Genomic DNA, 72,089 nt, shown 5'->3' with positions numbered 1-72,089 from the left:
TGCACAATGTATTTAATTGATTTCATGTTGTACTTAAATTACATTTTCTGCTTGCTGGTAGCCAATACAGATGCAAAAAATAATTCTTAGCAAGAGAGAAAATGCTAAGTATTAACTCTCATTGTTTTCACTTTATGTCTATAAGAAAAATCCAATAAGGTATAAATTTAGAATTAAAAATAAGTGAGGTTCAAGTATAAGAAAAAAAGAAATCTTTGCCTTAAAAGACATAATGACTAACAGAATTTAATGTAAGAGCAGTGTGTTGTAGAATAACTGTTAATAATCAATGTTGAAAATAATCATCCAAGTTCACACCTTGCTCTGTAGGGATTCCACCTAAGGATTATCCCAATGATTGGCACTTACTTAAATCTGGAAGGACTGTGTGCTTTGTGCAATAAAGCAGGACCACAACATAGAGGTAAAGATAAAAGGAAGTGATCCTTCAACTCCATAATTACTTTCCAAACCACTGCCTGTTGCAAAGAAGAACTCTGGAGGTAAAAATAAAACTATATTTTCATGACTCAATGAGAATTTTTATCAAATATGAGAACCAGGCATTAGTCAGTTGAAATTAACACCAGTAAAACTGTACTATGCATTTTTTGCTGTATTTTAATTTAGTATAAAATATTTCCATTTGCTTTAGAAATAGAAAATTAGAAAATCATTAGTAATGGTATCTGCTAATTTTCTCAGGTATTCTGGTGTGTTTATGTTTTTTTCCCCAGGAATACTAAAAATTAGACTCCCATATACTTTGCTATAATTAAGAAGAACAGAATTCTCAAATGCAAACTGCAACATCATGAGCAGCAACTCGTCCCAGCTTGCAGCCTTGCAGCTCTGCTATGAGAACGTGAACGGATCCTGTGTGAAATCTCCTTACTCCCCTGGACCCAGGGTGATTTTGTATGCAGTCTTTGGCCTGGGAGCTGTGCTGGCCGTGTTTGGGAATCTCCTGGTGATGATTTCAATCTTTCATTTCAGGCAGTTGCATTCTCCGACCAATTTTCTCGTTGCCTCTCTGGCCTGTGCTGACTTTCTTGGGTGTGTCTGTGATGCCCTTCAGCATGGTCAGGTCCATAGAGAGCTGCTGGTACTTTGGGCGAAGTTTCTGTACTTTCCATACTTGCTGTGATGTGGCCTTTTGTTACTCTTCTCTCTTCCACTTGAGCTTCATCTCCATCGACAGGTACATTGCTGTGACTGACCCTCTGATATATCCTACCAAGTTCACGGTGTCTGTGTCTAGGCTGTGCGTCAGCATCTCCTGGATCCTGCCCCTTGTGTACAGCGGTGCTGTATTCTACACAGGTGCCTATGATGACGGGCTGGAGGAATTATCTAGAGCTGTCAACTGTATAGGAGGCTGTCAGGTAGTTGTAAATCAAAACTGGGTATTGATAGATTTTTTAGCCTTCTTTATACCTACCTTTATTATGATAATTCTCTATGGTAATATTTTTCTGGTGGCTCGACAACAGGCTAAGAAGATAGAAAATACTGGTAGCAAAACAAAGTCATCATCAGACAGCTATAAATCCAGAGTGGCCAAGAGAGAGAGAAAAGCAGCTAAAACCTTGGGCATCACAGTGATAGCATTCATGATTTCATGGTTACCATATAGTATCGATTCATTAGTTGATGCCTTTATGGGCTTTATAACTCCTGCCTATATTTATGAGATTTGTGTTTGGTGTGCTTATTATAACTCAGCCATGAACCCTTTGATTTATGCTTTATTTTACCCGTGGTTTAGGAAAGCCATAAAGGTTATTGTGAGTGGCAAGATTTTCAAGGACAGTTCAGCAACTATGAATTTGTTCTCTGGACAAACATAAGCAAGTGGTTCTAGGAACGTAACTTTCTAGTTTCCAATTGAAAAGAGTTTTTAAATAAAGACAATTGAAGGGAAATCAAATTTGCTCTTCAGATTTAATAGGATATATCATTGTTTTTCACTCTTGTTAGAATATGCACTTCCCTGTCACTTCTTCAAAAATATTTGCTTCTGAGATCAGCATACCCTTAAAGAGACTTCCCTCTATTTCTCCTGTAATCCTTTGAAATCCCCTTTGTATCCTGAAAACATCTTTGATTCTTTGATTTCCTTTCCTCTTTGTCTTACAAAGTTTTCTTCTCATTTCAAAAATCTCTGAATAGTTTTCACCTGGCTATTGGTTTTTTCCCCCCAGGGTACTTTGGGTAGCAATTAAATCAAATGCATATAATGTCTGCTTGGTCTCTGTGTTAGGAATTCTCCCAGCATCCACCTCCTGTCTCCTGCCCCCTGCATACAGCACTGCCATGTTCTGCATGGGTGCCTGTGAGTAGAGGCAGAGGAACGAACAGTGCACCATAAACAATTGTCAGCTTTGGCATAAATTAAGTTTGGATATGAAGAAATTTCTATTTTTTTTTTTTTACTTCTGGCTTTCTTTAGATGATTCTGTAAGAAATATACTTTGTAATTAGAAGACAGACTAAAATATTGAAAAGATTGATGGAAAAGAGAGTCACATCAAAGACCAGTATGTCAAAGAGAGAAAGCAAAGCCGCTAAACCCTATGGATCACAATATGGCATTTTTGCTCTTGTGATTACAAAAGTGATTGATTCATTTGTTAATTTGTGGTGGAAGGGAAGGTTTATAACACCTTATTATGTTTAAGAGCTATTTTGCTCATTCAATTATTGTAACTGCTCTATTCTTTTGATTTAACTTTAGTTTATCCTTAGCTTAGAGAGTATTAAAACTTGCCATATATAGTCAAGTATTAAAAGATAGCTCATCAACCATTTTTAAAATTTTTTTATAATGTTCTATTTCAAATGATAATTTGAAAAATGTGAAATGGATCTGGTAATACACTGGCATTTCCAATAACTGTGATATGAAAAACTGCAGCTCATTTAATGAACAGAGTACAATGAAATGATATTTAAAATAGGGAGGAGAAATGGTACCTCAATTAAATCTTTAAAAAAAATGGTACCTCAATTTCAATGGCATAAACTTTATGCTTTTAGTTTCTTAGTGAACGTCTTGACATTGTATAGAAATTTATGTACTAAATAATGAAGGACATGAATCTATGCACTTTTCTGCTGTCAGTTGCTAATTATTTTGTTCTTCCAGATGTTCTGTGCCTTCTTACCTTTCCACCAGGCTTATCTTTCTTTCACTTTCAAAGGGCTCATTGTTCCATGTAAAGTCTTCTATTCCCTGTCTTTCTCTGTTCACTTTGTTTCTATTTTGAGCAGCTTGTTTCATGGAGACTGGGCTCTGAGCCATAGTTTCATAGTCAGGAAAGGGCTCATGTAATATATTTTGGGGATATTTTATAAGTGGGAATAACCATGAGCAGATCATGCAATTTTTGTCACAGTGATTGTCCTTTTATGTGACTGATTTCTCATCCCACAAGGTTTATTGCCTTTCCTTCCAGTCATTATGAAGGCAGTTTTCTGTTTTTCTAACAACACTGACCAAAGTTTATACCTTGTCTATGATAAAATAAAAAGCACTATATCCTGGGGCTTCCCTCATGGGGTTAAGTCTTAGCACTATCAAGTTATCACCTGCCATTGCGCCATGAGTTTGAGCCCCCACCAGGGAGGTGACCCACATGCGTGACCCCAAGGAGATGACCCACATGACCCGCTGCTGCTTCCCTCAACAGTGTATTTCAGTAGATCTACCTGTTCTGCTCCGCACTCTGTCTCTGGTGAATCCTCTTTTTTTTTTTTTTAATAGAGGCATGTTTTTATTTATTTATTTGTTTGTTTGTTTGTTTTGTTTATACATGCACTGGGTACAGTCAGAAGCGCGGGAGGGTGAGAGAATTCACCAGAGCCAGAGCGGGGAGCAGAGCAGGCAGAAGGACCGAAGTACACTGCTGAGGGGAGCAGCGGGCGGCAGGAGAGGTCTGCGCACCATGTGGGACCCTCCTCTGGTGGCCGGGGAGCAGCCGGGGATCGAACCGGCGCCAAGCCACGGGCAGCTTCGCAACCCAGCGCTCAACCGCTGCGCCACCGGGGAGGCCCTCTGGTGAATCCTCTTACCTGCCTGCTCCTCTGGCTTACACCCCAGTTCTTGTATGCATAAATAAATAAAAATAAATGTTTTAAAAACTATATCATAAATTATGGAAAAATAATATATTACTCAAAATGTGTTGTCATATATAAGTTTTTAGAAAAATATTGCTTAACATCTCTCTTCATATGTTTCACAAAATCAAAACTGGTTCCTTATAGATGTCAAAAAATTGAAAACCTCCAGTTATAAGATAAATAAGTACTAGGAGTATAATGTACTAGATGATGACTACAATTAACAATGCTGTTTTTCCCTGGAGAAAAACAATAGATCAACATGGGTCAAGATTAAAAAAAAAAAAATTCTGCTTAAGTAATGGGATGTTATAAAAACAATTAAAGAACACTAAGAAGTTCTATGTAAATTGACAATGAAAGACAGCCACAATCTATTTTTGACTAAACACAAGACAAAACCAAAAACTCTGACCCCATTTATAAAACTCTGTGATGTGATCACATACATGTATGTACTTAAATATGTGTTCTCAAAGTGTAACTGTATGTACAATAGACAGTGTGTGGGTACATGAGCAAGGAATTAAATAAATGTGTTAAAATTAACATTGCCAATAAACATTTCTATTCTTACCTGTGCATTGAAACCAGGTTTGCCTTGTTTAAGATTTAGGTTTTTTTTTAAGAAAACATCTTTTGAATATGTGTTCTGGTATATTTTTTCTTACCTAATGAAACTAACTTGTAGCTGCAATAATATAGTTTAGTAGTTTAGTAACAACATTTTTAAGTGATTAATATATAGTTTAGTAACAACATTTTTAAGTGATTAATATATTTGAGGATGTACATGCAATATTGATAAATGAATTTTCATTTTTTTTTTGCTTTTTTGCAGTAGATCTTTAAGATCCTCCAACTTTCCCACTTAATGTTAACCATTTGCTATATTCAGAAGCTGTGGAACTTAGCAAGAGTCATACTTCAACTTTCCATAATACTACTATGTCATTTCTTGAAGAGTAGTCAACAGCTATAGTGGATAAGTTGGGTATAATGTGGAAGGGGAAAATGTAGATAAGGAGAATTCCTTAAAGAAAGATTGCACCAAGGTTTGAATCAGAAAGCACGGAGGACAATTCCTGTCATGTCATGTCAGATAACCTGCTGAGCCTCTCTGTGTCAGATTACTCATCTCTAAAATGAATGAAATATTACCCACCACTGAGATGTATAATAAAAAACAGACTAGAAAAGACTTAGCTTACTATAAGAACTCAGTAATTATATATTAACTGATCATACAAAATGGCATAGAATAGATATATACTATAATTGATAATAATATGGCATAAGATAGACAGGTAGATGGTTAGTCAGTGGGTGGATGGATGGATGGATGGATGGATGATGGACAGACAGACAAACTATTAACAAAAATCATGAGAACCAGTTACGATCTTTTCCATCTTTAGCTTCAATTTTAGGGACTTAAAATGTTTGTTGATGGTATTTAAACTGGGTGAGGAGGTGAGTATGACATCCACCAGATGAGAAGTGAAAGGATAGTGGTTGCTGGTGTTCTAGAACACATGAGCCTGAAAGAGGATCAGATTTCAGGTGTTCATACAACTTTGAATCCAGAATCTCCCCAACTCTTAACCTCTCAGGCCATAGTCATCTCAGATGTGATAAGGGTTTAATAACATTATATTCCATAGGAGTCAATTTTCTGAAACAAGCTATTTAATATGTAATGTAGTAAGTGTTTGTGTCTTCCAGGTTGGTGTACAGAAAGCAGTGCTAGAGAGAATGACAGAGTGCTGGGTATTAAATTTAAGATGAATTTAAGGGAGAAGGAAACCAGAGTTAGTGAATGATAGTACTGAGAAAGGCAGAAGTGATACAATCTGATGATCTTTGGGATTTGGGGAAGAGGAAAACCATGAGGAAGAACAAGGAGGTTGCCCACCTCATTACTTCCCCTACTAGGAAGCAGAGTCCTCAAGGGCAAAGGCTTCTGGAAGGTGCTGGAACCTAAACAGAAGCAAATACATTTATAAAGCTATTTCTCCAAACATACACTTTTTAGTGTCTTGGAACCCTAAAAATTGTGTCTAAATATCAGTTGGGGAAATAGTGGTGGATTATGGCAAACTTCTTATTGTTCAGAGAAAAATGAGAAAAAGAAGAAGAATAGAAAACATGATTGCAATGGAAAGTTTATTCTATTTACAGGACTGTCCTTTGGGTTATGTTATAAAAGTGTTCCCTAATAAAATACACTTACGTTATCATGTCATAGTATATAATAGTACTCTCTGCACTTAAAGCTGCTGTTTCTGTGTCTTGAAGTAACAAAGGCACTATCTGCTGGTTTCCAAATTTTTGTCAAGTTCATTATGTTGAAACCAAGTTTCTAGGATCCACTATCCAGATCCGTTTTTATTTTAATTTTATTTGTTTTATTTTTTTAAAAGATTTATTTATTTATTTTTATATAACAGCTGGGGTACAGGCCAGAGGTGCAGGAAGGTGAGAGGATTCACCAGAGGCAGAGCAGGGAGCAGAAAAGGCAGACGACAGAAATACACTTCTGAGGGGAGCAGCGGGCAAGACAGGAGAGGTCTGCTGCGCCATGTGGGATCCTCACTGGCCTGCTGGGATCAAACCCGCACTGCAGAGGCTGCAGACAGCTTCACAGCGCAGCGCTCAACTCGCTGGGCCACCGGGGAGGCCCCCATTTGTATTTTTAATAATATAGGTGACTGTTTCTATAGGAAAGCCTTTTATTATTCCCCTCAAAACAAAAGAGAGACACATCTGGTCAACTCCAGGCATAAAAACAGTGAGAGTAAAAATGAATGATAATTCATCTGACATGTCCAGAGAGTCAGTTACCTGGAGAAAGCAACCTGAGTGTCTACTATGAAAAGAAAAAGCTTGTCCTGTATTTCCAAGTTATTGCATATTTTCAGTTTTAGGCTGAGTCTCTAAAGTGCATCAAGTCCTTGCTGAGATGACATGGCAATTAGAGGCTCCTAAAGACACATATATGACATTTCCTGTCCTGCTCTCAGACCATGTTGAGGAAATGCATTTACATCCAATAACGAGCAGGATTAGACAACAGTCATGTTTCACAAGGATAATGATTCTAACAAAAAAGCAGAATTCAGAAGCAATCTTTTGTTTGTCTTGCATCATCTGAAGTTTTCAGTCTCATACCTGTAATTGACACACGGGTTGCAAGTTTGAACTTCTCTAAGATAATCCTCAAATTCCAGTTAATACATCATCTCCCCAATGACTAAGAGTGTGAGACGTTCCTCATTATGAGAAAGGTGGAAGAAATTCACTTTAATGGTGCTCTGGGCTCTTTCCAGTGCCAAAGTGAGAAGTTAGCTTATGAGAGGATAGAAAAAGAAATATTCATATTTTTGGCTCTTTGTATTAAAGGTTATAGGTAACCAATCAAAAACAGAGTAAAAGTGTTTAACTGTTCATCAATATCAATTGGCATGAGGTCACACAACCAATATATCTAATTTATATATATGTACACACACACACTCACACACAGACAGCTAAGGATCTATAGAACCAGGCAAGTTATATATAAAGGAAGGGGGAGGGGTTAAGGACATCCTCGGAAGGGAATGTTGTATTGTGACCACACGTTGAAGGAAATAAGGGTGGACCAATGCAGGACCGGTGGACGATTGGACATGGCTGCAGTGTGACTAGCTCCCTACATGAATTCATGAAACTCTGGTTGTATGATCTTGCTCAGTTTATTTAAGCTGTTTTCTGCATTAAAACAAGAATGGTTAGCTTTCTTCCTGGGTATTTTATCCCTTTTGATTGTTTTCTTAATCTCTTTTCTAGTGGTTTGCATGTATAAAAACCATAGATTTTTGTATTGAAATTGATATGGTATTGTAAATCAAAGATTCATCAGTAAAAGAATCATAACTAAATTAAAATAAACAAAAATGAGAAAGGTGATTTAGGTTAAATTGTTTATTAAAATTGTATTATTTTTTATTTTGATGATGTTGTTTTACAACATTGTACACAACTTAGGAGTGTGGTTTCATACCTCTCAGATGCCTGTCACACCAAGCCCAGCACCAAAGCACCCATAATCTTCCATCATACTCCATTGGGTCTCCTATTCTTTTTGTTCCCCCAACACAGTGCTTTCTAGTAGCCTCATTTCTGCAGTCAGATTTCCAGGGCTTGTTTTGGTTCAGTTTTGACTGTTCCTTTGTCTTATTGCTTCATATTTCACAAATGAATGAAAAGAACTTTCAGCTCTATTATCTTGTGAGTCTAGCATGCCATTTTAGTAACAGATAGTAGGAGAGGTGAAAAATAAAACATTTTTGGTGAGGATATTTTTCTACAAATATGCTACAATTAGGAAAGGAGGCCCTTTCCAGATGTCAATTCAAATAAAACTCATTTACATAATGGTAACACTCATGGCACAAATTAACATCAACTGCATCATATCCACATATGGATAAAGAATGACCCACAAAGAATCATAGTTTCTTAATATGAAACTCTATGCTTGCTCTATGTAGACCTATTAAATATTTAAAGGAAATACCTAGCTGTTCAGTAAACGTTATTGATTATTTTGTTCTTTCCAAGCATAATATTAGATCCACACTGGAGGTATAAAGAAGAAGTTGTGAGACATTTTGCTGAGGAATGGCTCTGGGGGAAAACAACTATGCATAACAGAAAGGAGGATACATAGAAATCCACTTGTAATCTCTATTCTTTAACCTTTGTACATACTAAAGATAAAATAAAAACAAGTTACTGTAAAATACATGTGTTGCAAATAAAGAAGCATAAAATTTGTCAAACAACTATGAACAAGAGACACTCTATGGGGGGTGAGGGGCGGGGAAGGGAGGGATTGGGGTCAAAATAAGGGGATTGCAATTGTATGGGGAATATAAAAATAAAATTTATTAAAAAAAAAGAAGCATAAAATTTGTAACCATAATCATAATGTTACTCATACAAATGAACTAATAATATCCATGGAAAAAAGTTAACCGCTGTTTTCAATTTGAACAATGTTTAAAAGATCGAATGGATTATTCAGAGACAGTGAGCAAAGGAATCAAATGAATCAATAGCACAAAACAATAAGATTGTGTTTTTGCTTCTTATGCAGATCGATCCTGCTTAGCAGTTAAAATACAGTTTATCTGAAGGAGTGCCCACTCACCTAAGAAGGAAAAAGTTCTTCTCAATAAAATACTATTTTAATAATAAGAAATATGCATGTGCAGAAATCTATGATTTTCCACTATTGATTAAAATGTTATTATAGGAAATTAATTACTCCCTCCAATATCCCCAAAACCCAAAGAGCTTTCTTCTATTTTCTTTTATGATGATTATATCTTCCCTTTGTAGAAATATGTGTAGAGATCTTGTGCTCCAAATTGTTCTCACTGACTTAAGTAGAGTGGCTGGAACATAGTCTCCTATGTGAGGGGAGCAAAGTTGTTTTCTTTCCCTGCTTTCTGACTCCCTCATGTGCATCCTGCTCCTGTTGTTTAAGAAATATGCCACTTTAGCCTTGTGCACATCTCTTTATCCTCAGATTCCTCATGTAAGATAGAAATAACAACATGCATTCACTCATAGGTTGTGAAGATCCAGTGAATGAGTGCAGGTAAAGCAGTCCTAGGCCTAAGTGTTTGTTATATTTAAATTGATCTTATTTTATAATTTTCTGTTTCATGGCCCAAGTATTGTGCACTGAACCACTCAATAAGCATTCACTGAAACAAATGCGAATTAACTAGTGCTCACACCACCAGAGTAGTATACAGAATAGAATACTGTGGCATAGCTTGCTTCTTAATAATCAAAATTCTCAATATTCAAACACATAAAAATGAACAGACAGTATGTTGTTCTGGAAAAGGAAGTGATAGATTATTTGCTTAGTATAATAGAAATCTACTAAGAAAGGAAAAATAAATTAAGAATGCATTGATCTAATACTAGAAGGACTTACTTGAATCCAGAAATTTCATGATAGCCACTAAATTTCTTAAACATTTTGTCACAAAATGAGGCAATATTATTATTCTACAGCTTTGGGACATGGTTAGAAAAAGTGCTGTACTGAAACCACTAGAAACGAAATAAATTGATGGTATTTCATATTGGAACTGAACAATCATTTGTACAATGAGCAATCTAGAGTGACTTTAAATATAATTCAATTTTAAAATTTTTATGTCTATGATACAACTAAATCTAGCATAGACTCAAGTAATTTATTCATATTGTACATACATACAGTGTCCTCTAGTCTTAGTACCAGAACAATTCTCTGAAACAACTGACTGGAATTTAGCCAATGTGATTTGCATAATTAATTTAGTTTCCCTGTTTTGCTTTGGAACTAAGTTTGTGGGTCACAAGGAATACATTTTCCAGCTCTGTCTCTGTTTCATTTTATGCCTTCTATTTTTTTTTCATTTTTCTTTTGAACACATTTTAAGTTACACATTTTAGTAAGTCCCTGTAAAGAATTCTTCGAACAATGTACAATTTAAGTGAATAAATCATAGATCAGTTCTCAAATATGGTAACAAACAATGACAATCTTAAGCCCTTGCTTTAAGTATATACTCACTGGTTAAATTTTTGAACTCTGATGTAATTTTATGAGCAGACATGAGGAAAAAGCTCACTGAACCTATGAATATAAATTATTATATTCATTAATTATTATATTCAGTTATATTTCCCATTGTACGTGATTAAAATGATATCATAGTGAATATATCTATCTTAACTGACTCTGAAGTCACATTTGTGCATCTGCAAATCTGACCCCAGACAACACAGAATAAAGCCTTCACCCTCTCTGAGAAAGGAGCCCGCTTGTCTTTTAAGAATCTTTTAGTTGCATTTACATTAGAAAAATACTACGAAGTAACAGAGAAAAGATATAGCCATGGATTGAATTTCAGTACAAAGTAATAAGTGAGGATTTACAATAACAAAAACATTTTAGATCATTTATATATATTCTCTTAACTTTTCCCAAGTATACTACAAGGGAGAGATTAACAATAGGAAAACAGAGACACTCAGAGAAAACTAAGTAGCTGGAGATCACAACTAAGAAGGCAGAGTTTAATAAGGGGGAAGGGTGCAATTGTATGGGAAATACATCCAAAATGAAAATGCATACATTGTGCAAAAATGAAAAATGATGTAAGAATTACATAAAATAAAATATTTTAAAAAAGAAGGCAGAGTTTATATTACAATCCAGGAGTTTCTAGCTCTAACACTTTACTGTTTCCATTACAAATGAGTGTTAATATTTCCTAAAGCATGGTAGGCTTGAATTTTGTTTGGGTAAATATTGAAGCATAAGTCAATTGTTTTGATTATTAAATCTTACTTATGATTCTTTTCACCTTATTATGTACCACTGTGAGTCTATCTTCAAATTCCCCAATCAGAAACCAGAAGCTACTCAGGCAACAAGTTTATTGTTGAGGAATTCTTCCTCAGGACTCTACCAGTAACAATTAGTTTGATTGCTTTTCGAAACCAAGGATAAAAGAAAGCATATATCAAAGGGTTCATTGCTGAGTTATAGTAGCCAAACCAAACCAATATTTCATATATGTATGTGGGTGTGATGAAGCCTAGGAAGGCATCAATTATTGAATCAATGAAGTATGGCAGCCACGAAATCAGAAAGGCTATTACTGCGATTCCCAGTGTTTTTGCTGCTTTTCTCTCCCTCCTGGCCACTCTCTCCTTGTAACTCTCTGATGATCCCTCAGCCTTATTGGCCATATTTTCAATTTTTCTAGCTTGTTGCTTTGCCACAAGGAAAATTTTGGCATAAAGAATTATCATCACAAGGGTGGGAACAATAAATAATAGAAAATCTACCAATACCCAGTTTTGATTCACTGCAATTTGACAGCCTCCCACACAGGTGAGAGCACTTACTAGATCTTCCAGCCCAGTCTCATTTGCACCTGTACCAAGAAGGGAAAAACTGAAAATAATTGAAAAGAGCCAGGAGAAGGCAATACACATGCCAGCGACAGATACAGTGAACCTAGTTGGGTACACCAGAGGGTCCGTGACCGCAATGTACCTGTCGAGAGAAATAAAACACAAGTGGTAGATAGAGGCATAACAGAAGGACCCTTCAAAACAAGAGTGAAATTTGCAGTAACTCTGTCCAAAGTACCAGCAGCTCTCCACAGATCTCACTGTGCTGAAGGGCATCACAGTCACTCCCACCAAGAAGTCAGCGCAAGCCAGAGAGGCGATCAAAAAGTTGGCTGGAGAATGCAGCTGCTTGAAATGAAGAATTGAAATAATCACCAAGAGGTTTCCAAATACAGTCAGCAGAACTCCAAAGCCAAACACTGTGTATAGAATCAGGCGGGGTCCTGGTGAGTAGGGAGTTTTGATACAGGATCCATTCACATTCTCATAGCACAGCAGCTCAGCTGCTGGAGGGGGAAAGTCACTACTCATGATGCTTTATTTTGATATTTGGAGATACTGTCCTTCTCTATGGCTGCAATGTCATTCCAAACCTCAGAAGCCCTAAAAAAAAAAAAAAAAAAAGATATACACAATACGTTAGTAATGGCCAGTATATCCTATCCCTGTTTCTTTGTAATTGCAGATCCTGATTTTCATGTTTAGAAATTGATCTGTATCTTCATTTCATAAAATAATTCACTTCCAAATGAATAAGCAGTTGATTTTCATCATTGCATAAAATGCAGTTTATCTAAAATTTATAAAATACATCTTTTGCATTATCTATTCCTTCATACCTGAGAAGCACAGATCTTCAAAGAGCTGTTACATGGTCACGCATGAATGCCACATTTTATTGGTGTTTGTTTCCTAATTTATTGGAGCTAGGATAATGCCCAGGACATTCTGTCCCCTCAGGAAACTAACTAAATGATTCCAAATACACAAAGCCCTTAAGTTTGAATCCCCATAGTATAAGGTGTGGAAATAAAGCTGTTAATAATGACGTTATGTTTATCTAGTTTCCTGATGACCTTTCAAGTTTTTAGAATTAAAAATGTACAGTGTCTGGCCTTAAAAACTTTTGTAGAATTTGAAGGCCATATTGTTTTGTTTTCATTAAGGTAACAGTGGTTTACAAGGTATGTAAGCAAAACATAGGATCACACCTCATTAGAGGCTCATCACTGCATCGCCAAGGCTCCCTCAGCCTCCACCATAGCCCACTGTGCCCCCTCCCCTTTGTGAGAGACACGTTGCTTACCCTGTAATTAATGAAGTTTGCATATTCATTTTTGTAAGACCACTCATTTTGTAAGACCACTCAGCTCTTTAAAAATAAGCTGTTTTATCCATTCCAGTATTAGTTCGTGTTAAAGAAATGAAACGCAGACTCATCGTATATTAAAATTTGGAATATTCCATTTCACATGAAAGCTTTAATTTCATTTCATTATTAAAATAGTTTTAGTAATTCTTATTTGGAAAAGTTATGGTATATAATTGTTTTCTTCATGGAAATGTAGAAGCACTTCCAACTAAGATTTTCTGCTTCTAAATGGGAACCATTGTTAAAATTTTACATATATAATATAATGAAAGAATACTTTTAATGTGGATTTTGTAATTTTATAATTCTGTTTTTTTAATTTAATTTAATTTTTTTAAGATTTATTTATTTATGCATAAAAGAACCGGGGTCCAGGCCAGAGGTTTGATGGGGGAGGTGAGATTCACCAGAGACAGAGTGGGAAACAGAACAGGCAGATTGACTAAAATACACTGCTGAAGGGAGCAACGGGTGAGTCAGAAGAGGTCTGCTGCACCATGTGGGTTGCTCCCTGGCTAGCTGGGCATCGAACTTGTGCTGCAGAGGCTGCGGATTGCTTCATAGGTTGTGTCTTAACCCCTTGCACCACCAAGGAGGCCCCTAATTCTGTATTTATACCAGTGACATATTTCCTTTTCCTCCTAGCGTTCTAGAAAAAACTCAGTTTCAACTTTTTTTATGAATTAGTTGTGGTGATTTTTTTCAAATCAACTTTTTGCCTTGAAAGCATACTTTATTATATTTTTAAAGGGGGCCTCCCCGGTGGCGCAGCGGTTGAGCGCTGGGTTGCGAAGCTGCCCGTGGCCTCTGCGGCGCCGGTTCCATCCCCGGCTGCTCCCCGGCCACCGGAGGAGGGTCCCACATGGCGTGCAGACCTATCCTGCCGCCCGCTGCTCCCCTCAGCAGTGTACTTCGGTCCTTCTGCCTGCTCTGCTCCCCGCTCTGGCTCTGGTGAATTCTCTCACCCTCCCGCGCTTCTGACTGTACCCAGTGCATGTATAAACAAACAAACAAACAAACCAGCAAAACAAATAAATAAAAGCATGCCTCTATTAAAAAAAAATAAAAAAAAAATTTATTTATGCATACAAGAACTTGGGTACAGGCCAGAGTTGTGGAGGGGTGAGGGGATTCACCAGAGACAGAGTGGGGAGCAGAACAGGTAGATTGACTGAAATACACTGCTGAGGGGAACAGCGGGCGAGTCAGAAGAGGTCTGAAGTGCCATGTGGGTAGCTCCCTGGCCGGGGATCGAACTCGTGCTGCAGTGGCTGTGGTGAGCTTCATAGGTTGCATCTTGACCCCTTGCACCACCAGGGAGGCCCAATAACTTATTGTTTTGAGTGAAACTTTATAATAAGACAACTTATATGTCTTCTACTTTGTTGTCCTTTCCAAAATTGTTTTAGGCACATGGCCTCATTTTAGCATAATTTTAAATTCACTTTTGCCACTGTCATGAAAAAAAGAGCCAAGGTCACACACTGGAGTAAAAGAAAAAAAGATTCTTTAATAAATGGTCTTGGAAAACTAGACAGCCACATAGACAAAGATGAAACAATACCAATATCTAACACTACACAAACATTAATTCAAAATGGATCAAAGACTTATATGTAAGTTCTAAAACTATACATAGAAGAAAACCCAGGCATATGTTATTTGACACTGATCTTTAAAGTGTCTTTGGGGTCTCTGCTCCAAGGACAAGAGAAACAAAAGCAAAAATAAGCAAATAGGACTGTACCAAACTAAAAAGCTTCTGCACAGCAAAAGAAAACTGCATACAAATTAAGATACACTATTGAATGGGAGAAGACATTTGTATATCATCTGTCCAACAGACTATTAATATCCAAAATATATAATGAACACATATTATTCAACAAATAAAAAACATATAACGCAGTCAAAAAGTGGGCATAAAGATCTGAAAAGACACTTCTCCAAAGAAAACTTACAGAGGGCCAGTGGGTATTTGAAAAGATGTTCATCATCTCTTATCACTAGGGAAATGCAATTTCAAACTACAATGAATTATTATCACATACCTGTTGGAATGACTGTTTTACATAAGACATGATACATGTCCCAGAGAGTATGTGGAGAGAAGAGAATCCTTGTACACTGCTGGTGGGTTTATAGATCGGTACAGTGGTAATGGAAAGCAATTTGAGGATTTCTCAGTAAATTAAATTAGATTATAAATAGAAATTCCATATCAAGTGATTATCCCCTTTCAGATGTTGACTTAAAAAATAAAAAACACTAATTTAAGGGACATATGCACAATCATGTTTTTCAAAGAATTGTTTGCAGTATCCAAGAGCTCAAAACAACCTAAGTTATTGGATAAAGAAGATATATATATATATAGATAGATAGATAGACATATATAGATATGTACACACACACAATAGAATACTATTCAGCTAAAAAAAATGATTAAATCCTGCCATGTACAACAACATACATGAAACTAGAGGTATTAAGTTTAGTGAAAAAAGTTAGATGGAGGAAGACAAGCACCATATGATTTCATTCATGTGTGATATATAGTGAAACCAAACAAACAACTATCACAAATAAAACAAAAATAAACTTTTAGATTGTAAGGATAATTACTGGCTACTAGAAGCAAAGGTGGCAGTGAAGTGAGTAGTTGATCAAAAAGAATCAGTTATATAGTGAAGGATAAAAGTGCACTTTCGTTGGTGAACTTAATATAGTATATATAAATATTGACTTATAAAGATGGATATCTGAAGCTCATTTAATTTATAATGCAATGTTGTTTCAATAAAAATTATTTAATAACAATTTACAAGCACCCTATTTTATTTTATTTTTAAAAGATTTATCTATTTATGCATACAAGAACTGGGGTACAGGCCAGAGGCGTGGGGGGTGAAAGGACTCACCAGAGACAGAGTGGGGAACAGAACAAGCAGAGTGACTGAAATACACTGCTGAGGGGAGCAGCAGATGAGTCAGGAGAGGTCTGCTGCGCCATGTGGGTAGCTTCCTGGCCCGGGATGGAACTCACGCTGTGGTGGCTGCTGATAGCTTCCTAGGTTGTGTCTCAACCCCTTGCGCCACTAGGGAGGGCCACCCTATTTTATTTTATTTAGATTTTAGACACTGAAGATTAGTTATTGCTCTATAGGGAAGACTCTTTTGGGATAACACCTAGCTTCCAACTAATTAGAAGTCAGACCTTCAGGCAGTAATTCCTAAAGAATGCAAATATGTACAGAACTGTGCAAGACCCACTGCCACCAAAGCAGAACTGGAGGTGCTGCTGAGCTACAGTCACAAAACTTGGGGCTGCAGATGAGAGTATAAGTTCCTTTCGGGAAGATACCAGTGAGCTGTAATGAGGCAGAGAGTACAATATGGCTTCTGTCAGCTTATGTTCCTTGTGGGTGTTTTTTTTTTCCCCAGTGTATTTAAGTATTCTATGTGCAACATGTATTTTGCTCTTTTTTAGGTTTTTTAAATTTATATACTTTTTACATCATTCTTCATGTTTGTACAATGCATGCTTTCTCTTCTCAGGTGTAGTCCCCATGAAATTGCCACCACCAGTTCACCCATCCACAATCACCATAGTCACTTTTCTTACTAATTATTTAAAGGAAGCTTCTAAAATGTTTACCATTGTGCATTCCTGTCAGAAAAGCCATGGAAGTCTCAACAGGTCAAGCAGCATGTCCCAGACCAAAGTGATGGTGCAACAGGGTGGTCCCCAGGAAAGGGGGAGGTTCCCTGCCCCACCCAAGAGAGGGTCGCCTCCTCCAGGTCTCCTGGCTCCATCCTGCTTCCTTCCTCAGTCTCTTCTGCAGCTTCTCCTCTTCCTGCTCAGCTCCACCCTCCCTTGGGTGGGGCAGGGAACCTCCCCCTTTCCTGGGGACCACCCTGTTGCAATGGTATTTCTTCAGGAGCATGAAGAATCAGGAGGTCACTAACAGGGACTTAGAGTGTGTAAGAGAATCAGGCTCCGTCTGGCTATGCAGACTCTTACAGTTTGCAAAGCTCTTTCTGGAACTCTGGTGGCAGCCAAACTGAAACTAGAGGGATTCACCATCCTCAGTCCTGGCCATTGACAGCCATCACAAGAAGCCACTGAGATTTTCTCTTCCGCTCTTCCCATCTCTATTTGTTGCTCTTTTCCCATTGTAATGTCCCTGGCACCTACTCCCTTGAAAGAGTCAAATGTCCCAGGCCCGCTGATGTTGGGCTTGGCTATGGAACTTGCTTTGATCAAAACAAAATGGGTCAGGGCCTCCCCTGGTGGCGCAGGCGGTTAAGCACAGCACTGTGAAGCTGTCCGCAGCCTGCAGAGCGGGTTCCATCCCGGTCGGCCCGGCGAGGGTCCCACATGGCGCGGCAGACTCTCCTCTCTTGCCTGCTGCTCCCCTCAGCAGTGTATTTCGGTCCGTCTGCCTGTTTTATTCCACGCTCTGTCTCTGGTGAATCCTCTAGCCCTCCCGCGCATCTGGCCTGTACCCCGGTTCTTGTATAAAATAAATAAATAAATCTTTAAAAAAAAAAAAAAGCCTGCAAATCCCTTTAAAAAACAAACAAACAAAAATGGATCAATGTGGCTCTTTCCAAGTTCCAACAGAAGAGTTAAATGAATTTATGAGCTCTAGCCCACCTCTTGAACTACTGCTCTCTGTCATGAGAACTAATTGTGTCATTAGGGTCATCACCTTCAGTTCTGGTGTTAGAACAAGAAGTGAAGAACTGACCCATGGCTAGCTGCAGCTGGGAGCAGAGCTGCTGTCACATAACATGAACAAAAATGAACATTTGCTATTATTAACCATTGAAGAACTAACTTAATGGAAAAAAGCTATTCAGATGCAATACAAAGGGATTGTTGTTCTGGAAATTGCACTGCTCATAAGTCTCAACAATTTACATGGCATTTTTTCATGTACTTATATTCATACACATATGTGTACTTATATTCATACACATATGTGTATTTTCTACCCACACATGCCAGCTTGGCTAATCTGGAAACTAGTTTGACTAAGTTGTATTAAAGTGATGTAATTAAGTTGCGAGATATTGAGAGAAAAATAAGGGCCCAGTTCATACAAAAAATAAAAAAGTCTATGCAGGAATTTGAGACCATGTTGATTTTTTATGTGAAACAGAAAGATTTTTAAAAGACAAGAACATTCTAGGCATGTGTCAAAATACCAAGAAATGATTGTGCTTGTTGACCCACTTCTCAATGGCATGCTCTTGCTGTGGACAAGCATGGATCAGGAGGGAGACCTTGCACAGTGGGGTGAGGTCTGACTGCCACTGCTGTCTGCTCACATTTGATGACAAAACTGTCACATTCAGATGATTGCCCTGATGTCCACATTTATTTTTATATATATATTTTTATATCATTGTTCATTTTTAAACAATGTTTGCTCCTCCCACCCCCACACCTCCCAATGTAGTCCCCACAGAATTTTTGCACCTGTGCACCATCACCAGAGTCCCCTGTGCTCCTCCCTCCCTCTCTCTGATCCCTCTCCCTCCTCCTCCCCTGCAGGTTGTCTCTGGTTTATAACTGTTTGTTTTTGTTTTGTTTTGTTTTGTTGTGTTGTGTTTTGTATCGTTATTATTTTTTTCCCTAATCCTGACGTCTGCATTAAAGAAGACTCATTAACCAGAGAGTTCATAAACTTTTACAGGGGAAATATTGTCTTTATATTCACTAATCTTATTTGAAATATGGAGAATTCCTTGTATTTTGAATGTAGGCAAAAACTGTACCTATATCAGCACAGCTTCTAATTTTTATCACCAGTAGAAACAAATATGTATCACAATATAGTTTTTGCAGATATCATGAGATTTTTGTTTTATTGCTTATCACTACTTTGAAATTAGTCCTGCACCTGCCTGGCAAGTTCTCACCCAATGCTTTCATAAAGAGGCACATCTATGATTATATTGCAAACTTGGTTATTTAAAAGATACTTTGATAATTGTATTTCAATATAAATTCATTACTTTATCATTCTGTTTTTAATTTTATCCACTTAAAAGTCTTATTCTGAGAGTGCTTCCATAGTCATTACCAAAGGACCAAAAAAGTTCATGGCAGAAAAGTTTAGAAATATTTGTTTTAATTTAGTTAATTCTCACTCTGTTAGAAAAAAAGAAGGAAGGCTATTTTCCCAGAAAAGTCAAATTCCTCTATACTATGGTATTATACTCATACTTCATGGAAAATATCATTAAATATAAACAAACAAAAACATTCATTTGTCCAAGTGCCTAAACAGATTTTCTGATCGCCACATTTTGCTTCTTACATCCTGTTCTCATAGCAAAGATGAAGGAGCTGGGCTTTCGATCCTGTCGACACACGCACATTGCTCCCCTTTGTGGTGTCCACTAAGGATATGATTTTTTTTGTTCTCATTCCCCTCGGGTTCACTGGTGATATAAGCACTGAGCCACGACACTCATGCTCTCACATTTCAATGATTCATTAAAAGCCAATCTCCTGCCAGCTAGATGTAGCTAGATGTTAGTCTTACTCAAAAGTTTATAAGCTGCACAGTTTTTCCTAATACCAAAGAGATATAGTAAATACATTAAGGGTTTCAAATAAGGAGGAGAAAATAAATTATTGAATCTCTGTGCGTCTAATCTGCAACACAGGTTGATGAGTGTCCCCCACACTCACCAGCCCCAGTGAGCATGGCCTGTGAGATGCTCCACAATATAGGCTGTCAGTAAATGTTAGTTTCCTCCCATCCCATCTTTCCCCTCTCTTTGTTCTGGTGTCTATCCTGACTAATGCAACTAACCTATCTATCAGAAAGCCATAAGATGTGAAAGAGCAGAATTATTTCCAGCTTTGTGAAAAGTGGCTAACACAAAGCATTCCACCTTGTAAAGTAGCTGAGTGTTCTTACTTTCGGGACTGCCAGTGCTGTGCCCAGTGCATTGAGAACAGATGTGAATTCATTTCTAGAAAAGCAATTAATTGACAATTAATTCATTTCCAGGACTGTGTTATTTAAAGTTATGACTGATTTATACTTTAAAAATTATATTTATTGCTATATCTAGGGCACAGTGTTCCTGGTTCCTTAATGTCTCAAAACTATATATGTACACTATGATATCTTTTAATTTACAATTCATTTGAAAATTAATTTCTAATAATGACTAAGAGTTATATGGGTTATACCTGTTGTTTTGTAGAAGTATGTTTACATACCAAATATATTATTTTAGCTGTAATGACTTACCATTTGTGTATATTACAGAGTAATATTGAGAAGAAAGAATTATTACTTTCAAAGAAAATTTAAGCTTTCCAAATGCATTGAAAATATCTTTATAAATTATTTTTAATTAGAAAAAAGAATGTAGAAGTTATCTCTCTAGCCAAAAAAAAAAAATGAATAAATGGAATGAATCTACTTCAGGTAACTTCATTCACAAAATAGGAATTACTTCTTTATTTACTGATTGATTTCATAAACCAATCTATATTTTATCTATATTTCTCTATACATCTGTAATCAGAAGCTTCAAATCAATTTATAAATAAGTTTTCCAATGCAATTATTAATTTGGGAAAAAAATGTCCATCAGAAATGTGGAAGTAGAGTGAAGAGACACTTGTAGAAAAGATTTAGGAAGAAAAGAAGCAGCCTATGAATGAAGGGGTCAGTACTTGACCAGTAATAATTCCTAAGAGATATTTGTTTCAATTCAGAACAAGCATGTAGCATGACTTGCTTTTCCAAAGGAAATCATGTACTGATGTTCTTAGAAAGAAAGGTAGCAGGTCTAACTTTCTTGTTTTGTTTTTTTTTTGTTTTTTCAGAAAAGGAGTAAAAATTTAGGTGGTAAGATGTGAGTCATTATCATTTTACAGACTATTCCACATATTTTCAAGTTATTTCAGTTCATTTCAGTTATTCAGGAAAAGAAAGGGAAATTCCTTCAGCAATATAGCAAATACATTTTCTCAGTCATCACTGAAATGGATAAATCAAGATTACAAACCTGCTTGGTCACTGTGTTCCCAGGAGACAGGAAGTTTTAAAAGAATATTCTGATAAAGAGATACTCCAAAGACTGGCCTGTGATTATGACAAATTGATGCAAAATTAGTATTCAAACAACATTTTATATATGAACTTAAGAATGTCTTAGAGAGCAGACATACAAGCCCCTAACCTTGTAGATGTGATGACTCTGTAAGGGAAGAAAGAGAAAAAGATTGCTGAGGATTGACCTGGTGGCAGAATTAGGACAAAAACCCAGAAATCCTGACTACAGTGCTCTTTTCCCTCTACCTCTCTATGACAATTGTCTCAAGGAAATAACAAATGAGGAGCCAAATATTTGCACAGAGCTTTGACTTAAGCAATTAGCATTTAGATGACTTTGCTCTCTTATAATAGAAATATTATAGGAAAAGATTGCTGTTCTCTCTTTTCAAATTAAATTTTTTTTTCTACTCCACTTAAACCACACCGCTTTGGCAGCATGCCCACATAGTCATATCACCACACAGCCCACTCCCACAAGATCATACATTCTTCCTGAAAGGCTCTGCCCCTTGTCTGCATTCAGTTAAAGAAGTTATTCTTGGTACAAATCAATTGTAGGTGTCCGTGGTGAGAAGATCTCCCGACTGAGGATGAGTTTCAGTGCCTTCCTGAACCACCGGTAGGAAAAGACATAGATGATGGGATTGCAGGCTGAGTTGAAGTAAGCAAACCAAATGAAGATATCAAACACCAGTGGTGGGGTGAGGAAATTAATGAGGCTGTCAACCAGTGTGTCAATGGTGAACGGAAGCCAACACAAGAGGTATATGCCCACAGCAATGCCCAGAGTCTTGGCAGCTTTTCTTTCACGTTTGGAAGCCCCAGCTTGGCTTTTACTCATGGTGTTCAACTGCTGAGCTTGTCTGGTAGCAACTATAAAGATCTTCACATACAGGCTGATCATGATGAGGCAAGGGAAAAAGAACACAGGAAAGTTTAACCAACCCCAAAACTTATTGAACAACAGCTGGCAACTGCCCACACAAGGCATCTCTTCCAGCCACTGGCTGAGCCCTCTCTCTACCACATCTGTGTAGAGGAAGAAGGCAGTATAAGTTGCTGGAATCCCCCACCCTGCCACAATGTACCTGAAGGCAACTCTGACTGTGAACTTGGAAGGATAAATCAGGGGCTCACAGATGGCACAGTGACGGTCAATGGAAATGAAACAAAGATGGAAGATGGAAGTAAGGCAGAAGAGGGTGTCCAGGTAGGTATGCAGGCGACAGAGGAAGTCTCCAAAGAACCAGCAGCTCTCCACTGAGCGAACGGTGCTGAGGGGCAGCACCAGCAGACCCAGAAACATGTCAGCCAAGGCCAGAGAAAGCAACAAGAAGTTGGTGGGAGTGTGAAGGGCTTTGAAATAGGACACAGCAAACACCACAAACAAATTTCCTAAGACTGTAATTAGCATGCCTACTGCACAGGTTAAGTAGATGGCCAACTGGACACCCAGAGGATGGATTGTCCTGGGACAAGACCCATTCACTTGGTAGCATAAGACCAGGGGTTGTTCTTCAGCACCTTGGTTGAGGACAGCACTCATTTATGGTTTCTATTTTTCCTCACTCTCTGGAAACTGATCACCTGTTCCACAAAAATGAAAAATAAATTAAATTCATCTTTGTCTGCTAAGTAATTAGAAAGTGAGATATTAGAGGCAGGACAAAAGGGTGCTTTGAAGCCTAATACTATTTTCTTGGATTCTAAATCCAATGTGCCATGTTAGTCAAATACAGCACGAGAGTCAAAGTTTCATGAGGATTGTTTCTATTAGTCCTGTTTTATCTATGTCCTTTCGAAACTAAGGAAAGTAAGGTAAATGTTTCCTGAAAGAAAAAATTGATTATGTCACAGTGTGTATATAGCATACAATTCTTGAGAGAATATCCCTTACATTTTGATAAGATATATGCTGCTAAATGGAGATTTAATGTTATGAGTATGAACCAAGTGAAGAATTAATTATTGCAAACAAATCATTACTGAGGGAAGGAGCAACTTCTGACTTGCCCCCAGGGGTATGTAAATTGAAAATAAATCAACAGATTTTGGGTTTTAATCTCATGTCAATGCTTCCCAGGAAAAAAGTGTGGCATAAAATGAAAGAATGGAGAGATGGATAAATGCAGAATAATAAAGACATGCTTAACTAGATTTACTGTAGTGATCATTTTACAATATATACAAACATATAATCATTATACCAAACACCTGAAACTTATGTAATGGTCTCTGCCACTTGTACCTCAATTAAAAAAAGTAAAAGAAATTTCATTTTAAATTGCAAAAATAAGAAATGATAGGTTAAAACACTGGGAGGCAACAGAGGTCAATCAACCATTTAATTCTTATAAATATATAAGTATATTTTTGTTTTGATCTCTTCTGCTCTATACAAGTATAAATTGGAAATATGCTATATAAAAGTAATAGAATAAAAAAAAATAGAAGAGAGTTAGCCTATTTTAATTCTACATGCTGTCATTTCTGAAGATAACACATGGTATTTGTACATCTTAAGACAACTGCCTGATATGAAAAAGTATTTTGAATGTATTAATATTACCCTGTGAAATTTTAACCAAGTTGTAGTAAATCGAATTCTGAATTTCTAAGCTACTTACAGACCTAAGAATCAGAATAACTTCATGGGGAGAAGTTCTTCTAGTAGCAGGTGGGCTTAAGGAATGTAGATTCCTCTTCCATCAGCAAAGAAGACAAATGTGCAGCAGCTAATGATTTTATACTCCAAACAGAATTTACTCCTTTACTTGGTATGTTATTCAAATGGACACTGAAGGGGTACCAAGGGACCTAGTTTGCAGTATTCACAGGTCTCAGTAGTTTAAGTTTCCTTCTCAATATAGGATCATTTAAATTGCCAATTAATTAGATGCAAAAATCTAAAGTCATTAGGTTTAAATATTCTGTTGCTCAACTTTTTTTGTGAGTTCATATATCTTTTCTGCTTTAGGATTATTTGTGCATATTTCTCTCAACATAAAACATCATTGATCATAAGCCCTTTGGTTTGTAACCACACATTTTATTCATCATGACGTCCTTTTTAACTCTAGGTTTTGTTCCAGTCAAAGAAGTCACAGTAGTGAAACAATTAACCTGAAAACAGAGTTAAATTTTTATTCTGCTAATTTCTAGGTTATCACTTATTCTCTCCCTTCTTTTGTGTCTACATTGCTCAAAGTAACCACACTTAGACTCATATATCTGTTCTCAACAGAGATTAGATTAAGCACAATAAAACATTCAATCATATCTGTATTTTCAATGTCTTGGCACCAAGCCTCCAGAACATGCAATGGCTTCCTACAGTCACAGAAAAGTTATTCCACAAAGTAAACCAAGCTGATGTTGCAAACATGACAGTATTCTAAAGGTCACAACAGATGATGATCTGCCAGTGGGGCCTGTAAGAGAAATTGGGGTAGGTCAAAAGAATGAAGGAGGTTGATTCTTCCTCATCTTCTTTCAAAAGTCCTAGTTACACCCTGTTTCCCAAATTAAAGCTCCCTGCAGCCTAAAGACTGCTAGAAATTTTGCCTTGTATCAAATCCACATATGAGAAACAGACTTCTGATTCTAGAACTTCATCAGACAAAGGAAGATCCTACATTATTATATGCCATTATACCCCTTTGTTTATAGTCATAGTTCATATACAATCTGCCAAGGAGTCCCTATAGCTCTAATTTAATATGACCAAGAATTCATGAAAAATGAGAACAAATGTCTTACAACTACAATAAGGCCTGGAAAAGGAAACTCAGAAAAGGCTTTTGGTTCTGGGATATATTTCATCAAACCTATTGAAAAGTAACACGTAATCACAAATGTATTTGGATTTGTTTAATTTTATAAAGTCCATTTCCAGTGATGTGATACCTTGTCAGAGATTATCTAACACTTCTGTGTCTAGTTTTCTCATCTATTAATTAACTATAATATAACACCTACACTACCAGAGGGTTATGAAGACCCACGAGCTAAAATTCATGTTAAGAACAGTCCCTGGCAGAGAATAAGCCAAGTAGGACGGACAGAAGTATGAATGACTATCTATTCTAGAGCCACTATTCACCTTCCCCAGTTAGGCTCTTATTCCATCTTCTACTGACATGCAAAAATATATTCCGGTTACATAACAATCAGGAGCAAAAGTAAGTGGAAATTGCATTTTCTAAGTTTTCCTGCTTAATTTGGGATTCATTTATGCTCCATTATCAAAGTTTTCCTCAAAATGATTACATATTTTATAAATAGAAAATAAGGGTAAGTGAAATATTTATAAACAAGTCAAAAGTTGTGTTTATAATTAAATTTTCATTTTAACAGTCTTGAACTTTAATAACTCTAATGTTACTAGATGCAAGGCAGGAATGTTATTGTTTTCCTAATGCAGAGCAGTATCCAGCTTCTTCAAAATAAATTGTGTTGGTCAGGGAGAGAGAAAGGTACCTGGAGACAGCTGAAAAAAAATTCTAACTGAAAACCCTCAAGGAACTCATATGTCCTCAGTGGTATTTGGGAAAGTTAGTAAGTAAGTTCCTAGTAATTGCCTCTACCATGTTTGCCATCTGGAAAAACAATCACCATTGATGACGAGGGGCTGAGAAGTGAGGTTTTTAACTGAAGAAATAGTAAAGTCAATTCTCTTAAAGTCTATGTGAAGAAGCGATTCCAGAATCTGTTTAAGACATATAAGACTTCTTGCTTTTAGGTAATCACCTCTGCCATAATTCAAAATAAATGTCATGCATATGAAAGGAGGAAACTTTGGTTCAAAATGGGCTGGCAAAGAGCAAGAGCTCTGAAGAGGTACAGACCTGATTTTGAATCGTGTACTCTTGTAAAGTATAATTTCTTAAAGGAATAAGCATTGTAATCTAGAGGTTTTATTTATTTATTTATTTTTAAGATTTATTTATTTATTTATACAAGCACTGGGTATAGTCAGAAGCGTGGGAGGGTGAGAGAATTCGCCAGAACCAGAGCCGGGAACAGAACAGGCAGACTGACGAAGTACACTGCTGAGGGGAGCAGCAAGCGCGGCAGGAGAGGTCTGTCATGCCATGTGGGACCCTTGCTGGTGGCCGGGGATCGAACCGGTGATGCAAAGGCTGCGGGCAGCTTCGCAGCCCAGCACTCAACCGCTGCACCATCAGGGGAGGCCCCTGTAATCTAGCGGTTTTAGAGTGTTCAGAAGGTTACATAAAATGAATCTTATTGCTCAATATAATAGACACTTTAGAATCGTTAATTCATTTACCCAATTTCTTTTTTTTGCATCTGGTCTGAATTTACACTTTATGTGGTGTATTTATTTATTGTTTATGTTTCTTTTTTCATGTTGCTTTTAAAAAGGTTCTTAATTCATCTTTTATCTTATTGTACTAGTAAACACCATAAACATAGGAATTTTTTTATCTTCTGCAAGTCTCCCCACCACCTCCTGCAGAGCCTCCTCTGCACTGTACTTTGATGTTAAAGTATTTAGTCCCTAATTCCCAAGGACTGGATAATGGTCTACTCCTGTGCCTCTTAATACTCTGTACTTCCCTCTTTCATAGAAGCTCCTAAAACACTGATGTTTCCCGTTTACTTACTGTGCCTCCCACTAAGTAAATCTACATCAGATGAGGGACTGCACCTTAGGCATCATTAAAACCCTACATCTATCTGAGAGCCTGGCATGTATTAGTCACACAAGAAACATGTACAAATGTAGCTAATTATTTTCTGTACAAGATAACAGGGTAGGTTATTATATATATAAAATCACTCAATGCAAATTTAATCAGGAGCTTCTTTCCTCTACCTCCCGGGTACTAAATCTGTTCATAGACATGGGGAGTAGGTGCAACCATTTAGAAATCATGCTGCTGCAAAGATGTGACCTCAGTCATCCAGATGTAGTACAGGAGTGACAGGGACATAGGAGGGGGCTTCAAAGAGAGGGGTGAGAAATCCGAGAGAGGGCAGCATTGGGGTTCAGGGAAAGAGTATTTCCTGTGAGTCAGGAGGTCGTAATTATGATTCATGTTTGTCATACAAACCACACTTTTTTCTAGTCTCATTTCCTTGAGTTCATTTTTTAATGGGTTTTTAAAGAAATTCAAATTTAGTTATGTCCCTTATTCTTGCATGCATTTATGTAAGTTGTACTGAAATCCTTTCTGGAACAAGAAGTGAAAATGGAAAAATACAGATTTTATGGTAATAATGAATCCTTGGAATCAACAGTGCCATATCTAGGAATACATCCCAGGAAAAGGACCACATAAGGACAAACTAAACACACTAAAGGAAATTCTATGGAACACTTGCTGTAATAGTTAAAAATAAAATTAACTTTTTATTGAATTGTCCTCTAATTGGGGATAGATTAAACAAATTATAGTAGACTTCATGCAGCAAGATCTTTTCAGTCATTAATATTAATGACATATTTCTATATGATTGACCAATAAATTCACAACATATTAATTGAGAAAAAGGAAGATATCAAGTATACAAATATAGTAAAGTTGAGTATGTTTATCTCTATGGGTCTATTTTTACAAGGAAAAAGAGCTAACAAATCAGCTAACTGATCTCGAGTCAGTTTTTAAATTACTTTGCTGTATTTTTCTGTGATACTTGAAGTTTTGGTTTGTTCTTCACACTAAGCATGCATAATTATTTCTCTACTCATTCATCCTATTTCTTTTTCTCTTTTTATAGAAGTAACACTGCATTATAACATCCTATATGTTTCATGTATGCATTATGGAGAAGCAAGTATATATAATACATAAAGTTTAACATTAAAAGTCCTGTTCTATACTTCACCATACCAGAGTCTCTTTTTTCACAATTTACCTGCTTTCCTTCCCTTCTGGTAGTTACCAAGTGGTCGTATAGCCCAAAGGTTTTCTTTTTTGCTTTAATCAATATGTCAATTTTCTCTATTATATATCACATATGGTAATATATATCACATATTTCTGTCTGGTTTGATTCAACAAGCACAATTCCTTCTAAATCCATCCAGGTTGTGGCAGATAACAGGATTTCAGCTTTCTTTATTGCTGAATAGTATTTCATGTGTCTATATACAACATCTTCACCCATCTGCCAGTTCATAAGTACTTAGATTTCTTTCACTTCTTTGCCATTTTAAATAATGCTGCAATAAACATGAAGTTGCATGTATTTCTTTGAATTAGTGTTTTTGCTTTTGGGGGATAAATATTCAGAAGTGGGATAACTGGATCTTGTGGAATTTCTGTTTTAAGCACTTTGAGAAATCTATCCTGTTTCCCATAAAGGTTGCACAAATTTGCAATCTTTCCAACTGTGTCAGAGTGTTGGGAGGGAATCAACAGTTGGAATCAACAGGCCCTTGTCAAGGGTATCATATACAGAGACCTTTTCCCATTCAGTTGGATGTCTTTTCATTTTGATCCAAGTTTCTCTTGCCATGCAAAACCCTTCTGGGGTGATGTAGTCCTCTTTGTTTATTTTTGTTTTTGTTTTCCTTGCCACTGATATTAACATATCTTTCAGGCTGATATCAAGGAAGATATTGCCTGTGACTTCAAGTCTTCTTTCGAAGTCTTTAATCTGTCATGTTTATATTTATAAAGGAAAAGGAAAGCTTTATCTTTATTCCAAGAAAGAAGAGTCATACAGAAAATAAGCATTGCCCCTAGTCCATTACCCACTTACAGCATGACCTTCACATTGTCAGTTGTGAATGAATCCCACCAGCAGAGTTCCCCAGAATATTGACTGATGATGGTCAAATATCATCATTCTCCTAATTTGAACACATATTTTCATTTAATAAGATTGTTTGTATATTTGAACAAGTGCACCAGTGCAAAACTGGATTATGACCAAAGTCCATGAGAACAGGAATTATATTCAGTTCAACTATTTTTTTTTTTTAAAGATTTATTTATTTATTTATTTGTTTGTTTGTTTTGTTTATACAAGCACTGGGTACAGTCAGAAGAGCGGGAGGGTGAGAGAATTCACCAGAGCCAGAGCGGGGAGCAGAGCAGGCAGACTGACGAAGTACACTGCTGAGGGGAGCAGCGGGCGGCAGGAGAGGTCTGCGCGCCATGTGGGACCCTCCTCCGGTGGCCGGGGAGCAGCCGGGGATTGAACCGGCACCGCAAGGCCGCGGGCAGCTTCGCAACCCAGCGCTCAATCGCTGCACCACTGGGGAGGCCCATCAGTTCAACTATTTTTAACAAATAGGCACTATTCTTCAACTTCCCTCCCAAGGGCAAGAGCCTCATTTGATCAATAGTCTTTGTTTTATAATCATTTATGTCTGTGTATTTGAATAACTTTCCTCATTTTCTATGTTTTAGTTATCCATTTGAATGTTCAGAGATTTTTATGAAAAGCCACCATTTCAGGTACTGTGGAATACAAATATCATTAATATAAGGACATAAGAATCATTTCATCTAGGTAAAGAACCAACACACCTATGTATTCCAAGTCTGGTACAAAGCACAAGTCAAAAGAGACAGATTTGATCAGTAGACATAGAACATAGAAGGAAGATGCCATATCTGATGAGTTTGAGGACTTAGTGGAGCACCCAAAAAGAAATACATTGTAGAAAAAATGAGGGACTCAAATTGGTGTGGGGTAGGGGGGAGTGGGTATGGCGAGGGTTGATAGGAAAGAAAACAAATATATTTGAGATAAAACATTCCAGCTTTCAGATTAGATAAGATTAGAGCAGGTACTCTCACTAATCACACTGTTGAAAGTTTTGGCCAGATAATTCTGTGTTGTGGGGAGTTACTCTATTATTGTAGGAACTTGAACACAACCCCCCACCTCACTCTCTAGCTATCAGTAGATACACGTCATGCTGTGGCAACTGAAAATATCTTTAGACAGTCTCAAATGTCCCCAGTGGGCAAAAATAGGCTCTGGTTAAGAACTACAGGATTGGAGAGACAGAAAGATGAGGTGAAGAATGAAAAGAATTTAGTATAGGACATAATTTGGTAAAGTAAGTTTATGGGATAGAAGAGGGAAGAGAAAAGCAAATAGGACAGAGAGAAGAGACAGTTGTAGAGGCAAGAAATATCCTAAAACTCTGGGCGAAAGAAATAACTTTAGTTTGTGGAAAAAGTTCTACCATGATGAGCCTTAGCAAGCACATACCACAGCCACACAGCTCCTGTAGGTCTGCTCATAAACTGCATCCTCAGATCAAAAGTATATATTGAGAAAAAGTAAGAATATATTTCTAAACTCGTTACTCTTTATTTTCATTTAATAGGATCATTTTATTTTATTTTGGTATTACAGACTTCACATGAGTTCTTTCTGAAATGAGATTTAAATTAAAACCAATAAAATTGGAAGGAACTACAATTCTCAGCTACCTTCTCCCCTTTCATGTCATTTGCTTGCCCCATAATTCAGGCTTCCAGAATTCTCAAGCTCTCTCCCCAGTTCCCTTAGTATTGTAAATAACATCAAGAGAAATTTAGATAAACTCACTTATACATGGCTGTCAATGAGTCTAAAGACCAAGTTTATCTCCTATTTTGCTGCTTACAAAAATAAAAGGAGAAGATCCCTATTTAATCTAAGCAAAAGGAGTGAAATGATAACTTTTTAATTTTGGAAATTTAGAAATCAGCAAACTTTGAGAGAGAGAGAGAGAGAGAGAGAGAGAGAGAGAGAGAGAGAGAGAGTTTCTTTTTATTTGAGTTCCCTCCTCAGAACCCCAGAGCTCCAGACATTGACCACTTGGTAGCATTGATATACTCGGAAGGTAGATCTATTGTTCCTGCTTAGGTGTCTCTCAGACCAACTGGAAGACTTTCTTATATAATCAGTCCATGGCCCTGCCTTTGGGAGAAAAATCATGTAAGATTCCCTACAGGAAAAATCTTAGAGGATGGAGACCACTACTTAATCATGTGCAGGAAACAGGCTTAGTGTGGAGGAGTCAGGGTGAAAGATCATCCCTGTGACAATCATCCTCAATGCCTTGCGAAACCAAGGATAAAACATGCCATATATAATGGGATTAAAAGTGGAATTGAAATAACCCAGCCAGAGGAAGACATTGTACAAATCTTCAGGAGTTGTAAAATTAATGAAAGGGTCTGTGATGGTCAAGACAAAAAAGGGCAGCCAGCACATCACAAACACCCCCATGACTATGCTTAAAGTCTTGGTGGCCTTGCTTTCTTTTTTAGAGGATGCCTTCATTTTGCTTTCTGACCCAACCTGTTTGCCCTTAGGACCTGTGCCGATTTGCTTAGCATGCTTCCTGGCCACTGTGAAAATGTGTATGTAAATCCCCACCATTACAGTCCCAGGGAGAAAGAAAGCTATAATGGAGGCAAGCACCCCCCAGAGCTTGTTAAATATCAACACACACAGGCCCGTGCAGTCAATGGCCGCCACAAAATCTTCAGCACCAATTAAGTTTAATTCTGAGAATACCAGGCCAAAGGCAAAAAAGATGGGCACAGACCAACTGATGAGCAGGAAGACCTCTATGACGGGGATGGTGATTTTGGTGACATAATGCAAAGGGTCACACACAGCATAGTAGCGGTCCACTGAGATGAAGCAGAGATGGAAGATAGAGGTGGTGCAGAGCATGATGTCGCAGCAGCTGTGGACTTTGCAGAAGAGGTCTCCAAAGTACCAGCAGGACTCGATGGACCTGATCATACTGAAGGGCATGACCACACAGCTCAGCAGAAAGTCAGTGGTGGCCATGGAGAGAATGAGGAAGTTGGTGGGGGAGTGGAGCTGTTTGAAGTGGGCAATGGAAATAATCACCACCATGTTGCCCAACATGGTCATCACTATGGCCACAACCATGACAGCGTACATGGCACACACACTCAGCACCGACCTCACGTTTCTAGAGCATGAATTGTTAACCAAAGCAAAGCAAAATTCTGTTTCTGGGGGGCTCCAAAGATCAAGAGAATTCATTGTCTGTGCCGGTGTGCACTGTGAGATTTTATCAAAAGCACTGTGTTCTCCTTTCTGTAAAATAAGAGGAAAAATAATAAAAGTCATTGGCAGGGAACTTTTCAGAGAAGCCAGACAGCCTGCATTTCCAATCTCAGCAGAACTCCCTGCTGACCAGGAGCATTGCTTCCCATCTTTTAGTGTGTGTGGCATCTCTTTAGTGTGTGGGGATCTTGCAAAACACAGATGCTGATGCTGGTATCAAGGCTGAGAGTCTGTTTCTCACCAGTGCTCAGGAGCTACCAGTTAGTCTAAGCCCCATCCATAATCCAGGAAGAGACTAAATACAACAGAGTGAATATTCTGTCACCCAACATCTAAGTAACCCAGTTAACACTATCTAAGTAAACCAGGTAGATGCATGTTTGGATTGCACTAACATGTTGCCCTTACACAAGTTTCCAAATCCATATGCAAGTCAAGAATTTCCCTGTCTCATTTAAATTAATCAGTTTGCTAGTGCTATAGAACTATTAATGTTCAGTATAAAGAATAACTCCAATCTGAAGATTGTGTTGTTTTTTTTAATTTTGTGGGTATTTATAAATGCATTTTCTCATGGCACTTACTACATACAATTCAACTGAGAAGACATTTTTCTCTCCACAGTGAACACATAGTTTTTAGAATTGGGAGCAACATATTAATAAGCTGAAAATATACTAAAGTCTACAAGGTTATACATATATAATCTCAAATGATAGATTCTGTAAATCTCACAGGTACTCTCTTGCCATTTGGCAGCTGCATTCATGTATACAAATGTAAGAGGAGGTTGTCTTGTCCATAGACTTTGAATATTACATTGATAACAATTGGACATACAGATTTGTTCATTTTTTAAACTGTCATTTCATATAATTTATGCTGCTGCCCTTAAAATGTGAAAATAATGGGAACGACTCACACAGAGTATGACAAGTGTGTAATTTGCTTTTCCATTTCCAAGACTGAATATGTAACCAATGACCAATGACAAGCGTTTGTTAGATCTAGGGGCAGGTTGGGGAAGTGAACTTTGGCCTGAGAATAGACTAACACTCACTGGTCCACTGGGAAAATGAACCCATAAGCACGTCCTCACAGATTTACTTGCAAGAGATTAATGAGAATACAAGCTCCTTTTAAAATAATATTTACAGTATTTGATACTCTAGTTCAACATTTTTTTCTAATGTATATCATTTGAAACTTCACATATGGCACATTTTATTTTCTCTGGATATAGTAATTCAATTTCTCAGATTAGCATTGTTCTTTAGATATTTTTGAGTAGGACCAATCCAATCAACTATTATACAATTGAGCTGAACTTGAGAAACCAAACAGAGGAAAGTAAAATGTAAGGAAGGCAAGTCTCATTCAGTTTTAATATAAATTGCAGACTACCCATCTTGGGACACAGCACAAGTTATTTGATTAGAAATCACTTTGATTCCTAAATTCTAAAATACTGCATATAATGACACTTTGACTATCTAATGACTTTCTTTAATAAACTCAATTGATCCTACCTTTTTTTCTTTGTTTTTGTGAATTAAAAAAATCTTTAATTGAAAATTATTTTCTCTAAAGATAGCTAATAATTACCCCCAAAAACATATATTTGAAATTACATATTCATATACATTGCAAACCTAAGACAAAATAGACACTCTTCAATAATTATGGTGCAATTTTTGAAGCTTTACGTTTCATTTTTGAAAGTCTGATATCAGAATAGTTTGATAAAATTTAACTTTCTACTTGTAAAAGGAATTTCACTGCTTACTTTTTATTTTTGAAACAGGTTATAAAACAGTTGCTAAAAATTAGTAGTATTAATTAATGCATGGTTACACATAATAGGAATTTAAACATTTAAGTACCAGATTACGATAAAAGTATATAGCAAATGTGCATTTCTTTGAAAGATTATACATGAATTAATTGCTAAACTAAGCCCTTATTTTAGATTCTTGCCCTAACATTACCAAGAAATAAGGAAATCAAATATGTGTGCTGAACTGCTACTTTGTTAATAAGAAAAGGAAGTTGTCATGAAATTAAATACAAGTGAGGTTTTTGTTTCTTATTTAAAAACTTAACAGAATAGAGATTCCTTTCCTTTGGAAATTCATCACCAAAAAAGATCCAGTAAAATTTTAATGAAATAAAATAAAGCCAATTCCTCTATAACATCTCACTTTTATCATAGAATTGTGTTGTTATGCCATTATTTTTCTTTTTTATCAGTAACAGTTTAACAAATGACCAAATTAATGACAGCATCCCAAACAAAAGCACAGAAAATTGTTCATTATTTTGCCAGGATGTGAAAACAAATACTTACTGATAATTCTGGAGACGGGCAAGAATTGCATTGCCTTTTAGTTCAAAGCTAATTCTTAAAGGAGAAAGATAACAGAATAAGGGGCGCAGCGGTTGAGTGCTGGGTTGCAAAGCTGCCGCAGCCTCTGCATCACCGGTTCAATCCCCGGCTGCTCCCCGGCCACTGGAGGAGGGTCCCACATGGTGCACAAATCTCTCCTGCCGCCCGCTGCTCCCCTCAGCAGTGTGCTTCGGTCCTTCTGCCTGCTCTCTTTCCCGCTCTGGCTCTGGTGAATTCTCTCACCCTCCCACGCTTCTGAGTGTACCCAGTGCTTGTATAAATAAATAAATATATCTTTTTTTTTTTTTTAAAAAAAAGAAAGATAACAGAATAAGAAAAGAGACAAAGGGTTCTGAAATGATTTTGAAAATATAAATTTTCTCAGAATTTTGGGGAAAAAATGAAAAAGAAGACATGTGATAATTTTTCCCCAAGTATTGAATGCCTAAAGTTGTGTCGACATTCATATGTATTTCCCTCAAATTTAAAGGTGAGGGTTTAACAAGCTCAATAATATAATGTAAATAAGGGAGAAAAAAACTAAGAGAAGACACCTCATTCCTGCTTTTCAGGCAGATTTTTTTTCTCTTATAAGTTATATAACTCAAACATTCCACTCTGAGACTATTTCTGTAAAAATAATGATTTCCTCTTACTTTGGTAAATCTCAGTGATATGTAGTTTCTTCGGTAAGGGCGATTAGCTGCAAAGTAGGTTTAAGAAAGTTCTCTGCTTTCATTTCCTCTCTGTAATTTGAATGATTTTTTAAATTCTCAAATTATTTTTATAGACCACTATTTTAAGTTTCATTCTATCAACATGCAAAAAAAAATGTGATTTTTTTTCACTTTAGGAATATATCCTTAAGTTTTCTAGAATTTGTTTGACAAGGAAATTTGGAGCTAAAATCTTTGAAAGGTGACTTTTCTGTGTTGCCAAGCTTTCTTACCAAGCAAATGTGCATCATGCTCCATGGCTCATTTCCCCACTGACTTGTCTCCAGAAAAGACACTTAGGCCCAATCTCTAACACAGGTTCTTGGCAGGCTGTGCTATCACCGGCATTTATACACAGGACATGCCTCTTGAGATTGAATTACCTGCATCCTGCTTTTGACAGGTGTGTCCTTTAACAACCTTCAGTGTTATTACAGCAAGAGATTACAGTAAATCACCTGAGTATTGGCTCTGAGAGGTGAATCAGTTTAGTGATATGGTCCCTTCAGAGGAACGATGTGGGACAGCCTCACACAATGGGAATGGTGAGAAGAATAAAAAGATGAAAGAAAGGCAGGAAGGAAAGGAAGAAAGTGAAGGAGGAAGAGAGGAAGGATGGAGGAAGGAGAAAATTTAGCTCAAATCCAACATATACTCACTCCACTTAATACCAACTGCTAGATGTTTTCAAACAGTTCTTTTTCTTTTAATTGCGGTAACATTGGCTGCACCATTATAAATGATTTAGAAGTATAGCATCACCTACTTCAGGTGTCATCACACCACCAAACACACAGGATGCTCCACCATAGTTCATTGTGCTCCTCTCCACGTGGTTCTCTCTCCATCTCCCTCTTCTAGCCTCAGTTTTATATTTAGATGTCTAGGGTTGGTTATTGATCTGGTTCTATCTGACCCTTTGTTTTGCTGCTCTGTATTATACATATAAGTGATATCATATATTATTTTTCTTTCTCCTTCTGACTTACTTCAGTTAACAGAATATCTTCCAGTTCCATCCCTATTGTATCAAAGGCAAAAAAAATTATCTTTTTTATGGCTGAGTAGTATTCCATTGTTTATATATACCAGATCTTTCTTCATCCACTTTTCTGGATTAAAGCTCTTATGTTATTTTATAGTTTGGCTAGTGTAAATAGGATTGCAGTGAACATAGGAGTACATATATCCCTTTGAATTAGTGCCTTAGTATTCTTTGGGTAGATACCTAGAAGTGGATTTGCTGAATCATATTTTGAGAAACCGCCATACTGTTTTCCATACGGTTTGGACAAGTCTACATCCCCACCAACAGTGTATAGAGTTTCTTTTTCTCCACATTGTTGCCAACATTCATTTCTGGTCTTTTGATATGAACCATTCTCATAGGTGTGAGCTGGTTATCTTGTTGTGGTTTTGATTTGCTTTTCCCAGATGCTAAGTGATGACAAGCAGCTTTTAATGTGGCTATTATCCATCTTTATATCTTCTTTTTTTTTAAGATTTATTTATTTTTTTATACAAGAACCGGGGTACAGGCCAGATGCGTGGGAGGTGAGAGGATTCACTGGAGACAGAGTAGAGAACAGAACAGGCAGACTGACAAAATACGCTGCTGAGGCAAGCAGCAGGTAAGACAGGAGAGGTCTGCTTCGCCATGTGGGATTCTCGCCGTCTGGCTGGGATCAAACCTGCACTGCAGAGGCTGCTTTCAGCTTCACAGGTGGCGCTCAACTGCCTGCGCCACCAGGGAGGCCCCACCATCTTTATATCTTCTTTAGAGAAGTGTCTGTTTAGAGTCTTTGTCCATTTTTTGATTGGGTTATTTCTTTCCTTTTGGTAAGTTGTATGAGTTCTTTGTAGATTTTGGTTATTACTCCCTTGTCCTACCTATGATGTCAAATATTTTCTCCCATTCAATACGGTCTATTTGTGTCTTTTTTTCTGATTTTTTTTTTTAAACCAGAAACAGTAGGGATTTTGTTAGTTAAAGAAACTATGATATTTCCAAACAATGGAGCATTCTACAGACTTTTCAAAAAAAAAAAAAATCAGACAGCTGTAACTTTCCTAAAATGGAATGAATCTCTAAGACATAATACTAAGGGCAGCAGCCAAGTTGTAGAGTAGCCTGGTTATCACTTTGCCAGTTTTTTTAATTTTGTGAGAGTGGCATGTACATATATAGTGGTATGTGGCTATACCTGAACAGCACTGGAAAGTCACATAAGAAAGTGTTTATCTCTGGAAAGAGGCCTAAAAACCCACAGGACAATGATCAGAGGGAGACATTTTTAGTGTTTAGTCTTCAGTTCGTGTTGAAGTTTTTTACCATGTTTCCTTTTTAAAAAGATAGTTTTTCCTAAACAACTTTTTCCCTATTTTTGTTATTCAAGCTTAATGTAATTAAAACTTTATTTGATCTATAAGAAGAGTATAAGGACTGTTTATGTTTGTTCCCAAAGGCTCTGAATTATATATAGAAATGATGAAGAAAATCAAGATCATAGTATTAGAATAGTTTGTGTCCAGCTTAAAAGTAATCTTTTACATTTGTCATGTTTAGTTAGGTAATATTTAAGAGAATCTATCATTTTAGAGTATTTTTCAAAAGCTTATTTATCAAGAGTATTTGTAATTCTCATTTAAAATTTGATATTTAATAATTGATCTAGCTGTTATTTTTAACTTAAAAGACAAAAGAGAAATTTTCTAAATGTATAAAGGATATTTTAATATTAGGAACCCTAGAATTCAATGCATTTATAAGTCATTAAATTTACAAGTTAGTTAAGCATTGGAGAAGTTTTGTATCAAGGTAGCCCCTAGGGAAAGGAGAGGGTCCAGTTTCCCTGCCCCACCCAAGGAAAGATGGAGATGAGCAGGAAGAAGAATCTAGAGACTCTAGACTGGGAGAAGGAAGGAGGGAGATCAAGAAGACCTGGAGAAGGGACGTGGAACAGAGACACATGTGAAGAAGCCGTGCTTGCTGCTCTGCTTTAGGCTTTTACCAGGAACTTGGGACACCAGGAAGGAGACACTTGAGACAGACATAGGTGAGAGACTCGTGGGGAGGCTGACAACAGCAGCTTTTATCTTTTTTTTTTTTTTTTTTAATTTTCTAGAGGCATGTCCTATTTATTTATTTATTTATTATTTGTTTGTTTGTTTGGTTTATACATGCACTGGGTACAGTCAGAAGCGCTGGAGGGTGAGAGAATTCACCAGAGCCAGAGCGGGGAGCAGAGCAGGCAGAAGGACCGAAGTACACTGCTGAGGGGAGCAGCGGGCGGGAGGAGAGGTCTGCGGCCATGTGGGACCCTCCTCTGGTGGCCGGGGAGCAGCCGGGGATTGAACCGGCTGCAGAGGCTGCAGGCAGCTTTGCAACCCAGCGCTCAACCGCTGCGCCACGGGGAGGCCCAGCAGCTTTTATCTTGATGTTGATTTTGCTCTTTTCCTTTCAGACTTGTCTGGCCCCTTCTGCCCCTTTTATATGTGTCCACACCAAAAGGGGCCTGAGACTTGTGGCAAGCTTTTGGGCCTCAGTGGTCCTGCTTTGGGCCAACCCCATTTGCCTGGGCATTTATCCACAAGGGGCTGGGTAACTTTGGGTTCTTGATTTTGAAATTATATTCTTCCTTTTCTTTTGATTGCACACTAATTGTATTAAGGTTATTTTCTATTGAAGGTTTTACACACTGGAGTATGTTTTCCTTGGTGCAGTAGATGACAGGATGTCTCTCATCCTGCCCTATAACAGTTTTATGTATTAATCTGACAAATTATCAAAAAGGGCTATGAATATTGTATTTGCTAGACATAAATAAAATGTAAGGGAGTTCAACATTAACTAGACTGTTATTACCCTTTTAAAGTTTTTTAAAGTTGCTAAATGTATAAATAGAATAGCATATTCCATTTGTAAGTTATATATAAATTTTATAAAATAGAAGAAATAAAATGTATGGTAAATATGTTTTTTAAGGAAGACTTGATTTTTCTTTTTAAAATCTTTTTATTGAGGCAACATTGGTTTACATCATTCTTAGTATTTTATAGAAACATAGGGCCCCCCCTTCAGGTGTTGTTACTGTAGCAGACCCACCCCCAAGGCCCCCATAGTCCATCACACAGTCCATTGTGTTCCCTCCCCACTTGATTTTTCAATATTACTATATAAATGAAATAATAATTAAAAAATCAGTACTACTTTAAATAATCTTTTCCATTTGCAAAAATGACACCAGAAGTTTTTAAGATGACAGCTGTTCTAACAAATAAGAAACCTGAGAGTGGAAGAGAAAGGTGAGTGTGCCCCAGACTGGGCAAACTGGGGGAAAGTCTTGGATGCCAAAGATTCTGAAGAATGTGGGCCCCAGAGCATGAACCACATGTGGAAATACAAAGAAAGGCCAGCAGAGCTTGTACAGACTAGGGTACCTTGGGGGAAATTTTTAAGACTTTATCTCAGAGCAATGATTAACTACATCCAGCAGGTAGGAAACAGATGGCCTGCAGGAAAGCGATGGTCCAACCTGCCTGGATTATTGAAGAGGGTTTAATAAGGGATTCTCTATAAGGAAGTGGGCAGCATTTAAAGAAACCTGCAAGAAACAGTCTTGTGCCCTGAGGCAGAACAGCAAGGAACCATCCGCTGGGCCCAAGTACAGGGGAGGGAGCAGCTATAGCCTATAGTGGAGAGGGTGGCTGCAGGGAGCACATTCCCCAGGCCCTTCCTGGAGGAACACAGCTGCCCTGCAGCAAAGTAGCAAGGAGGCTGCTGGGGTAGGAACCCAGATTTCTCCCTCCTTCTACCATCCTTCCTCCCACTTCCCACTGCTGTGGTAAAATACCATGAAACACCCCAGGATAAAGCGCCTCCCACACAGAGACTGGAGACATCTAGGAAAATAGAAAGGGATCCAGTATAGAAACTGTAAAGTATTTAAAAGGAAAAGTGTCAGCTTCAGATAACTGTACAGAACAGATTGGAAATTGGTGACACCAGGAGTGAGAACTCTAGTTAACATGGGCCAGGGGAGAGTTGTTACAGTGATTTCTAAATCAATATTTATATCCTGTATTGCGTACTCAGTATCCATCTCAACGGTTAGGGACTGCTTCCCTGCACCATAGCTCATGCCACTGGCTACCTAAGTTTATTCAGGTAGACCACTCCATTATAATCAACAGTTTTTATCAACTGACAGCGCTCAGTGTACTCAGGCCAGTGTCCCACACACTAGAACTGACTGCCTGCAAAGTTCCCTTCTCCCCTTGACAAGCAACCCCTAAAGCAGCTTCTGGAGAAGCCCCTGGACAGTCAGTGCAACACTCTCCTGTAAGCTGCTGTCCCATCAGTCCTTGGGTCATCTGCTCTGCTTGACTGAGCCTAGGCTGGGGCTGCTCTCTCTGCCCTTGTAGAATCCACTTTGAACAAGAATACTGTTAAGTCAGTTTAGCAAAAATCCTCCAACTTTCTGGCTGACCTGTGTCAGTATCTTACCTCCCTGGCCTGCCTTCAGCAAGAATTCTGCTGAGTCATCCTAGCACTATTCCTTAACCCTGAGGCTTCCTCACAGTCACTTCCATTCACTGCCCTGCCCTGTTCCTGGGGTATAAATTCCCACTTGGGGTTTGTTGGATTCAGATTGGAGTCTGCTCTCTCTCCCCTATTACAAAAACCCCATTAGAGCAGTCTCCCTTGAAGAGTCACCTTCTCACCTTCCAGAAGTGTAGTGAATAATTTTTACTCTGTAACACACAAACACACCCCATATTTTAGAGTCAAAAACTAATTCACAAGTAGAGAAACAAACGAGGGACTGAGAGGGAGCCACGCTCAGCAGAAGGCTCACTGGACATGGAGTGTCTGTCTCCACTGAGGTGGGCGAGTCAGGGAGAGGCATGACTGGGTGAGGTCCTTGGTGTGGAGGGTCCAGAAGTCTCCTGGTGATGCAGTGAAACAGGACAGGTCTCTCTTCCTGCCCCATTAGATAAGCATTCCTATCTGTTGCATTTAACAAGTTTGTCTTCTTGAAGTTTAATGGAGTGGTCTACCTGAATAATAAGTTAAACATCAGGTGTGAACCAAGCAAGCAGGCACCCACCTGAAATCTCCATATGCCTGCATCAAAAGGACATGCCAACCCTTGCCATCTTCCTTTTGTTTCACTTCTTTGTATAAATAACCCTGCCCTCTGTCAAAGAGCAGCACAGTGGTCTTTCAGACTTGAGTCTGCTGCCCTCCTCATTTGTCAACACATTACCTTCCTTCTTCTCAAACTCTGTTTCCTTTTATTGACTAAGGGAAACTGAGGCCAGCGTTTGGTATCAGTAACAGTGTTTCTCACGCCCTCTTGGATTTCTGGACACAGCCTGACATGTTTATTCAAGACCAGAAGTTACACGGGATTAGTAAATAACCTTTGATGAACACAAAAATATTTCATGGCTATTTATTATGTATTTTTTATGCAACTTATTTTCTACAAACTGTTGTGGGGAATGAAAAACATACTGAAGATGGAGAGTGGTCCTTACTAATCTTTTTTTTTTTAAAGATTTATTTATTTATTTATTTAATTTATACAAACAATAGGTACAGTCACAAGCGCGGGTGAGAGAATTCACCAGAGCCAGAGCGGGGAGCAGAACAGGCAGAAGGACCGAAGTACACTGCTGAGGGGAGCAGCGCCATGTGGGACCCCCGTAACAGTGGGGGGTGGAGGGGGTGTGGATGGGAGCAGCTGAGGATCTAACCAGGGCTGCAGAGGCTGCGGGCAGCTTCTCAACCCAGCGCTCAACCACTGCACCACCAGGAGGTCCGCTCACTAATCACATTTGAGACACAGTTAAGCCCAGGTAATGTTCCATGGATAGACCTAGAGTGTCCTGATATTTAGAGAGAAGGGCTTCAAAGAGAGCAGAAAACACCAAAACTAAATTTTCCTAATCACTCGACCTAAGGCTGAAATTGGATTCAAAAACAGTCTATCCCTCTTTTTCCTCTTCTCCCACAACTTAACCCCAAGTGTGAAGGGATGTGGACATGATGATCACATATATTCATGTACTTCCCAATTCTTGAAATAAAGGAACGTTTCTGTTAGTCTGTTAATGTCTCACAGTGAGAATTGAAAGAAAAATCCTATTGCTCATCACACATGTCTCCATTTTGGGAAACTGCTGAGGCTGCAGCTGCGGAGACTGAAGGTCAGCAAATGAAAAAACAAAAAACCAGAAGTAATTGTTTTGCTGTGAAATGTCACGCAGCCAAGTCAACACACCAAGGCCACCATGTCCCTTCTCAGGCTGGGAGTTGCTGGAGGAAGAAACAGAGATAAGTTGTACAGACAGACCTTCACATCTGCAAAAGCACCCTCTGGGGTAGAAAGATCTTTATACATTAAAGTTCTTGTGCAATTCTCATAATATCTGACTCTTTAGAATAAGAGATCACTTCTGATATTATATATAACATCCCTCCTTTTTTCTATTTGCCAAAATATAACCAGCTGTCTCCTTTCTCTCTTCCATAGAAGAATTACCTGTTCTGTGATGTAACCCATGTGCACAATCCCTATGTTGCTGAACCTAGAACATCTACAGGATGGGACTGACACTCAGAGAAATATCTGGTGCTGTCTCCCCTGGCTGGAATCCTCAGTTTACTCTGAATCATCTCTTTAATAAATTTCTCTCTGAATTGTTACACAGCAGTGATTATTTCAGTTGACCACAAAAAAATCACTCCTGGAAGGATTTTCACTAAGTACAAGGAGAGTCCTTGAGATCAGTGGCCAGTGGTATAGACACAATCTTCAGGTCAAGAGACAGAGGAAGAGGCCTCCTTGGTGGCTCAGGGGTTAAACACAGCGCTATCAAGCTATCGCTAGCCACTGCAGCAAGAGTTAGATCATGGCTGGCCAGTGAGCAACCCGCATGGCGCAGCAGACCTCTCCTGTCTCACCCTGCTGCTCCCCTCAGCAGTGTGTTTCAATAGATGCTCCTGTTCTGCTCTCCACTCTGTCTTTGGTGAGTCCTCTCACCTCCCCACCCCCGCTCCCACAACTCTGGCTTACACCCCAGTTCTTGTATGCATAAATAAATAAATCTTTATAAAAGAGAGACAGAGGAAATAGGAAGTCATTGTAAATATAAGCCACTAAGTGAAAATTCACAAGGATAAGAGCTCAAATTGCAGGTACTGACTTGTAATCAACTGTTTCTCTGAAAAGGAGCTCTTTGTAGGGAGCTTCAGGGTGTGAGGAAATAACTGAATAATTTATATAATGATGGTTAATAATTGTCTCAGGCCAAATGACAGGTGGACTGCTTGATAGTTGATAGTAAAGACCATCCTGTCACACTTTCTCCACAAAGCTGCAGATCACAACAATCTTCCCTTTTCTGAATTCCTAGAGTGGAATCAGATGGGAACCAAAACTATTAGCATTTTATTTTGCTGGTTCTTACATTGATCTTTAATTGTCTTGTGTATAAATAGAAGCCCACTTAGTCTGAATTTTATATTTCTTTTATACATTTTCCCCATCATTCAGAGATATCAGTTAGATATTGAGTTCACAATTAATAAATGTTTGATTAATGATTGGTCAAAGATACAGAACATAGTTCTTGTTCAGGTTATAGAACACTGTTCTGGGTTACAGGAATTAATGGAATAATATTTGCAATGATCTAGGGATGTAAGGTGTATGTTTTTGGTTAAAATAATAACAATCTCATTTTCAATATTCTATAAACTTTTGTCATGGCTTTTTATTTTTAATTAATGTGCCTCAGGAAACAGATTTGCAGTTTCTGAACTGGAACTAAATATTTTTCCTGACACTATGTACTTAAGAGCTTTCCGAAACCATGGATAAAAAAAGCCATGAATTAGGGGGTTGCAAGTTGAGTTGAAGTACCCAAGCCACACCAAAAGATCAAGTATTATTATGGGAGTGGAGTAGCCTAAATAAGGGTCAATCAAAACAGCAATAAAACAAGGCAACCAGCAAGCTAGAAACACCCCCATTACTATACCCAGGGTCTTAGCTGCTTTCCTGTCCTTTTTCTTAGATAAATTTTTTTTCAGTTCCCCCCTTGTGTTCTCAGGCATGCTGCTGATGACTCGAGCATGTCGTTTGGAAACAATAAAGATTTTACCATAAATACCAACCATGATGGAGCCAGGAGTAAAGAAACAGGTAGTGAACAGTATTGTCCCCCAAAATTTGTTGAAAGTAAGTGCACAGAAATTGAAGCAAGCAACAAGGATCTCATAGGTCTTCATTCCAGAAACATTGGCCTCAGACAGAACTAAAGTGAAGGAAAAAAGAGCAGGGGCTGACCAGCAAAATGCCAGCAGTCGCTTGATCATGGAGACCGTCATGGTGGTCGTGTAGTGCAGAGGGTAACACACGGCATAAAAGCGATCAATAGCAATGGAACAAAGATGGAAAATGGAAGTTAGGCTTAACATCATGTCAAAGCTTGCATGGAATTTACAAAAGACATCTCCAAAATACCAGCAGCTCTCCACAGATCGCACCATGCTGTAGGGCATGATGACAGAACCCAGCAGAAAGTCAGTTGTTGCCATGGAGAGGATCAGAAAATTGGTGGGAGAGTGAAGCTGTTTGAAATGTGATATGGAAATCATGATAACCAAGTTGCCAAAGATCGTGATAACCATCGCTCCAGTCATAACTGAATACATGATCACTCGAACATGAAAAGGGCGGCTGGTGGGAGGACAGGATTTATTTTCAAATTTTGGACAACTGGATAGGTCTTCAGGAATATAAATTAGATCCATGGTGCTTTAGCTCTTCAAGTTCCTTTCTAGCAAGATGAGTCAATGTTTCTTTTCTTCTCAAAATGTTTCCAGTAAATTTCAGCTCCTAAGAGTACAGTCAAGTTCAATCACCTGTTACTAATTCATTTCAGTTATAATTTACTTAAATTATATCAGTTGTGTTTGTTTTCTGAGTTACTTGTATTTGAAAGTTTAAAAAACTCAACTGTTTTTCTTTCTAGTCTATCTTATTTTATACCTATTTTTTTGAAGAAAAGAGTTTTGGGGAAAAAATTTGTTGTCAGCTTTCATTTAGAGCACTTTCCTAAAAACTTCTTTGAGCTACAAGTAAATTCTCTTTGACCTTAAAAATACTAAATGCGGGCCTCCCTGGTGGTGCAGCAGGTTGAGCGCAGTGCTGTGAAGCTGTCCGAAGCCTCTGCAGTGCAGGTTCAATTCCCGGCCGGCCAGGGAGATACCCACATGGCTCAGCAGAACTCTCCTGTCTCGCCCGCTGCTCCCCTCAGCAGTGTATTTCAGTAGATCTGCTTGTTCTGCTCCCCACTCTCTCTGGTGAATCCTCTCACCCTCCCACACATCTGGCCTGAACCCCAGCTCTTGTATACATAAATAAAATATTTAAAAAAAAATACTAAATGCACATAAACTAAGTGAAGTCACAATGCTTTTCATTTTGCATTTGTTTACTAATTTGAAATCTTCAATATTTAATAAAAAGGCTGCCGATGTGTTCAAAATGGCATAAGGCTATGGAAGAGTACAGGAATCCAGGTCTCTCCAGCCTGGGTCAATGCTCCATTGCTCTTTCCCTCTCTACTCTGTCTTCATTTCTCTCCTCTCTGCTTCTCTCTCTTCCCCTCCCCTCCTTCACTCTCCACTCACCTTTCCTCTGTGTCTTGAGTTATCTGCCTTATCCTAGGTCGTAACTTGGGAAGCCGTGTCATATACTTGATCCCTGAGTGATTCATAAAGATCACAAATTTCATGCTTAAAGACTTGGGTGAATCAAATCTCCTGTGACTCCTGTTGGTAACATTGGGCTGAATAAGAGAAGATGGACAAACTGACATACATCCAATTCAGTGGGTTATTCACCTTCCTATTTACTTTGGGATAACACTGCCAGGAAAAACAGCTCACTGACAGGCTCTGGAGAAGCCTGACTCTGCCTTTAACAAAGTGTCAAGTCCACTTTGTGAACAACAGAAAAGCAGGCCCAATCTTGAATGAATCAGACAGAAGAGGCACTCTGCACCTGTGTTGGATTCTCCCAACTCACAGAAATTCAATTGTCATGCATGTTTAGCAAGCTCATATATTTAGGCAGATTTAACTTAGTTCCACTTTAGAATACTAAGAAATAGCACACAGTGTCCCTTTATCGTCTGACAGTATCATGAAATCCTTTCATTCTTTCGTGTTCTGTCAATCTTCCCTGACAAAGGGGGGGAAAGAGTTAGGAAAAGTTTCTTATCGAAACCAGCACTGATTAAAACCTGGAATAAACACTAATAATGACTGATGTTTTACTACACTCAGAAACTGTCAATTTATATATATACTGTTTAAAAATTGAATTACAAATTTTCAAATATAAATTCTTTTTTTAAACTCCAAAGCTTTCCTTAGCCTAAAAGTAAATTTCATCCAAAGGGGTGATTTGTGTTAATTTTCAATTAAACCTGTTAATAAGCAGGGCTATAGAACATCTTGAATAATTTCCAAATTTGCATTAGTATCTTTTTTTTTTAATACAAGAACTGGGATGTAGGCCAAAGGTGCGGATAGGGGGAGGGTGAGAGGATTCACCAGAGACAGAGGGGGGAGCAGAACAGGCAGATCTACTGAATACACTGCTGAGGGGAGCAGCGGGCAAGAAAGGAGAGGTCTGCTGTGCCATGGCTGGGGATCAATCTCCTGGCTGGGGATTAGCTCCCTGGCTGGGGATAAATCTCATGCAGCAGTGGCTGGCAATAACATGATTGGGCTGAGACTTTAATGCCTGTGCTACCAGGGAGGCCCTGGATTAGTATCTTAATATAGAAGTGTAAATGTTATTTTTAGTATAATATAAATGATAAGCAAAGGCTGAAATTTATGAAAATTCATGACATTGAATGTTTTTGTTCATTCTCTCATATTTAAGATGGACCATAATGATAATTTACACACTACAGTAACAAAGGCTACTTGGCAGTAGTTCCAGGGTTGACAAATAGACTATATTCAAATGTAGCACTGGAAACTAAGCTAGAAGAAAAAGATTTCTTCTATGAATCTATTCTATAATTATCTATATGAAAAAAAATTACAGGGCCTTCCCTGGTGGCACAGGTGGTTGAACACTGTGCTATGAAGCTGTCCGCAGCCTCTGCAGTGCAGGTGTGATCCTGGCCGGCTGGGGAGATATCCACATGGTACGGCAGACCTCTCCTGTCTCGCCTGCTGCTCCCCTTAGCAGTCTATTTCAGTCAGTCTGTCTGTTCTGCTCCCTGCTCTGTCTCTGGTGAATCCTCTCACCCACCCGCACATCTGGCCTGTACCCCGGTTCTTGTATAAATAAATAAATCTTTAAAAAAAATTTATACATCATGACATCAAAAAGCAAAAATAGTATCTGGCATCTGATTTATTCCAAATAGCTCACGGTTCACAAAATTAGCCTTATAAAAGCACAGAGCAATTGGTAATGGGTAGCAATGAAATCTTGAAAATGTTTTCTTCTTATAAGCAGGGAACAGGGTAAACAGGTAAGTGACAATAAACAAGAAGAACAGGCAGAGAAACCTCCATTTCAGAAAGCAGTGGCAGAAAGGAGAGCAAAACTTCAAACCAAACAAAATTGTTGTCATTAGATATCAATTACAACATTATTTGAAAAGTAGAAGTAGAATCTTCACTAAAATTAAACGCTCAAGAATGTGTTAGAAATAGTGGGTCCATGAAGAAATGATCTAAGTAAGTCTTTATCAAGACCACACATACCTTTTCTTATTGGACAACCAGGAAAAGATCTGGGGAAACACTCCTTGGTTAGAACAGCAGAGATGGTCTTACACACTACAAACATAATCTGGTTGTAGCCTTTGCTCCCTTCAGACTACAATGCACACACCCCCTCTGAACACAGTTCTCTCCGTCTTGCCCTGACAATGCCCACTTCATGGCATGATTAACTCCCTTTCCTCTGCTGATTGCCAGTTCCTTCATCTCTGACCACTTCAAGGCTCAGCTCAAATATCATTTTCTTCTAGAAGCCTTTTTTTTTTTAATTCTCCCAGTTGGAGATAATCTTATAAAATTATAGACTATTGCGGTATCCCAGGATCTTAGAGGATGGTGGTTCCACTTCCTCATCTTACAGCTGATTTTGATTTCAAATACCGTTGTTTCCTTCTTCTAGCATTGCAATTAACTATCTCAACTGCAAATTTCTTGAGAAAAGGCAGCCCATTAACCTTCCAAGCCTGTAGCACTTAATACAGAGGTGTTTGCACAAGGCAGGTAAGCAGTAACAGCTTGTTGAAATAAATGGGAGAAATTTAATTCCCACAAACCATGAAACCTAGTTATTATGCTGCTAGAGACATCTGGTTTGAGAAAGATTAAAATATTAGGAAGGCAGTACCTGCTGTTTAAAAGGTAGCTAATAAACCTCTCCCCAAAACAAACAGTATTCCAAATGAAACCAAATGAACAATAAAATTCCAGATGACTTAGAATTTTTAAATTACTCAATAGGCATATTTTCTCTACATCCTACCAACTCTTCCATGTAAATGACCAAGTTCCAGAGGTAGCCATTGCTTCTAAACACTGGAGCTAACATTAATATCTTGCTTCTGTTTCAGTAAACCTCCTATCACCCTCAACATCTCTAATCATGGGCAACAATTCATTTCTGACCCATTTGAGCAGCAAGGAATTCCATGGCTTTATCTGCTTATAGTTTCTCCCATCTAATTCTTGTTAATCAAAGTATGGTTTATAAACAGCCATGTCATCATCTCCTGGAGACATGTTTGCCAAAAAGAAAAATCTCACACCTACCCTAAAATGTGCACCTTAGTAAGATATCTGTTATTTTTCTATCTGTTGAATTCAAGAATAGTTCTTGAGAGCAGAAAAATTTCATTTTTAGTTTAAGCACTTTTTGTATCTGAAATGAGTGTATAGGTTTCAGGAGCAAAAAGCAATATATCTTAAGTAAGTGCCGCTTTCAAGATGATAAAGTACCAAAAATGAAATCTGTAGTATCTGGCAGTGAATTAAGTAGTATATAACAAAAATTTTTATTAAGATATAATCTCTAAGAGGAGAGTCTATTTTAGCATTATTGAAATACATAAATACCTTACCCTTACTAAATCATGTCTTGTATACTTCCTGTATTTTGCAAAACCATTTTTATATGCAACCATATAGAAATTTATAAACTTTATCAATAAATTTCAATGGAAAATTTAAGACCTTTGTTTAACTTATATATCATAATTGTTTTTTTCTAGCTACCAAAAAAAAAAAAAAAACCTAACTTCACTGTTGTGTCTTAATTACAACAATTTCTGGTTCACTATAAAATTTAATTATACTGTCCAATTATTTTCAAAAGAATAAATCAATTTTTAAAAAAGACAATATATTTTCAATTCTTTTTATTGACCCAGTACCTTCCCTCTCCTGAAAAGTTACTTGTGATTCATTGAGTGTCTTCTAGTGGCTTTGCAAGCATGACACCAGGAAATTCTGGAAAGAGTAGTGCCAACCATTGAGATATCCAATTTATATAAGTTTGTGTTTGCTCTCAAGAGGATTAGAGTGAAGAAGTAAGATCCAGGAATTCCAAGAGAGGAACTAAATACAGAGCCTGGGGGGAGAGGAGTGGCTCTTTTACTCTCTTTCCTGGGAAATAATGAAATAGTCTATGTTTTTTTAATTCCCAGATAGTTTTCAGTTTCTTTCTTTTTTCCAAATGAAAGAAAACAATTTCATGTTGATTATCATGGTTATTTGGGTTTCATTTTTGGAAGATAAAGTACTGAAACTTCTGTGTATTAAAAATATATAAACATCTGTAGGATAAATTCAGTGTTGGCTGAGAACCAAAAAGGAATAATTATCTGAATCATAAAAGGTTTTCTGCTTATACACTAATTCCGGCATGTAATGAGATGGTGGAGTGTGAGGGGAGTATTTACATTGACTTTAGCCGTTTGTACCAGTTTGACTAAAACTCTTAGTTAAAAAAGAAGTAAAGCTAGTTGAAGTATCACAAATCTTGAAAAAAATAGTTCAGTAAACACAGAATATTGGATAGGAAGTCAAGAAAGAGTGGGATTCAAGTTATGTTTCTATAACTAATTGTAAAATCAGGACAAATCATTTAATCTCTCTGGGCTCAGTTTTCTGTCATGCAACTTTCTATAAAATTATGGGTGTGAAGGGGATACATTGGTAATTCTGAGAAGTGGAAGTAGGACCAGAGGGGCAGAAAGGGAGGGTAGAAAGTGCCTAAGAGTCTGGATCACCCTCTTTCACTAATAAATAGGACAAATGGACCAAAAAAAGTGCCATGAAAAGGTACAGCGAAAATTATGTTTTCATGAAAGGAGATTAACTGAGTAGAACTTTAAGAAGGGGCTAATTGAGTAAATGATGTTTTAAAACATGACTAGGGTCTAATAAAGAGAGAAAAAGCATCATAAGAAATTTTATGGTCTCATAGAGGTGTCAAATTTTAATTTTATTACTTTCCAACAAAAGTCAACAGGCAACTTCACAGCAAGATAATTAGTTTTTATTTTCTAAAAACAAGTTAATGAGTTGAGAGGTAAGTGCAATAAATATAACTTCAAAATAATTCCACTTTATATATAGTAAAGCTAAAATCTCATTTTTTAGCAACTAGTCATTTAAAATACATAGTCTTTACACATGTGCATATTTAAATACCAAAACAACACATTAAAACAAAATACCAAAATGAAAATAAACATCATTTCATTAAGAACTGCCAAGTAGACTCAATACTATCCCACCTACCACATTAGCTCTCATGCAAGCCACAGGCTTTAATGATTGTATTTTGGTAAATTGCTTTTTTCATTTATTTTGTACTTGTAGTTTCTTTCCCCTTTTCAAAGAAGCTCCATTATTCCACATCTACTCTACAGTCTAAGTGAGGGACCAACCTACCAGCAGGCCAGGGAGGATAGAAGGGCAGTAGAAGGTTTAGGCAACATTAGGCAGGCCCATTTTTGGACAGGTAAGCAATAGACTAACATTTAAACTGACTACTGTGGCGCACAGACCTCTCCTGCCGCCCGCTGCTCCCCTCAGCAGTGTACTTCGGTCCTTCTGCCTGCTCTGCTCCCCGCTCTGGCTCTGATGAATTCTCACCCTCCTGTGCTTCTGACTGTACCCAGTGCTTGTATAAATAATAAATAAATAAATCTTCAATAAATAAATAAATAAATAAATAAATAAACTGACTACTGAATGTGACCACTTAATTGTGATCTGTGCAATGAACTAAAATTAAAGCAAATTTAGGAATACTGACAACTTTTTCACAGAGGGAAAAAATATTTTGTTCATGAATGAATAGAATGTGTATGTAGAAAGTAAACAAAAAATATTTCAGTGAAACAGTTATGCATGTAAAACACACACAAACACATGCATAAATATAACTACAATTAAAACTTCAAAAGGCAATATTTACCCTCAATTCAAGTGCTGTGTTCTGAGATGATGTTTTCTTCTATTCTAGTTAGCTTTTCATGAAAAATGTTTGTAGTCCATGCTATACTGGAGCCATTCATACCCACTTACAAACTTAGGTTTGTTCAGGAATTTTGAGTAAGTTGACCTTATATTTGTAGCTTGAAAACAGCGAAATGAAGACTTATGTGTGTGTATATATATACACCAAAGAAATCGTCGAATTCTACATATCCAGGCATTTTTTTTCCCAGAGCCAGGTGTTCAACTTCTATCGCTGGTTGCAGAGCACTAAATTGATTTCACTAGTTATTAATGGGTCTCAACTTACAGTTATAAAGACACCAAATAACATATAAAATTTCTATTCCCCAGAGGGGCCCCTATAAATACTAGTTTTCTTCATGGCTTCCTCTTCCCACTACTCCATTATTTCAATACATACATATTAAGCAAAAACAATGGTGGATTCAAAACACAACTTTTTTTTTTTTTTTGAGGAATTTTTTTTAAAAGATTTATTTATTTATGCATGCAAGGACTGGGGTACAGGCCAGAGGTATGGAAGTCAGAGGATTCACCAGAGCCAGAGTGGGGAGCAGAGCAGGCAGACTGATGAAGTACACTGCAGAGGGGAGCAGCGGGTGGCAGGAGAGGTCTGTGTGCCAAGTGGGACCCTCACTGGGAACTGGGGATTTAACGGGCATTGCAGAGTGCTGTGGGCAGCTTCGCAGCCCAGCGCTCAACTGCTGTGCCACCAGGGGAGGCCCAACACAACTTCTTTTGGTACATACTTAACATTTATTAAAAGTGAGAAGACCAATTAACAATGTAAAATGTGTATGAACCTGAGGACGAAAGGGCGGTACTAAATAGAATTCTCCTACTAATAAACTAGAAATTGCCAAGTGCTATGATTTAAGATGACACATGAATGAAAATATGGGTGAAGTCTATGACCTCAGTTACACAGTTTTCATTTCTTCTTTCATTTAAAACATACTTAATTTCACAAAAGTAAACTCAACTTAACTCAGCTAATAAATGACTTAAGCTTAACTCAGCTAAAGCTTAACTCAGCTAATAAATGACTGATTCCCAACAGAATATGCCTTTTGAAATTATTTCTTCATTTACTTTAATTTTTCATTGTTGATGTTTTAAAATACACTTGATTAGGCACCTAAAAAAAAAAAAAACAGATGGAAAATATGTGTGCTGGTGAGAGGGGAGAGCAATTCTCAAGTTCAATTTATATTTTGATCTCTTCCAAACAGTATTCAAGTTTTTGTGTGTACTCTTTATTCCATAGTCTCGTCTTCTCTTTACCTTTCTGACTCTTTTTCCCTTGGAAGTAGTAGGTGTATGAAATATTCTAAAAAGGAGGGTATTTGATTCAAAGAGAAGATGTCTTTTTCCCTAGAGTGACTGCTTTTCATGGAAACTGAAATCACACACACATACACACACACACACTTCTCCTAAGTCCCAATCCTTTTGCTTCTATTCACTTATACAGAATAAGTTTATTCAGTTTCTTTTTGAGTAAACAAATTAGTATTATGGAAATGTGAGCTGAAAACTTTACCTAGTAAAATGTATTGTAGCGCTTTACGAAACCAGGGATAGAAGAAACCATATATTAAAGGATTACATGTGGAATTAAAATAGCCAAACCATGTCAAAGCATCAAACAAAAGTACAGGAGTAGAGAAATTCAAAAAGGGATCTAATAAAATTGTGAAGAAACAGGGAAACCAACATAATAAGAAAACCCCCATCACGATTCCTAAGGTTTTGGCTGCTTTTTTGTCTTTCCTCATTTGATTATTTTGATTCTCTGGCAAGTTACTGATGGCACGAGAATGTTTTCTGGATACTGCAAAAATTTTGCCATAAATCCCCACCATCACAGACCCAGGAGTGAAGAAACCTGCCATAAACAAGGTGGTCCCCCAGAGCTTGTTGAACATCACTGGGCAGGAACTAGAACAAGCAACTAAGATACGGTAGCCTTCTATTCCATCTGCATAGGCCTCTGAGAAGACCACACCAAATGCAAAAGCTCCAGGGACTGACCAGCAGAGAAGGAGCAACCGTTTAATGACTGGAATCGTCATTTTAGTGGAATAATGCAAAGGGTAACAGATAGCATAAAATCTGTCAATGGCCACGGAGCAAAGATGGAAGATGGATGTTATGCTGAGCATCAGATCAAAACTATAATGAATCTTGCAAAATATAAGCCCAAAATACCAGCAATTCTCCACCGATCGGATCATACTATAAGGCATGATGGTGAATCCCAGGAGGAAATCAGTGACTGCCATGGAGAGGATGAGGAAGTTGGTTGGTGTGTGAAGCTGCTTGAAGTAAGAAATGGAAATGATCATGGCGAGATTGCCAAACACCGTGATGAAAATGGCTCCTGACATAAATAAATACATGGCAGCTCGGACACCCAGTGGCTTTTCATTTTCTGGGCAAGATCCTTTTCCATATTCAGAGCAATTGAACGTTTCCTTCAGAAAAGCAAGAATATATGTGATTTTGTCAGATAATAGATAAACTATTTTATGTTTTATATAAATTTTCAGAGAAAGACAGAATTTTTGAGAAAAAAATTTGTGCTGAAACACACACACACACACACATACACATATGTATTAGACATATCTCTTCTGTTCCCCCTAACATTCTCACAGAAAAGGGTAAGAAGGAAAAAACAAGAGGTGAGTAAGATTCCCCCTGTTGGTATCAGGTTTTTCAGGTAGTTACCATTCTTCTTAGCCACCCACTGCCCAGGTAAGCATCTCCTGGGAGAAGAAAGTACCGGAAGAAAGTGTAGTGTTTTGAACTAGAAAAGGAAGGTTCTAATCATCTTCAGTTTGCTCATTAAAAGACTTAGCAGAGTCAAAGAACGTTTTGTGGTTTGTCTTAAATCATTTTACTTCCTAGAAAGTAAAGCTAAGAGAAATAACAATTTTATTTTCATGAAAACATCACACACACACACACGCACACACACACACACTACTTTTGTGCTATGGGCAACCCCATCACTACATTATGTGAGTATTTGATAAGTAAATTTTAGTTAAGCATCATGTTTCTCTGTGTGTATTTGGCATGTTTCTTGCATGTGACATCCATCACTGATTTATACCTTTCAGTGGTCATATTCTTCACATCTTTCAGATTGTGAAAGTTAAATAAATCAAACAGTATTTTCCAAATTTTCTTCCTCAAGTGTCATTTTTTATAGTTTTAAACCTATTCATATAAGTAAAGAAAAATACATGAATGCAACTGAGTTAAATAGAAAACCTGATTTTTTCTCCATTACTGTAATGTTTCTACAAGAAATTCAGGGAAAAAAAATATTTAACACCTAACGAATTGCTTGCCCATTCAGATTATGTGTAAATACCAGGTCTAAACTTGATTCTAATAAATTCATTTCTACATTTCCCCGATGAAGTGAACAAACATGAACATTGTCATGAGTAGTTTTCTAACTTATCTAATGTGATCTCACTTCTTACTTTGCCATTAAAATTTACCAGTGCTGCCATATTAAATACTCCTCTACTTTAGCAACTACTTCTTAAGATTCTTAAGGTACTTTGCAAAGTTCTTCTTTCTGCTAACCATTTTTTTCTGCTTTCCTAAAATAATTTTGCCGTTACTAAGCTATTGATTTCCTTCAGTTTTCCAATTTCTAAGAAAAATTCAATGTTAATGAATTTTAACACATTGGACAATACATATAAACAGTCTTAGCACAGCATCTGATAAATATATTATGAGAAAAGAAAATGATGACCTTCTCTCACTCCTGCCTTCCTTTCCATCCTTCCTTCTTTCAGTCTTTGCTATTGGAGATGAACACCACATTTAAGGATACATTTCACCAGAAAAAAATTTCTTCTAAAAAGTAATGGACTCTGGTTTCTTTTCAGGTGATATAAATTTTTCACCTTTACTAAGAAAGCAATGGAATGGAGCTGTATGTAACAAGCCCAGGTAGCCACCTTAATTTTGTGTTTCATTCTGGTGAACACTTCTGGACAAGTAATTTACTCAGTCACTTATGAAGAGATAACCCCCAGAGGATTCTCAATCCTCCCACCGAAAGCTGCATTACCAAAATGTAGCAATGATCCTATTCACATGGTTAAGAGACTCCACCTTTTATTGTAGATTTGTTTTAAATTCTGCAACTTAAGTCTTCCACATTCTTCCACATTATCTCTGCACATCACCAAGAAATAAAAAGGACTCATTGCCTCACATGCTACTGCATTATTAGGGAGACAAATTGCTTTTTACCAAAAGCTAAAGGGAGAGAAAACACAGCTATGTTCTTTTTAATCTCTTCTCACATACCTGATGCATGGTAGATGTCATTGTAATTAAACTCTTTACTGAGTTTCTTTATTGAGTGAGGGAGGAAGGTAGTCACCCAATTTCTTTGTTTCTTTCCTAACGATTGTGAATGTTTATATGGAACTACCTGGCCTGAACTAGGTGCATTGTGCTGCTCTATAACTTACCAATTACTCTCAAGAGAATAGGGTCTCACATTTAAAAAAAAAAGAAGAAGAAAGAAAAAAAAAACACCTTTGCCATTCTAAAGTTGAATAGCTTAATGAGTCGAAACCACTCCTCCATCCTCTCAGGAGTATCTGCTTACCTAAGTTTTCATCACCTACAGCTCTGTAGGCTCTAAGTTGGCTATTATATGATATCTGTAAAAGAGAATCTGAACCACTGAGTTCTGGGTGACCCAAAGGAAACTGATCCCAGACCACATGGATGGGGTCAGGGGTTCAAGTAAGAAAATGGGTATGCATTTTCCATCTCTTTAGGGAAATCTGAAATTGTCACTGTATGTTTTGTCTCACATTCTAGTCACAGAGAAGAAATCTTACCACTCATTGTTTTTTTCTCTCTCCTTTAAATATGCAAAGGTGTCTATTTTTTAAAAATCTTGAACAAAATGGGTTTGAACTGCATGAGTCCACTTACATGCAGATTTTCTTATAAATAGATGATAAAAACTTTTGGTATCAATAAATACAGTATAGTACTAAAAATGTTTTCTCTTATGATTTTCTTCTCTAGTTTACTTTATTGTAGGAATATAGTACTTAATACGTATACAAAGTATGTTAGTCAACTGTTTCTGGTCAACAGGAAGCTAACAGCAATTAAGTTTGAGAGGGAGTCAGAGGTTGTACTCAAACTTTTAACTGCCAGGTAGGCAGTGCCCTTAACCCTGGCATTGTTCAAGGATCAACTGCACACTACAAAGGTAACTAAAAGAACAAATCTTTTCAACTCTCTTAGATTTGGAGGGATAGGCATAATTCTCATCTCTTTAAGGAACTCACATATCCAAGTGTCTACTGTTTTGTTTGTGTTCTTTTAAAAGATGAAAGTTCATTTTCACTGATGTCTAGGTTCAGGAGGCAACATATGTAGGTGAAATGTAATACTGGTGTCTAGAAGTGTTGGTGTCCTGCTTGAATTAGTGCTAGGGCTGCTCTTTGTGCTCCCACTCAGGATGGCTCATGGCTGCGGCACAGCCATGTGACTTGTGCTTTTAAGGGCTCGTAGTTGGATTAATGCTCTATTGTTATCCTTTTGAAATTCTTAGTAATTTTTTTAGCAAATGATTCTGTATTTTAATTTTGTGATGGGCCCCACCAATTATCTAGGGTCTCCCTGGTGGTGCAAGGGGTTAAGTCTCGGCACTATCAAGCTATCACCAGCCACTGCAGCATGAGTTCGATCCCTGGCCAGGGAGCTAAACACATGGCGCAGGAGACCTCTCCTGTCTCACCTGCTACTCTCCTCAGCAGTGTATTTCAGTAGATCAGCCTGTACTGCTCCCCAATTTGTCCCTGGTGAATCATCTCACCCCCTGTATCTCTGGCCTACATCCCAGCTCTTGTATGCACAAATAAATAAATAAAATAAATCTTAAAAAAAATTGATGTATTCGTCTTGGGGTCAATTTCTCTTAGGACCTCTTCTGGAAGAAGAGAATGAACAAAGAGGAATCTCATTTCAGAGTCAATTCATATTTATGTTATGCTCTGATGAGAAAATGCATATGAAAGTATTTTTTTTATAAATAATAAATTTTATTTTTATATTCCCCATACAATTGCAGCCCCCATTTTGACCCCAATCCCTCCCCTTCCGCCTCCCACCCCCCAAAAAGTGTCTCTGGTTCATAGTTTTTTGTTGATTTTGATTTTCACTTTCTTATAGTTATTCATTTTCCTGGTCCCTTATTTAAGTTTTCTAGATTCCTGCTATGAGTGAGACCATCCGGTATTTTTCTTTTTCTTTCTGGCTTATTTCGCTGAGCATGATCCCTTCCAGTGCCATCCATGTTGCTGCAAATTGCATGTGTTTATCTTTTTTGAATGCTGAGTAATATTCCATGGTGTATATGGACCACATCTTCTTGATCCAGTCATCTATTTTTGGGCATTTGGGCTGTTTCCAAAGCTTAGCTATTGTAAACAGTGCTGCTATAAACATAAGGGTGCAGGTGTTCTTTGGAATTGATGTTTCTGTGTCCTTTGGGTAAATACCTAGGAGTGGAATTGCTGGATCATATGGAAGCTCTATGTTTAGTAGGTCCAGAAATCTCCACACAGCTCTCCATAGTGGTTGGACCAGTTTGCACTCCCACCAGCAGTGCAGGAGAGTTCCTTTTTCTCCACATCCTCACCAACATTTGTTGTTGCTAGTTTTTTTAATATGTGCCATTCTCACTGGTGTAAGATGGTATCTCGTGGTAGTTTTGATTTGCATTTCCTTGATTACAAATGATGTTGAACATTTTTTCAGCATATGAAAGTATATTTAAAGAAAGCTTTACAAACATTGCCACAATTGTTTGTCAAAGAAAAACTTGACTTTTTTTTTTTTAACAGTTGATGTGATCTCTCAGAAGTTGCCAGCAATTCTTATCTCCTGTGGTGGGGGATGGATAGTAAGTCAGTTTAGATGAAACTTCTTAATTCTGTAAATAATACCTTAATCATTGTGGGGTTTTTTGAAGATTTATTTATTTATGCATACAAGAGCTAGGGTACGGGCCAGAGGCATGGGGAGATGAGAGGATTCACCAGAGACAGAGTGGGGAACAGAACAGGCAGATTGACCGAAGTACACTGCTGAGGGGAGCAGCAGGAGAGTCAGGAAAGGTCTGCTGCACCATGTAGGTTGCTCCCTGGCTGCCCAGGGGATCGAACTCATGCTGCAGAGGCTGCAGACAACTTCATAGGTTGTGTCTTAACCCCTGTGCCACCTAGGAGGCCCTAATCATTGTGTTTTGATTATATAGATGGGAGACAAGTAACAAGGAATGTTAAAACTTAAATTTTTATTTTTTAAGAGCTAAGCCAATTATATGGGCTTGTACTTGGTTTAATGCTCTATTGTTATCCTTTTGAAATTCTTAGTAATTTTTTAACAAATGATACTGTATTTTAATTTTTGTGATGGGCCCTACCAATTATCTAGGATCTCCCTGGTGGTGCAAGGGGTTAAGTCTCGACACTATCAAGCTATCACCAGCCACTGCAGCATGAGAATCTTATCTCCTTCCTTTTTAAGGTTCACTGCTGCTAGAATATGTATCTAATAAACAAAAAGATGCCATTTTTTCACTAGCTGTCAAGAAATGACCTTACAGATTTCCAGAGTGGGGATGACCATGAGGGCAGAAGGCGGACCAGTGGTGCAGTCAAAACCAAATCCTAGAAACAATATATGGGTGAGCTTTGACACTCTTCTGAACCAGTCTGTAACCCGAAGGCAAGACTTAAGAGCTCTTCAGTGACTCTGAATGTAGTGAGCGCCAGTTCACTCTACTTTCTACCTCTTAAAAGATATATACCTCTTCAAAGTATAGCTTCCGCCATAGACTCAGATCTCCAAGTCACCCCATAAGAAATGACATCGTGTGATGGGGTGGCCACCTATTTTCAATAGTGACACCTTGTGGAGCTTTGAAACAACTGAATCCTTGAATTCAATCTTCAGAAAATATCCAAAGGGAAATGAGAAGGCTGGCAAATTATTAAAATCCTATCAAGACATATGATTTGATTTTGTACTTTAAGCTGGCTGTATTGTATCACTAATACAAATGTTCACAAATGTTAATGGAACTCAAGTGTGCAGTGTTTGAACTAATCACAATTGATAATGTGTTAAGTCTTGCTTGCTTTAACATAATGAACTCCTGTGACTGTGAGTTAGATTGGGCAATACACTTATATACTGACTTCCTCCCAGGTTACTACTATGTTTGCCACTTTTTGATTTTTTACATGGTTTTATTATATACATTGCATAACTAAATGAAAGTATTGTTGGACTTAATTGATTTTAGAACTCTTTCTAAAATGGATAGCATGTTCTTTGTTATCTTTTGGAAATTTATACTCTATGCGGCAACAGTTCATTCATTTTCACTGACTTATTGGTTTAGCTTTTCTCATCCTAGTGGATATTTTAATTATCTCTTGTTATTGTATTATTGTGAACAGTACTATTTTGAGCATACTAATGAAAGTTTCTTGGTGCATATATTCAAATATTTTTCATGAAGAAGTATTGCTGAGTCAAAAATATGAACATGGATGTTTGACTTTGTAAGACAAAACAGGTTGAACTCCAGAGTGGCTGTACTAATTTACATTCTCATGGTCAACGTGTAAAAGTTTTTTGTGGTATCGTTGTATATCTAAATCTAAGAGCATCTTCAAATCTATAAGTAAGAAAATGACCTAGCTACAAAGAAAAATGGACAATAATTGATAGCAAAGTAGACTAAATAAGTTTGATCTAATGAAAATATGTAGAACATAGCACAAAACAACAGCAAATTATACAATCTTCTCAGGCATACACTAAACATACAAAATTGATGAAATATTGGGACATAAAATAAAGTGTCAACTAGTTTCACAGGACTGAAATAACACATATAAGTCTTTGAGCATAAAGCAATTAATCTAGAGTAAATCATAAAACACAGTTACTAGAATATTAAAAATTCACTTTAAATAACTCAATAACTAGAAAACACATTAAAATTATAACTTATTTTTGAAATGGGCAATAAAAAAGGTACTAAGGCTTGAAAAAGGCAACTAAAGCAGAATTTAAGGGAATTGTGTTACTTAGTTATTTATATAAAAAAGACTGAGAATTAAATAAATAATTATCAAAATTAAGAAGTTAGAAAAAGAAAAGTAGAATATCCAAAGAAACAGAAGGAATGAAAAAATAAAAATATGAGCAGAAATTAATACAAGAACAATGTGCAATAGTGAAGCTCATCAACCCCTAAAAATCCTTTAAGACAGAAAGAAAATAAACAATTTAGGAAATGAAAAAGAAATGAATATGCATAACTCTATATATAGCAAGTATTTAAAAGGAAATAAAAATACATTTTGACCAATTTTATGTCAATAAATTTAAAACATGTGAAATGGACACATTTTTGGCAAAATGTAATTTATAAAAACTGACTCATGAAGAAGTGAAAAACAGCCTGTGTTTCTGTGACACAAATTAGTTTATACCAAAATAACTCATAGAAATGTGGTATCAGTAAAATTCAGAATTACATGTTAGTTCTTAAGTGTTTTCTTTTGAATCACATTAATGCTTTGATGTGATTCCACACAATTAAAGAAAAAAATCTTTACAATATACAGAGACCTCAGGAATCTTCCTGAAGAGCAAGTTGTGACTGCTTTGGTGACTCTGAAGACAGATAACTTTCCACAGCATTAAACTATCTGGTGAGCCTAAGAGTGCAGATGGAATAACTCCAAAGGCATTTTCTCTGAAATTAAAAAAAAAAATGATTAATGATCAATGGCATTCTTAGCTTAATTTTTTAAATTTTAATATTCTTGTTAAACCGATGTCTACTAGAAAACAAATGCACTCAAAGATACACAATTTAAAGGAGTAAATACAAACCCCCCTCAACGAAGCTAACTGATTGCAAAGCTGAGTGCAAACAAACTCCAGTGGAAATTTACTTTGCTAATGTTTAGTTAGGATTATTTGATTTTTTTAAGGTCCTGGTTACACTGCTACATAGGGCTTGGGTGGTCAGCCATTAATCCTATTTTTCCCATTAACCCTCTTATTTTTAGTGCACAATTTTAAGAATATTGGTTTTTCAGGTACCCACATATTATGTTAAAGCAGAAACATCTGTGACTAAATAGTCGGTGACCATTAAGATGAATTAATAGTTTTAAATGTTCTCATAAAGACTATCCCATATCCAGATTGATCTAATGGCAAGTTCTGCTGAATATTAAACAATCAAATTAGTCCCATCTTATAGAAACCATTGAAAACACAGAAAATGGTCATTTTGCCAGTTGGTTTTATGCAATTAGCTTATAATTGACAAAAATTCTGTCAAGGGCCTGACAATGCATAAACATATAGAAGCAACAGTCTAAAAAAGTTTGAATTATTTTTTATAAGGAGAGATAACTTACGTTATGCTGGTTTATCCCAGGGACAGAAGCATGACTGACATATTGATAATAGACTATCACTTAAAGTAATATACCACGATATCAGATAAAAGAGAATACTCATTTGATTATCGCAACATAGATACATGGCAAAGTTTAAATTTATTATAGAAAAATCTCTCAGAAAAATGAGGGAGAAACTGTTTCCTTAATCCAATAAAGAGCATCTATAAAAATTGAAAACATACTAGGCATCTAACTTAATGATGAAAAATCAATATTATTTCCCTGAAAGTGAGGAAAAAGACTAAAAATCCTCTAAAACCACCAAGTTTTTTCTTATTTGTGGAGACTCTAGCCCTGGTAGAATAGCAAAAAGAAATAAGGAAGGACTAGAAGGAAAGAGGAGAAATTACTATTTTGACAAATGCTGTGAAAAGCTGTATAAATATTCAAAATGTTTATTTACACATTTAGAATTAATAAGAGATTAACAAGGTTGCTATTTTTAAAAATCAGCACAAAGAAATTGCTTTTGTATCTAACAAAATAAAGAATTAAGACAACTTTTAAAAAAACTTACCTTTTAATTAAAAAATATGAAAGCTACCTTTTAAAATGCACATGAAAGGTTTTTATGGAAAATGTTTAAATTTTTACTTATAATTTTTAAAGTCATATTTAAAGTCATAAATGAAAATCTAAATAAATGAATAAAGAAAACATACTCAGAGATTGGAAGAATCATTGTGGTAAATGTGTTAATTTTCCCTTAAATAAGCAATAGATTTAACGCACTCTCTACCAAGATTTCAAAGATTGTGTGTGGAGGGACAAGCGGAGGGACTGTCATTTGATATTGGTCACATAAATTTAAATTACTCACATGAAAAAAATTAAAAAAGAAAGGAGAACAGGGGGAGAAATGGGATAATAGGAGTTTTCCTTTACCTTATTTAAAGGCTTAATTAAACCAAGTGATTGAAATAATGTAGTATTGGTAGAGGGATAAATAGATTAAATATATCAGTGGATCATTTAAAGAGCCTAAAGATGTATAATTTTCATGTGTATCTGGAAACTTGACTTATGTATAATCAACAACAAATGAATGAAGAATGATTGGACTTCGCAGTAAATTGTGCTAGGATAATTAGTTATAATGAAACTGTACCCTATCTCACACCATATACAGCAATCAATCCCAGATGTAAGATGGATTAATAGCTTAAATATGAAAGGCAAAGCTATAAAAACTCTTATAAGACTGCACAGAACAATTTCTTTATGTCATACAATAGAAAATAGCTGAAATTGCAAAAAAGAACAAAGCATAAAAAACAATCAAAAAATTTCACGAGGATGAACAATTTATGTTTAGCAAAAGTCATCATAAGAAACTGAAAAAAATACTATTAATGGGGGAAGTATTTGTCACACACATAATTGACAAAGTTAACAACAGAAATATGCAAGAACTATAAATCAATAAGAAAAAAAATTACTAATTTTTTTCCCCAAAACTGATTGTGGGTTCATTGTAATTTTCAGATGTAGCATTTATGCCTTGCATATATTCTACTAAATATTTACTCAATATTTTTATTGAAATATATTTGACATATTGTATAAACTTAGGTCGACAACTCTATTTAATATTTGTTGAAAGCTAATTTGTTTATAAAGGCATATCACCATAATGCAACGTGTTATGTGCAGTCATAAGACTGCTTGCTTTGGGAGATCAGAGAGAGAAGCCCCACACAGGCTGAGTAGGGAGGGCACTATCAGGCAAGCCTCAGGAAAATTAGGTAAGTATTAAAGAACAAATAACTAAACAATTTAATGAAGGAATTCTGAATAGCAAAACCTGGGAGTTCTGAAATGACACAAGTTCCTAGGAAATTGGGGTAACTTTGGCTGAAATATAATATACTTGTATGAGAGAGGTAGGAGATACAGAAATAAAAGTAGACAGGACAAATCACACATCTTTCATGTGAGCCAAAGAATTTGAGCAGTAGATATAAGTAAAACAAAAAGTACTACAAAGTGCCTCCCTGGTGGCACAAGGGATTAAGACGCAACCTATGAAGCTGTCTGCATCCTCTGTAGCATGGGTTCAATCCCAGCCAGCCAGGGAGCTACCCACATGGTGCAGCAGACCTCTCCTGACTCACCTGCCGCTCCCCTCAGCAGTGTATTTCAGTCCATCCGCCTGTTCTGTTTCCCACTCTGTCTCTGGTGAATCCTCTCACCCCCCACTCCACACACCTCTGGCCTGTACTCCAGTTCTTATATGCATAAATAAATAAATCTTAAAAAAAAAAAGGCACCACTAAGCCATTTGAGGATGATAAACAGCAGAAAGAGTTAGACCAGGGGCAAAATTTCAGGGGCAAATTCATGTTCTAAATGAAGTATTAGCTAATGTGTAGAGAATGAACTAGAAGATTTAAAACTTACAGATGATACACAGACATCTAGAGAAAATAAGTCATGAACACATTTTGTTTATAGGGAGTTTGAGGTTATAAATTTCTAAGGTAGAAAATTAGACACTCCCTCAATCAGAAATATTTTAATATAACTCTCTATATAGTAACATCAGAAAGATGATTTGATATATTTAACTTTGGAAAATTTGACGAATAATTTGACATTAAAAAAAAAGACTTGAGGAGTGAAAACCATTGTGGGATTTACCCAGAATTCACAGAGGGAAGGATCGAGACATGAATTAAGACCTTTGCTCATACTGGGCTGGACATGCGGAGTAAGAAAGAGTCAAGAATTACTCCCACATTTCCAGTGTGAGAGTTCCAAGGATAGTGGTATCATTCAATAGAGTACATGAGAGGGAGGGAGAAGATTGAATAACTGGGTACAATTTAGTTAGCTTGGCACATAAAGAATTCAGGGTACCCACTAAAGAGGAGATGTCCAATAGACAGACAAAAACACTGATGTATTTTATGAAGGTTGGTCAAGCTAAAAGAGAAATGAGGCAAAAACAGTAGGAATATGACCATTAACAATGACCTTCAGTGTTTGTTATGTCAGTTAAGCAGAAAAAGTGATTTGTGATACTATGATCTGAGCTCAAAATTGGTAGTCAAGGGTATATTAAATTCTGTCTCTGCAAGGAATTATAAACTAGGCTAATATTGGCAAGATGAATTATAAATATTAATACTACTAATAATGCATCTTTAAATTGTTGACCATGTACTTTGAATTTTATATTGTACATTTTGCAAAAAAAAAAACAAACAAAAAACAAATATAATCTCATTTCCTTTCCAAGAACCTCATTTCATTTCCATGAAAAAAGGAATTGATAGTATGTTGGTATTGTTTGCATCTGGATCCTTTGCCTCAGTTAACATAGTGACTGGCATATAATAGGTGCTCAAGAAACACTTGTCATGTGAATGAATGGAAGATTTAATGAATGAATAGCTCTTCACAAGCTTGAAAGTTAAATATTGCACACAAATGAGAAAACCAAAATTTTTTTTTAAATAATAAATTTTATTTTTATTTTTATATTCCCCATACAATTGCAACCCCCCCATTCTGACCCCAATACCTCCCCTCCCGCCCCTCACCCCCCAAAAAGTGTCTCTGGTTCATAGTTTTTGTTGATTTTGATTTTCACTTTCTTATAGTTATTCATTTTCCTGGTCCCTTATTTAAGTTTTCTAGATTCCTGCTATGAGTGAGACCATCAGGTATTTTTCTTTTTCTTTTTGGCTTATTTCGCTGAGCATGATCCCTTCCAACGCCATCCATGTTGCTGCAAATTGCATGTGTTTATCTTTTTTGAATGCTGAGTAATATTCCATGGTATATATGGACCACATCTTCTTGATCCAGTCATCTATTTTTGGGCATTTGGGCTGTTTCCAAAGCTTAGCTATTGTAAACAGTGCTGCTATAAACATAGGGGTGCAGGTGTTCTTTGGAATTGATGTTTCTGTGTCCTTTGGGTAAATACCTAGGAGTGGAATTGCTGGATCATATGGAAGCTCTATGTTTAGTAGGTCCAGAAATCTCCACACAGCTCTCCATAGTGGTTGGACCAGTTTGCGCTCCTACCAACAGTGCAGAAGAGTTCCTTTTTCTCCACACCCTCGCCAACATTTGTTGTTGCTAGTTTTTTTAATATGTGCCATTCTCACTGGTGTAAGATGGTATCTCATGGTAGTTTTGATTTGCATTTCCCTGATGACAAGTGATGTTGAACATTTTTTCATATGCCTGTTGGCCATTTACATTTCCTCTTCAGAGAAGTTTCTTTTTAGCTCTTCTGCCCATTTTTTGACTGGATTATTTTCTTTGTTGTTGTTGAGTCTCATCAGCTCTTTGCAGATTTTTGTGATCAGTCCTTTATCATTAGTTTTGGGTGCAAAAATGTTCTCCCAGTTGGTGGGGTTTCTCTTTGTTTTTGTTATTGTCTCTTTTGCTGTGCAGAAGTTCTTTAATTTGATGTAGTCCCAGCTGTTTATCTTTGCCTTCACTATCACTGCTTTGGGTGATGTGTCTGTAAAGATGTCTTTGATGTGCAAATCACGTAGTGTTTCGCCTATATTTCCTTCTATATATTTTATGGTTTCAGGTCTTATGTCTAGTTCTTTAATCCATTTTGAGTTGATTTTTGTGTTTGGTGTGAGGTAGTGGTCAAGCTTCATTCTTTTGCATGTAGCGACCCAGTTTTCCCAGCACCATTTATTGAACAAACTTTCTTTGCTCCAATGCATAGTCTTTGCTCCTTTGTCAAAGATTAGTTGACCATAAATCTGTGGGTTTATTTCTGTATTTTCTATTCGATTCCATTGGTCTGTATGTCTGTTCTTGTTCCAATACCATGCAGTTTTGATGATTATGGCTTTGTAGTATAGTTTGAAGTCTGGGAGTGTGATGCCTCCATTCCCTTCTCTTTTTTTTTTTTCAGGAGAGCTTTGGCTATTCGGGGTTTTTTGTGATTCCATATGAATTTCATCAATAATTGTTCTATTTCTTTGAAGAATGACATTGAAATTTTGATTGGAATAGCATTGAATCTGTATATTGCTTTTGGTAGTATGGCCATTTTAATATTTATTCTTCCAATCCATGAGCAGGGGATGTCTTTCCATTTCTTTGTGTCTTCTTCTATTTCTTTTAACAGTGTTTTATAGTTTTCTTTGTATAGGTCCTTTACCTCTTTTGTTAGATTTATTCCCAAATATTTGATTTTTTTTGTTTCAATAATAGAAGGGGTGGTTTTTTTGACTTCTTCTTCTTCAGATTTATTGTTTGTGTATAGGAAGGACACTGACTTTTGTGTGTTGATTTTGTATCCTGCCACTTTACTGAACTGATTGATGAGTTGAATTAGTTTTTCTGTGGAGTTTTTGGGGTTCTCTATGTATATTATCATATCACCTGCAAATAGTGATAGTTTGACTTCTTCTTTTCCTATTTGGATTCTTTGGATGTCTTTCTCTTGTCTTATTGCTCTGGCTAGGACTTCCAGTATTATATTGAAAAGCAGTGGTGAGAGTGGACATCCTTGTCTTGTTCCAGATCTTAATGGAATTGCTGAGAAAACCAAAATTTAAAGAAGCTTCATAAGTTGCTTTCTGCTGTTGAACAATGCTAAACAACTAAAAATCACCAATGTTTTATTATTTCAGGCCAATATATTTCCAGAGAACATCACAAGCAATAATTTTGGTGTCTTTTGTTGTGGTCTTATTTGATGGTGTAACAGGAGTGATGAAGAAGAGAATTTAGATGAGTCAATGACCTAGGCAATGACCACTATTATTCATTTCACTTTTTTAATGTAGAGGTAACCTGTGCTCTAGCTCTACGTACAAGATTTGGCATTGTGATAATACCCCCTCTACTACTATTGTGGTGATTTATTTTATTATTCCTTATTGCATTAACCACAGAAGGAAAAACCAATGGATTATATGTGATTTTCCTTATTCCCCCAACAACTTTTTGTGCTTGGGAGAATTTACAGACAAGATGAAAATCTTAGGCCATTTAAACTAAAGTTATCAGCACATTTCAAGTGTATGATGTCATTGTTTGCAAACTGGGTTGTTTGTTAAAAGTAAAGTCTTGAGAGAATTGCTAATAACAATAATTAAAAGTGTTGATTGGATATTTACCAATACCCATCACACTTCATTTATAGTTGGATACTTTTAAGCCTCAGTTCAAGCCCACAGTCCAAGAACAAGCAGCACTTCCCTCACTCAGGCTCTCATTTGCAAACTTCTTAGTAAATAGAGACCAGAGGGTATCATTATCACATCTGCCCTTCTTCCTCAGTCATGATGGGAAATAATTTCACACTGCAAATCACTGGGGAAGTGGTTGTACTTAGTGAAGATAGGAAAACATTTATCACAGAACATTATTTGCAGAACCAATTGTTCAGGGAATTCTCAGATTATTAAGCAAAGGCAAAGTGTAAATATGAAAAAGAAAACTTTAGCTGATGTAAGAGAAGCAAAATAGTGACTTCTACCTTAGTCTATCTTCTTACTTCATGTCAATATGCTTATAGACGCAACATCATGAGCAAAAAAAACCACAGTCAACCAACTGGAAGATGTTAGAAATCTCAGGGAAGCCATTCAATTAAAATCACACCTCTACCCTGGTTAGTTAACACAGAAAAACTACATTATACACTCCTTTTGTTTGAAACTTCATGAATAGTTTCAAATTTAAAAATTATAAGTAAATTAACTATATCAAATTAAGATCCTCTGTCAAAAAGGACTATAATGCAGGATGAAGTCAACTTTTTTCTTAGTAGGAAGAATTGTTTTCCTTATTTGGGTACTGCCTTTATCTGATTCTGCTGGATATGACAGTGGGTTATTAGCAATCTTTATGATTTTAATTCCTTCAGTGATTGATGGGAGCTGACTGACTAGATCCCTCCTTGGTATGTTGCATGTTCAACATAATATCTTGTTACCAAACACCTTTCATGGTACTGGGATTAAGATAGTCTCAGCACTACCAAGTTATTGCCAGCCACTGAAGCATGAGTTTGAGCCCCTGCAAGGAGCTAACCCACCTGGCACAGCAGACCTCTCCTGTCTCATCCGCTGCTCCCCTCAGCAGTGGATTTCAGTATATCCACTTGTTCTATTCCCCACTCTGTCTCTGGTGAATCCTCTCACTAACCTCTTCGCCCCCCACACCTCTGGCCTATACCCCAGTTCTTATATGCATAAATAAAAATAAATCTTTTTTTAAAGAAATATAATCCAATGAACCTAGATTGCAAGTTGAAATTGCTGATTTATGAGTCTCAATCCAATCATCCCAAGTAATTTCCAAGCAGTTAGGATTTCAAGCACTAGCCAGTGATAGTGGGCCATCAGCTAAATCAGGTTCAGTTTCAAGATAATGTCTTTAATAACCATTAAAATATATGTCTATTCAGAAAGAATACATGTTTATTGCTGAAATTAAACTAGTATCACCACATCTGCTTAAACTTGACTGAGGATAAAACTATGAATCTTCATTGTTTTGCTATCATAGGAAAGAAGATGGAGTTTGTAGTCAGACAGGTTTAAATCTATCTCTTTTGTTGGCTCTATCCCCTGTTCACTTACTCATCTGAAAAGCAAGCATGGAGTTGTTACAGGGCAGGGAGAGGGGCAGCCCAAACCCCGCAAACCTGCCTAATTTATAAAGGGTTCTGCCATCCGCTGCATCAACACAAAACATATGATACTTTAATGGGAAGGAACTTTAATACAACTAGGAAACAAGACAGGAAAGGTAAAGAATCTAGTTTCTAAATGAAGCACCCAAAGTTACCCGTCCCCTCGTGGGTAAAACTCCATTCAAATGGGACTGGCCCAGAGCAAGGCCCCAAAGCCTGCCACAAGTCCAAAGCATCTTCCAGTGGGGACCCACAGAAAAGGGTCAGAAACAACCAGACAAGCCCGGAAGGAAAAGAGCAAAATCAACATCAAGATAAAAGCTGCCATTGTCACCTCCCCTCGGGTCTCTCACCCATATCTGTGTCACCCAATCCATGAACCAGAAGACAAGCGCAGTTTCTTCACGTGTCTCTAGGCTCCACACGCCTCCTCCAGGTCTCTTTCTGGCTCCATCCTGCTTCCTTCCTTCCTCAGTCTCCTCTGCAGCCTCTTCTCTCCCTGCTCAGCTCCACCCTCCCTTGGGTGGGGCAGGGTACCTGGAACGTCCCCCTTTCCTGGGGACCACCCTGTTACAATCCCCCCTTTTAGTTTTTATTCCACCATATCTATGGTGTTACAGATCTTAGGAGACAGCCTTTTTTAGGGTTACAATGTATGTAAGAGAAGTAACAATTAGTCAGAAGCATTGTCCATGAATGTCCAGTATGACAGTTTTCCAGTACTAGAAAATAGTCCATTATCCAAGCCAAAAGAAAAAAAAAACCTGGAGCATTAGCTAAAACAAGTCAGCAAATATATCAAAATTACAGGGGAAAAAAATCTTAAAATGGTTCAACTGATGTAAAACACAAATTTTCTCAACCTTGATCCCAAACTTTTAACAGCATAGCAAAAGTTTGCAAACTAAATCTACTTTTAAACCATTTTTACTCCACCCCCCACTCCAGACAAGCCCGGAAGGAAAAGAGCAAAATCAAAATCAAGATAAAAGCTGCCATTGTTACCTCCCCTTGGGTCTCACCCACATATGGGTCACCCAGTCCACGACCAAAAGACAAGCGCAGTTTCTTCACGTGTCTCTAGGCTCCATGCGCCTCCTCCAGGTCTCCTTCTGGCTCCATCCTGCTTCCTTCTTCCTTCCTCAGTCTCCTCTGCAGCCTCTTCTCTTCCTACTCAGCTCCACCCTCCCTTGGGTGGGGCAGGGAACCTGGAACCTCTCCCTTTCCTGGGGATCACCCTGTTACAGAGTGACTTCTCTGTGCCTGCTGTGCTGCGGAGTATGAGGCACCACAGTGAATAAAGCCGTCATCAACTGCTGTAACTCACGGACTAGTGGGGCCCGAGGACATTTTGACATAATCAGGAAAGTTCATGGTATATATTGGGGATCCAGGAAAAGACACCTACTTCATCTGAGTAGACTTAGTTTTATGGAGAGTAATCTTCAAGATGAGTTTTAAAATGAGTAAATGTCAGCCAGTTAAGGAGTTGGACTGGGGGATGGAGGTATTTAGGCACTTAGGGATACAAAGGAAAGAATGCATGGGAACTATAAACTATTGTTACAAAGAGCTGGGGTTGATCCCAGGCTTATCTGATTCACAA

The 72,089-nt window shown here is 37.3% G+C and overlaps 6 protein-coding genes across 6 annotated transcripts; 1 reads left to right on the top strand and 5 right to left on the bottom strand.

The window, feature by feature from the left end:
- Window positions 1-814: 814 nt before the first annotated feature.
- Window positions 815-1,850, top strand: LOC311188451 (trace amine-associated receptor 6-like; the record flags this gene model as incomplete). Its single annotated transcript, XM_084259559.1, is given in 2 exon segments — window positions 815-1,053; window positions 1,055-1,850. Coding segments are annotated over 2 exon segments (1,035 nt in total).
- A 9,751-nt stretch (window positions 1,851-11,601) lies between these two features.
- LOC311167418 (trace amine-associated receptor 7a-like) lies at window positions 11,602-13,275 on the bottom strand (the record flags this gene model as incomplete). The annotated part of the gene is made up of 1 exon (XM_084228390.1): window positions 11,602-13,275. Exon 1 carries the CDS (start codon window positions 12,631-12,633, stop codon window positions 11,602-11,604), a length of 1,032 nt encoding a protein of 343 aa, XP_084084516.1. The 5' UTR covers window positions 12,634-13,275.
- Window positions 13,276-22,102: 8,827 nt separating this feature from the next.
- Window positions 22,103-23,116, bottom strand: TAAR5 (trace amine associated receptor 5; the record flags this gene model as incomplete). The annotated part of the gene is made up of 1 exon (XM_084256279.1): window positions 22,103-23,116. One exon carries the CDS (start codon window positions 23,114-23,116, stop codon window positions 22,103-22,105), a length of 1,014 nt encoding a protein of 337 aa, XP_084112405.1.
- An 8,411-nt stretch (window positions 23,117-31,527) lies between these two features.
- Window positions 31,528-32,571, bottom strand: LOC311186858 (trace amine-associated receptor 4; the record flags this gene model as incomplete). Its single annotated transcript, XM_084258065.1, has 1 exon — window positions 31,528-32,571. One exon carries the CDS (start codon window positions 32,569-32,571, stop codon window positions 31,528-31,530), a length of 1,044 nt encoding a protein of 347 aa, XP_084114191.1.
- Window positions 32,572-44,491: 11,920 nt separating this feature from the next.
- LOC311167195 (trace amine-associated receptor 3) lies at window positions 44,492-45,523 on the bottom strand (the record flags this gene model as incomplete). The annotated part of the gene is made up of 1 exon (XM_084228036.1): window positions 44,492-45,523. The coding sequence occupies one exon, from the start codon at window positions 45,521-45,523 to the stop codon at window positions 44,492-44,494; it is 1,032 nt and encodes a 343-aa protein (XP_084084162.1).
- Window positions 45,524-53,590: 8,067 nt separating this feature from the next.
- LOC311167514 (trace amine-associated receptor 2) lies at window positions 53,591-54,693 on the bottom strand (the record flags this gene model as incomplete). Its single annotated transcript, XM_084228570.1, has 1 exon — window positions 53,591-54,693. The coding sequence occupies one exon, from the start codon at window positions 54,691-54,693 to the stop codon at window positions 53,773-53,775; it is 921 nt and encodes a 306-aa protein (XP_084084696.1). The 3' UTR covers window positions 53,591-53,772.
- Window positions 54,694-72,089: the final 17,396 nt, after the last annotated feature.

The sequence above is a fragment of the Talpa europaea genome (assembly GCF_964194135.1).
Source record: "Talpa europaea genome assembly, chromosome: 2".
NCBI classification, from domain to species: domain Eukaryota; kingdom Metazoa; phylum Chordata; class Mammalia; order Eulipotyphla; family Talpidae; genus Talpa; species Talpa europaea.
Note: the sequence above shows the minus strand (reverse complement) of the source record. Positions and strands in the feature narration are given on the sequence as shown.